This window comes from Lissotriton helveticus, chromosome 10, assembly GCF_964261635.1.
Source record: "Lissotriton helveticus chromosome 10, aLisHel1.1, whole genome shotgun sequence".
NCBI lineage: Eukaryota > Metazoa > Chordata > Amphibia > Caudata > Salamandridae > Lissotriton > Lissotriton helveticus.
In genome coordinates this window covers 1206152679-1206224767 of record NC_136071.1, presented here as the reverse complement: position 1 = coordinate 1206224767, position 72089 = coordinate 1206152679, and positions in this window count along the sequence as shown.

Here is a 72089-nt window from a genome sequence, read left to right as displayed (position 1 = left end):
CGCCATCTTGGACACGGCACCACGAGGCCGCGTGGCCTCCGATCAACCCTAGCCCTGGGCCTGGCCAGGCCCCGACATCCCGGCACCACCATCCACCCAGGAGGTGAGCGGACTACTTGGCAGGTCAATGGGAGAAAGAGGTGTCGATGGCTCTCCCCCGCCAGGTGCCGATCGCCCCCAGCTCCCCCAGGCGCTGGCTCCACCCCCCTGCTGGGTGTCTGGACTCCCTCATCCCGGACCTCCCGACCTCCCAGTGCGAGGGTCCGGACATCAAAGGGCGCCAGACCTATAACTGGCGCAGCTCCAGAGCAGGAAGGCAGTTGTATCCTGGAGTCGAGAGACGCAGTGAAGAACTCATCCTTGACGGACTACTGGCGCTGCCGTAGCCCTGCCTTGCGAACTACCGACCTGCCTGCTGGCGCTGCCGCGGCTCTCTGCACCCATCTTCATCGGGACCTGCTGGCTCCGCCGCGGACCGTCACTACCTTCAACCATCTCGGGACCTGCTGGCTCCGCCGCGGACCGTCACTACCTTCAACCATCCCGGGACCTGCTGGCTCCGCCGCGGCCCGATCATCTAGAACGCCGAGCTCGAGGATTGTGAGCTAATTCATCTACAACCACATCCCCCAGAGTGGTAACGAGACTGTCCCGCTACCCCCTTACCCAACCAAGAGACTAGAATAGAGGGGACCCCGGAGTCCAGACCTCCTTGTACCACCTCACCGTACTTAAAGAATTGCTTATAAAGTAACGTTGAACCTCATCCTTGTGTGGTGTACGTCAGTGGGGGGGAAGTTATTGGTCTGTACGATTGCTGGAGACGGATCTCCCCGGAGACCTCTCCCCTTATCCTCGGCCGACCCTCCCGGTCCGTCTAACATTGGTGGCCAGCGACGGGATCCGAATCAACGCGTAATCGTACAGAGAGTAGCTCACCCCACGACAAAACCACAATGTCAACCAAAGAAAGCGGATCCACCGAAAAATTCCAGATTGAGAAATTGGAAGAATACAGCCATCGTGAGTTGAAACAATTCTGCATTGAACTAGGTATCGCTACCACCGGTCTGAATACTAAAGACGATTTCAAGCACGCCATTGAGTCATGGGCAGAAACCGGGGCCGTCAGACCCCCGGACCAAAATCTCGCAACAGCAGAGAAAGACACCACGGCTCCCGAGGAGCGAAGAACGGGTCTCTCGCAAGATGAGATCCAAGAACGAGAAAGAAACCGACTACATGAGCTAGAGATGGCCCGGCTCAAAATGGATGGCGAACTCAAATTAGCCGAACAAAAACTAAATCTGGAACATCTGCGGCTCCGAGAAGAACGGGAAGAGAAACAGAGACAAAGAGAGCTTGAAGAGAAGAGACTGGCGTACGAACACGAACGCAAACTAGCTGAGATAGACTTACGCAAGCAGAACAAAGAATTAGGAGTGCCCGAGCAACCGCGCCCCCCGGGGGGGACAGAAAGGAAGGTACACATCCCCAAGGATGTCGTTCGAGAATATTTCCGAGAGGACGACATACAGCAATGGTTCAAGGCCTATGAGATCGCTATGACCTCCCACCGGATCGATCGAAGCGACTGGGGAGCCGGTCTATGGGGGAGGTTCGTCAATGAGGGCCGCGATGCCCTGCTACAGCTCCCAGACCATCTGATGACCTCCTATGACCACATGAAAGCTACCCTCCTCACCCGCTATGGGCTCACACCCGAAATGTACCGCCAGAGGTTCCGAAACTGCACTCGGATCCCGGGCACAACTTGGGTGGAATACGTGAACTATTTCAGCCGGGCCTTCGAGGGGTGGATCAAGGGAAGCAACGTAACGACTTACGAGCAACTCTTCAATCTCATGGTATGGGAGCATCTATCGAACAACTGCTTCGTCGAGCTCAGGCAGCACCTCCTCGACAGTAAATTAACTGATCCACGACAGCTTGCCGCCGAGGCTGACCGGTGGGAAATTACCCGAGTGGGCCGAACTGGGCCCCATGAACCGACCCGGAACAACCACGGTCAGCACCGTCCCCGAGGAGGAGGAGGGGGCCAGGGACGAGGGAGAGACAACGCCCCGGCCGCTCCCGCTACCAGCACCCCACCCCCGGCCAACCGGGGCAACACCCCGGCGCGGCCGGGATACAGAGCCAATGTCACGTGTCACCGATGCCAGCGAGTCGGCCACTACGCCAACGACCCGAATTGTCCACAGAGCCAGACTCCGAGACCCCGCCAGATGGCTGCCGCCGCCCTGGGGGAAGAACAAACCTACGAAGAACATGAGGAATGTGAGCAAGAACGCCAGGAATGGGAACCAGCCGCCATGGTTCTAGCGTGCCTAGGGGGAAGAGACATGGTCCCGCGGGTCCTCCTACCCGCCAACACCCGGAAGTACAGTCAATGGGTGAACATTAATGGACGCCGGGCCGAAGCCCTACGTGACACCGGGGCCAGTGTAACGGCCGTCCGATGTCACCTGGTGACCCCAGAACAGATTCTGCCGAACGTCCTCTGCCCGGTCCGTTCAGCCGACAATTCGGAGAGTCTATGTCGGATGGCTTGCGTCCCCTTCGAGTGGGGAGGAGTCTCCGGCATGTTGGAAGTGACGGTCCGAGATGATGCCCCCGTAGACTGTCTCCTGGGAAATGATCTTGAGAGTTCCCCGTGGGCCGCCGTAGAGAGGAGAGAGCACCTAGGGATGTTGGGCATCCCGGATTGGGCGTGCGTAACCACCCGGTCCATGGCTGCCCGTGCCATCCCCCGACCCGAAGAACCTGAATGGCCGGCACCTCCTCCCCCGGTCGCTCCAGACACCGACCGTGCCGTCACCCCAGAACCAACTCCCGAGGGGCTCGTTCAGCCTCAGGACCTTCCCGGCCTGGATCAGTGGCGTCAGGAGGGGGGGCCCACCCAAGAACAGTTTCGCCACGAGCAGAAGACCTGTCCCTCCCTCGAGGGACTCCGCCAACAAGCCCTCGCCCAGAGTGCAGGGGATACCTCCGGAACCCATTGGGTCTATTGGGACAATGACCTGTTGTACAGCGAACAGAGAATCGCAGAGTTAGGGGCCAGTCGAGTACTAGTGGTGCCCCTCCGCTTTAGAGACTTCTTGCTAAACCTGGCCCACGATGTCCCCCTGGCTGGCCACCTGGGTCAGGATAAAACCTACAGTCGCCTGGTGACCCACTTTTTCTGGCCCAAGATGAGGAACGACGTACTCCAACACTGCCGATCTTGCCCCATGTGCCAGGCCAGCGGGAAGAGCGGCCGCAAGCTTAAAGCACCTCTGCAACCTTTTCCAGTGGTCACCACCCCGTTCGAGAGGGTGGGGATAGACATTGTGGGACCCCTGGACCCCCGTACAGCACAAGGACATCGGTTCATCCTAGTACTGGTGGACCACGCCACCCGCTACCCCGAGGCTGTTCCCCTGCGAACTGTGACAGCCCCGGTAGTCGGCCGGGCCTTGATGGGGATCTTCTCCCGGGTGGGCTTCCCCCGAGAAGTCGTCAGCGACCGGGGCACGAACTTTATTTCAAAATACATGAAGTCCCTCTGGCAACAGTGTGGGGTCACCTACCGATTCACGACCCCCTATCACCCTCAAGGAAACGGACTGGTTGAGCGGTTCAACCGCACGCTCAAAGGGATGATTGGGGGGTTGGAAGAGCCCCTCCGTCGCCAGTGGGATGTGCTACTACCGTGCCTTCTCTTTGCCTACCGAGAAGTCCCCCAGAAGTCCCTCGGCTTCAGCCCGTTCGAACTCTTGTATGGGCACCCGGTGCGGGGGCCGCTCAGCATAGTCAAAGAGGGCTGGGAAATGCCCCCTCTAAAGAACCCTCCAGATGTTTTCAAGTACCTCCTAACCCTCCGCAACCAGACCAGACGGTTCAGAGAGTTGGCAAAAGCAAACCTGGAGGCCAGTCAGGAGGACATGAAAAGGTGGTACGATCAGAATGCATCCTCCATCGAATTTGAACCCGGCCAACAAGTGTGGGTAATGTCTCCCACCGAACCATGCGCCCTGCAAGACAAATGGACGGGGCCCTTCAAAGTAATCGAGCGCAAGAGCCCTGTCACCTATCTCATCGATATGGAATCTTCACGAAACCCTCTCCGGGTCCTCCACGCTAATAGACTTAAACCCCACTTTGTACGCTCAGAGCTCAGCCTCTTGATGGCAACCGCCAATGGAACCGAGGAGGACTCCGAACCCCTCCCTGACCTCCTACGGTCTCGGGAGAAGGACGGCTCCGTGGACGGGGTCCGACTCTCGGAGGCCCTCACCCTGGAACAGCGCCAAGGCTGCCGAGACCTCCTGCTGCAGTTCGCCACCCTGTTCTCCCTCACCCCAGGGGTCACCCCCTGGTGCTTACACGACGTGGACACTGGAGACAGTCCCCCTGTCCGCCATCGGGCCTACCGCGTACCAGATCGGGTACGGGCCTGCATCCAAGAGGAGGTGGCCAAGATGCTCACGCTCGGGGTCATCGAGCCCTCAGACAGCCCCTGGGCCAGCCCAGTGGTACTGGTCCCCAAAGCGGCCGCCCCCGGCGCCACGCCGGAGCTTCGGTTCTGCGTCGACTACCGGGGCTTGAATGCGGTCACCAGAACAGACGCACACCCCATCCCCCGAGCAGATGAACTAATCGACCGCATGGGAGCTGCCCGCTACCTCAGCATCTTCGACCTGACAGCGGGCTACTGGCAGATCGGTCTCACACCCCGGGCCCAAGAACGATCTGCATTCTCCACTCCTGATGGCCACTATCACTTCAAGGTCATGCCATTCGGCATGAAGAATGCCCCAGCAACATTTCAGCGGCTAGTGAACCAGGTCCTGGCAGGACTCGAAGGATTCAGCGCCGCCTACCTGGACGATATCGCTGTGTACAGCCGCCACTGGTCCGACCACCTCCACCACCTCCGAGAGGTGCTACAGGCCCTCCAACGAGCTGGCCTCACGATCAAGGCCAGCAAATGCCAAATTGGCCTGGGGTCCGTGACCTATCTCGGGCACCAGGTGGGAAGCGGTCTGGTGGCCCCTTTGCAACTCAAGATCGCTGCCATCCAGTCGTGGCAGCCCCCCATCACCCAGACCGAGGTCCGCGCCTTCTTGGGACTCACAGGCTACTACCGGCGGTTCGTGAGGGACTATGGCAGCATTGTAGGGCCCCTCACGGAACTCACATCCAAAAACCAACCCAAGAAGGTCAACTGGACCCCAGACTGTCAAGCGGCCTTCGAGAAGCTGAAGGCCGCCATGTGCTCCGCCCCGGTGCTCCAGGCCCCCGACTACAGTCGGGAATTTATCGTCCAAACAGATGCCTCCGACCATGGCGTTGGGGCAGTCCTTTCCCAGCTGAACCCCGAAGGACTTGACCAGCCAGTGGCTTTCATCAGCAGACGGCTCCTGGCCCGAGAACAACGCTGGAGCACCATCGAGAGGGAGGCCTTCGCCGTGGTGTGGGCCCTCAAAAAGCTCCGGCCTTATCTCTTCGGCACCCACTTCAGGGTCCAGACCGATCATCGACCCCTGCAATGGCTAATGCAGATGCGGGGGGAAAACCCGAAACTACTACGTTGGTCCATCTCCCTGCAGGGGATGGACTTCACTGTGGAACATCGACCCGGGCAAGACCACGCCAACGCAGATGGCCTGTCACGCTTTTTCCGCCTCGACGAGGAGAGTCCCCAAGAGGATGGGTGACTCTCCCCGCCTTCAGCTGGGGGGGACGCATGTTGGACAGGCCACGTGTGGGGCTTGCTCCCTCCCCGCACGACCAGGCCCGGGCCCCGCTCCTCAGGCGTTGCACGCAACAACAGCCCGTTTCCCGTCTCCTATAGGGCCCCTGCCCCTGAACACCTCCACATCGTGGGCCCGATTCCCTACCGGCTCTCTCGCCCGGCCTGGGCGCCATCTTGGACACGGCACCACGAGGCCGCGTGGCCTCCGATCAACCCTAGCCCTGGGCCTGGCCAGGCCCCGACATCCCGGCACCACCATCCACCCAGGAGGTGAGCGGACTACTTGGCAGGTCAATGGGAGAAAGAGGTGTCGATGGCTCTCCCCGCCAGGTGCCGATCGCCCCCAGCTCCCCCAGGCGCTGGCTCCACCCCCCTGCTGGGTGTCTGGACTCCCTCATCCCGGACCTCCCGACCTCCCAGTGCGAGGGTCCGGACATCAAAGGGCGCCAGACCTATAACTGGCGCAGCTCCAGAGCAGGAAGGCAGTTGTATCCTGGAGTCGAGAGACGCAGTGAAGAACTCATCCTTGACGGACTACTGGCGCTGCCGTAGCCCTGCCTTGCGAACTACCGACCTGCCTGCTGGCGCTGCCGCGGCTCTCTGCACCCATCTTCATCGGGACCTGCTGGCTCCGCCGCGGACCGTCACTACCTTCAACCATCTCGGGACCTGCTGGCTCCGCCGCGGACCGTCACTACCTTCAACCATCCCGGGACCTGCTGGCTCCGCCGCGGCCCGATCATCTAGAACGCCGAGCTCGAGGATTGTGAGCTAATTCATCTACAACCACATCCCCCAGAGTGGTAACGAGACTGTCCCGCTACCCCCTTACCCAACCAAGAGACTAGAATAGAGGGGACCCCGGAGTCCAGACCTCCTTGTACCACCTCACCGTACTTAAAGAATTGCTTATAAAGTAACGTTGAACCTCATCCTTGTGTGGTGTACGTCAGTGGGGGGGAAGTTATTGGTCTGTACGATTGCTGGAGACGGATCTCCCCGGAGACCTCTCCCCTTATCCTCGGCCGACCCTCCCGGTCCGTCTAACAATCCCCGAGTGAGGGGCCGCAGACCCCGCAGCAGGCGCCCAGACCACGGAGCTATACTACTGCAAGAGAACCCACCGAGTGAGGGGGCGCAGACCCCCGCAGCAGGCGCCCAGACCACTGAGCTACACTACTCCAAGTGAACCCTCGAGTGAGGGGGCGCAGACCCCGCAGCAGGCGCCCAGACCACTGAGCTATACTACTGCAAGGGACCCCCGAGTGAGGGGCCGCAGACCCCCGCAGCAGGTGCGCAGACCACTGAGCTATACTACTGCAAGAACCCCCGAGTGAGGGGGCGCAGACCCCCGCAGCAGGCACCCAGACCACTGAGCTATACTACTGCAAGAACCCCCGAGTGAGGGGGCGCAGACCCCCGCAGCAGGCGCCCAGACCACTGAGCTATACTATTGCAAGAAACCCACCGAATGAGGGGGCGCAGACCCCCGCAGCAGGCGCTCAATCCACTGAGCTATACTATTGCAAGGGACCCCGAGTGAGGGGGCGCAGACCCCCGCAGCAGGCGCCCAGACCACTGAGCTATACTACTGCAAGGGAACCCCCGAATGAGGGGGCGCAGACCCCCGCAGCAGGCGCCCAGACCACCGAGCAATACTACTGCAAAGGACCCCCGAGTGAGGGGCTCAGGCCCCCGAAGCAGGCGCCCAGACCACTGAGCTATACTACTGCAAGAACCCCCGAGTGAGGGGGCGCAGACCCCCGCAGCAGGCACCCAGACCACTGAGCTATACTACTGCAAGAACCCCAGAGTGAAGGGGCGCAGACCCCCGCAGCAGGCGCCCAGACCACTGAGCTATACTACTGCAAGGGATCCCCGAGTGAGGGGCCGCAGAACCTGCAGCAGGCGCCCAGACCACTGAGCTATACTACTGCAAGGGACCCCCGAGTGAGGGGCCGCAGACCCCCGCAGCAGGCGCGCAGACCACTGAGCTATACTACTGCAAGTGAACCCCCGAGTGAGGGGGCGCAGACCCCCGCAGCAGGAGCCCAGACCACTGAGCTATACTACTGCAAGGGACCCCCGAGTGAGGGGCCGCAGACCCCCGCAGCAGGCGCCCAGACCACTGAGCTACACTACGCCAAGTGAACCCCCGAGTGAGGGGGCGCAGACCCCCGCAGCAGGCGCCCAGACCACGGAGCTATATTACTGCAAGAGAACCCACCGAGTGAGGGGGCGCAGACCCCCGCAGCAGGCGCTCAATCCACTGAGCTATACTACTGCAAGGGACCCCCGAGTGAGGGGGCGCAAACTCCGCAGCAGGCGCCCAGACCACTGAGCTTTACTACTGCAAGAACCCCCGAGTGAGGGGGCGCAGACCCCCGCAGCAGGAGCGCAGACCACTGAGCTATACTACTGCAAGGGACCCCCGAGTGAGGGGGCCCAGACCCCCGCAGCAGGCGCCCAGACCACTGAGCTATATATACTACTGCAAGAGAACCCTCGAGTGAGGGGGCGCAGACCCCCGCAGCAGGCGCCCAGACCACTGAGCTATACTACTGCAAGAGCCCCCGAGTGAGGGGGCGCAGACCCCCGCAGCAGGCGCCCAGACCACTGAGCTATACTACTGCAAGGGACCCCCGAGTGAGGGGCACAGACCCCGCAGCAGGCGCCCAGACCACTGAGCTATACTACTGCAAGGGACCCCCGAGTGAGGGGCGCAAACTCCGCAGCAGGCGCCCAGACCACTGAGCTACACTACTCCAAGTGAACCCTCGAGTGGGGGGCCGCAGACCCCCGCACAGGCCCGGGTCTAGCGACAGCACGAAGGAAGATAGGAAATAGTCACTTTTATCCAGAACTTTCTTCTGAACGTTGTTTTTCTTCCTGTCCTTTCTGGAGTTGGGTGCTTGGGTCTAGGGTGCTTGGGTCTAGGGAGTGGCGGCTGCCAGTGGAGGGCGCCCGGGCGGCGCCCACCTGGATTTCCAAACTCACACAGCAGGGCTTCTTTTCTCTTTTTTATTCCTGAACAGGCGGAGGGCTCACCTGGCACCTGCCCTGGCTTGAAGTTTTCGGGGCCTTAAGAGACCTCCCATATATGAGGCGCCGCGAGCCCGGGCAGGTTTAGGGCCTGCACTCCTCGGGCTGTCTGTCAATCACTTCAAAGGTGACAGCTCAGGGGCGGCTCTAGGCTCATGGCGGCCCTGGGCAGGGAGCGTAGGTAGGGGGCCCCGGAAGAGGGGGTCCGGGCTGGGGGGAGCCCCCAGAGCTCAGGAAGCACTGGCGTGGGGCCTCTGGGGTTTGGGGGCCCTGGGCAGGGAGCGTAGGTAGGGGGCCCCGGAAGAGGGGGTACCGGCTGGGCGGAGCCCCCCAGAGCGCAGGAAGCACTGGCGTTGGGCCTCTGGGGTTTGGCGGCCCTGGGCAGGGAGCGTAGGTAGGGGGCCCCGGAAGAGGGGGTCCCGGCTGGGCGGAGCCCCCCAGAGCTCTGGAAGCACGGGCGTGGGGCCTCTGGGGTTTGGCGGCCCTGGGCAGGGAGCGTAGGTAGGGGGCCCCGGAAGAGGGGGTACCGGCTGGGCGGAGCCCCCCAGAGCTCAGGAAGCACTGGTGTGGGGCCTCTGGGGTTTGGTGGCCCTGTGCAGGGAGCGTAGGTAGGGGCCCCGGAAGAGGGGGTCCCGGAAGAGGGGGTCCGGGCGGGTTGGAGCCCCCCAGAGCTCAGGAGGCACGGGCGTGGGGCCTCTGGGGTTTGGGGGCCCTGGGCAGGGAGCGTAGGTAGGGGGCCCCAGAAGAGGGGGTCCGGGCTGGGCGGAGCCCCCCAGAGCTCTGGAAGCACTGGCGTGGGGCCTCTGGGGTTTGGCGGCCCTGGGCAGGTGCCCAGCTTGCACATGCCTAAGGCCGCCCCTGGACAGCAGCGCCCCCTAGTGACGCGTTGGGAATGGGTGTTGCTCGCAGCCTCTGAAGGGCATGGGACCTGCCCTCAGAATCCTACCTCGTGTGGACAGACAGACAGCATGCACAGTGAAGGAGAGAAGGCCGGATTCCAGGCAGGCTTTTCAAAAAGAGGATGGCACGTCCTGCATGTCACTAGAATATCAAAGCTTAACATGTCTACCGAAACGAGGTGCAAGAGTGGTCACGAGCATTAGACTTTGATATCCCAGGGGCACGCATTCCCTCTTTGAAATGCGTTTGCTCTTACCAATGTTTGTTCAAGGGCAGGCTGCTGAGTGCTGCTCTCTTCAATCATATGCCACCGAAAACGGGCTTCACGAATCCTGCTCTTTCATTGGGGGATGGCTGCTCGTGTGTTTTTAGGTCTCGCCTACGCTACGCGCATGCGTTGCATCGGACAGAGACCTGTAGCCATCGCCACAGCTTTGGGGGCGTCCAATGCAACGCGTGCACATCTTGGCGATTTCCTTTCGGGAGCGCGCGGCACCATATGGTGGTGCCATATGATCGCACGCTTCCAAAAGGAATCGCACTGGCCCCCTCCCCTAATGCCGCGCGAGGCTCGCGCTTTTAAGATCGTTTTCACGGTCGCGCGGCCAATGCTTGTTAACAAGATGTAACTCCCGAACTTATTCTGATTATGCCCCCTTTTCTTTCTATCTCTCACTCTCTTGCCTCTTCTCACTGTATTTATGATTCTGTCTGTCCACACTCACGCGCACGCTTTCTGTACCGTCATCCCGCACTCACGGGCACCATTTATCTGTGTATAAGCGCATCCGTGTCTGCACCTCAGAGTCTCCGACAATATGCTGCCTGTCTTTCTCTCACTCTGCCTCTGTTTATTTCTTATTGTTACATGTTTCTGTGACCACGTCATCAAGCAGGCTCCTTCGCTATCACTAGATCGGATCAATGTATCAATCAAATGTATTGCGCTTTTTATATACTACCCTCTTCCCCCACCTATTTTCTTTCACTGGCGAATATTTTCTGAAACTTTTCACAGTGAACTATTGCGCACATTAACACAAGCCCCCTTACAGTTCGCAGATACCTTTCTTTTCATTGTCACATGTGTGATGTTACTGTTCCAGCCAGACGGAGAAATGATATGACACAGTGTCTGTAGGTAGCTCGGACCTCCTCTACCAGAGGGTGATGCTTAAGATATTACATGTTAGAACGTGGATTCGTTCATTTCCAATACTTAGTGCTTGATTCACACATCATACCAAACACAAGCCCTGTACAGCTATTTTAAGGAAATGCACTTTTCATTCACATCATACTTGTAACAACATGACGAGGCAATATATTATTGTTTTTGAGTAGCGTAAAAGCTTCAGTAAAAGGTATAGCAGGAGCAGCAGGGCGAGCTTTTCAAACACAATGAAAGCAGAGTGACTAATGGAAGTCGGAGTGGCAGTGTGTCTCTGTGTGTATGTGTGGGGCAAAGTACAAAGGAACGAAAGAGTGCAAGAGATATAGTGAGAATGAGTGTGTGAGAGAATGTGCGTATCATTGCATGTGTGTTATGCGTGCACGTGTGCAGCTGGTCTGGCATACTGGAGGTTCTTCTTGCCTAATGGACGAGGGCACTAATAGAATATGGATGGGGGGTGTTACCTATGGCCGACTGCGGGCCCTGACGGGCTTCCACTGAGACGCCATCATGGGCTGGGGGACTCGAACTGTCTGAGAAAGCTGCTGGCCCATCATACCCAGCGACAGGGACACAGGACGCGCACCACCACACATGGCCGAAGGCCCTGACATGATGCACTTAATTATTAGCCTATGGGGCGGATCCACAGCACAACATTGGAGCTGTTTTTGTGGTAACTCTTCTCATAAGGTTTTCTGTACTCAGTTTATAGGGGGGGCAGTGGCAAAATGCTGACTCTTGTGTACCGGAGGAATTTTTAGAGGTGCCCACGACTGTGGCTGACGTATCCATGGTACATTTATGGAACTGTCACATTGGATGTACTCCGTGGCATAAGGGGCTCACCCATGAAAAAATGATGACCCTGGCATAGTGGAAGTAAGTTCTGACTTAAGACATTTAAAAAATGAGACCTCCTCCTGGGAAAGGCCAGGCTTCCCTGGAATATGTTATGAATGCCTGTAAGGGTCTGCAACGTTCTAGAAATGTGATCCCAAAAGTTTCAAAGAATTTTCAGGGGAGAAGACCCCTCTCCCTAAAACCACCTACAAGAAATCTGTTAACTTGTTTTGGTTGCTGGGATTTGGGGGAGGTATCACACCCCACCACTTACAAATAACTTTTGCCTTAGTCATAGGTATGAGGTTAGCTCTCACCCCATTTCTGGAAATGGGTGTAATGCTTATTGCTGGGAGCAGGACTGGCTTGAGGGCAGTGTGACTGGTGCAGCCGCACCTGGCATTGACTATGTTGGGGGACTTGTGTTTTTTTTTTTTAAACCTTTATTGAAGCATTCAAAAGCATTACAAGCACAGGCCTACAACCACAGGGGCCGGTCGTAAACTCAGCAAATCAAATAGGAAATTTACTTATCAGTCAACAGCCCTGGCACCAGCTGTGATGCAAGTTACAGCGTATGGTAGAATGCGATATCAATAAACAGGATAATACAGAGGTTTCTTTTTTCTTTTTTGAAGAAGCAGTAGTGGCATTACTATAGGAGGCGTCACACCATATAAGAAGGAACAATTAGAGATGGGGGGATGTACTCGCACTGCAGTCAATAGAAGGTAACGAATAATATAGCCGTAGTGACGCAACGTCTAGCAGAGGCAGACAAGGAGTAAAGGATAATCAATTAGCGAGCGATCTAGTGCGAGTACCATCCAGAAAACCCACTCTTAGGAGACAGTAAGTAAAAGCTAGTATAGACGCCCAATAGAGTAAGAAGTAACTGAAGGATAAACAGCCAACCACCCTGAAAAGAAAGAAAGGAAAAGAAAGGGACCATAGAACAAAACAAACTAAAATAACAAACCCCCCCGTATCCCTCCACTCTGCACCCCTGTAATGGCTACGGCCTACCCCACTAACAGCGTGCCTGTCGCCCCGAAACTCGCCCTAAAGGAAGGAAAAGAAAAGCGGAGGAGGAGAACAAAAAACACACTCCCGGGCTCCCATACCCCCCGCCATCAGCGACCTCCCCAAGACGTATTATCCACTGTTTAAAGCAAAGTATTAAACCCCAGCCTGGGGAGGACATCAACAAAACCACCCGACTCCCGTTACACTATGAGGTACAATCCCGGCACATATCACGTAAATTAGCAAACCCTAAAAGTCAAAGTCAACCCCGGCCAGTACGGTTCTTCACGAGAGCCCTTGTCGCCCAGGCCACAGTCACCATGAGGAAATTGAAGCGTTCATAAAAGTTCAAGTCAATGAAATCGGATTGAAGACAGGATATAAGTTCGCGACATCTACAAAACCGGCAAGGAAGAGTGAAGAAGAATGGCAAGCCTCTCCGATAGTCACTGAAGAACTGTTTGTGGCGATCAAAACCTTTAGCAACGATGTTCCGCCGAGCAGGGTTCGAGCAGGGAAAGCTGACGATGATCATAGGTGCGCTATCTATGAAGCCAGAGTCATCAAAGCGGGCTGAATCAGGCTTCTGCACGGGGACCTCAAAAAGGTAGGCAGAGTACTCCACCGGAACCACAGTTCGCTGATAGCATGTCGGAGTGTCGTCGTCTGGTCTCAGACAGACGTTGGCCAGCGTTACAGACAACTGATGGTACATGACGGTGATTTGAGAGTGGAGCGCCCCAATGGCGGCCATTACGAACCGCAACGTTGGTGTGCCGTCCGTCCCCTCCATCTCCTCTCGCGAAGCGACGAAGCAGGACTCGAACCCCGGAGAGGACAACTCCGAGGCACCAGGCACACACGGAGCCGATGACAACAGTGGGTGGGCGCTCTCAAAACTGGCAATATCGACACCTTCGCCGCTCGCGGGGCCCAAGCCCGTCAACCCCGGCCCCCCCAGCAGGGTCTCCGGGCGTCGGACCCCCGACCGCGGCTACCGATGTGCACTTGCGTCACTGTACCGTGTCCTTAGCGAAAGCCGGTTACTTAGTAGCCAATCGGAAATGCAAGTATGATCCGAGTTCGGAAGACCGGACGCAACCCTGGTCCCACAGCCGATGTTGATCAACTCTAACCCGGATGGGCTAGAAATCGAGGCCCCGGCTTCAGCCCTGAAGTAGGCCGAAAAGAAAACACGACATATCTTCGTCACCCGGTAAGTTGGAAATTCTGGGATTGCACCGCAGGAGTCAGGAGCACTTCATATGCACGGGAGTCCGGCATGAGGAAAGGATAGAAAGCAGGATATCCGAGCTGCCGGCGGAGGTCGGAGGAGCCGGGAGCTTATGCGGCCATCTTGCTTCGCAGCGTAGCTCCTCCGGGACTTGTGTTTTTAAAAAAAATGGTTAAAAGCACAAGAACTTCTTTGTGCAGCAATAAAACAATGTCCAGAGGACGGGTGATTGCTGCTCCCACTAGTGAGAGTTCAGAATTGTCTCTAGTCGCAGTTTTGGCCGATGGTAGAGTAGCTCAAAGGGTTAATGTGCCTGCTGCAGAGACCGTGTAGCATGCAGATCACAGGACTGAGTCTGACTGAACTACGAGTAGCGCTATAAAAAATGAAATGTGTGTCAGAGAGAGGCGCTGGGGGGCTGGGGGGGTGAGGGGCGCGGTTGCAGAGTGGGGGTGAGGGAATTCATGGAGAAGAAGGCTATAGGGAGGAGCGCGCCAAAAAAGACTGTCCCAAGGGCCGCCCCCAGCACGCGAGCCGCCCCCACCCCCAAGCTCGGGTCTAGTTGTGCCCCTGGCGGGGGGGTGTGTGTGTATATCTGTGTGTGTGTCTGTAGTTACATGTGCACGTGTGTACGTGCGCGGGCGTGTGTAAACTATTCACCTCGTGCACCTGCGGCCCCGGTGAACCCCTGTTTCGCACCGGCACCCCTCCCCCCCCCCCCCCCCCCCAGCCCGAGCTGTGCTTTCACCATCACAAGGAGCAGCAGCGGGCCGGCCCTGTCCCTCCCTGCACATCTCTGTAGCGCCTCGAGTCCACACAGCTCCTAGACGCGCCTCTCACGCCTTCCAACCCAAGGTCGAGGCACACGAGGCGAAGGCGCGGTTCACATCCCCAACACTGTCTCGTGCTTTACTTTCTTATCAGCCTTGGATAGTAAAAGTCACTTATTTTTAGCTCCGTCGATAGTGAGCACAAGGTCGAGGCTGGCTGGTTGGCTGGTTGACCTGAGGCAACGCAAGAGCCGCAGAGATTAGGAACAACATACCAAAGAAGGACCGCAGTGGAGACACCCGGGACAGGGGTGACCTGGAAACCGAAACAGAGACTTAAAACTCAGAATGAATGTGGAGCAATGAGCCCCCCCCCCCCCCCCCCCTCCATCCGAAACTCATCACTGTCAGCAGGCGTCGGACAGACAGACAGGACTCTCTCTCAGTGGTGACAGAGCCGTGAGTCGGGGTGCGAAGGGTGCACCCAGGGCTGAATGTGGCAATAAGTGCCAGAATCCGAGGCTTCTCTCTGACTCCCTGCCCGTGCTGCCGAAGGATGGGTCACCCAACACCACGGTTGCTAGGGCTTAATTTGTAAAGCACTGAGTGCCGGCCCTAAAGCTTGTCTGTGAAGCCCCGGCCGGTGCTGCCCAGTGGGGGGGTCCCCGGACACCAGGGCTGCTCTAGTCTGGTGTCCGCCTCGTGCCTCTTCCATCCATCACCCGCACTCCCCCCCCCTTTCTTCCACTTGAGGTTGCTTTTCATCTCTCATATTTGAATCCATTCTCGCTGCCTTTCCATCGCCTTCCTCCTTCTTCCCTCCTCGGCTGCCTTTCTCGCTCTGCAACCCCGGCTCAAATTAAGCGCTGGCCCCCCGCTGCACGCCGAGGGGTCCCCACCGGTGTTACCCTGATTCACCCCAGTGATCTCCAGCTGCGAGGTCTCGCGCAGGGTTGGCAGGGAGCCTGGAATGCGCCGAGTGGGCGGGGGTCAAAGTTCACAGCTTGGCAGGGTGTTTCCCCCAGCCTCCTTGTAGCTGCCAGTGCTTGTCTGGGTCGCCTTGAGATAAGTCGTGATTGGTACAAGGAGCGGAGTTTCGATGACTGGGTGATAAACACTCTCTCAGCTGCTGCCCTCGGCCCTGCCTGGGTCTGGCTATTAAACTCCAAGGGTTCGACCTTTGGCTGCTGTAAAGAGCCACGAAGTGCGGCGGGGTCAGCTGAGCGCGCAAGGCACGCGCCCACGCCCATGGCACGTGCGCCCGTGCCAGCCTCACGCACAGACTGGCCGAGACCATGGCACGTGCACCCGTGCCAGCCTCACGCACAGGCTGGCTGAGACCATGGCAGGTGCGCCCGTGCCAGCCTCACGCACAGACTGGCTGAGACCATGGCACGTGCACCTGTGCCAGCCTCACGCAGACTGGCCGAGACCATGGCACGTGCGCCTGTGCCAGCCTCACGCATAGACTGGCCGACACCATGGCACGTGCACCTGTGCCAGCCTCATGCACAGACTGGCCGAGACCATGGCACGTGAGCCCGTGCCAGCCTCACGCACAGACTGGCCGAGGCCATGGCACGTGCGCCCGTGCCAGCCTCACGCACACTGGCCGAGACCATGGCACGTGCGCCTGTGCCAGCCTCACGCACACTGGCCGAGACCATGGCCCGTGCGCCCGTGCCAGCCTCACACACAGACTGGCCGACACCATGGCACGTGCGCCTGTGCCAGCCTCACGCACACTGGCCGAGACCATGGCACGTGCGCCCATGCCAGCCTCACGCACAGACTGGCCGAGGCCATGGCACGTGCGCCCGTGCCAGCCTCACGCACAGACAGGCTGAGACCATGGCACGTGCGCCTGTGCCAGCCTCATGCACAGACTGTCCGAGACCATGGCACGTGCGCCTGTGCCAGCCTCACGCACAGACTGTCCGAGACCATGGCACGTGCGCCTGTGCCAGCCTCAAGCATAGACTGGCTGAGACCATGGCACGTGCGCCCGTGCCAGCCTCATGCACACTGGTCAAGACCATGGCACGTGCACCTGTGCCAGCCTCATGCACAGACTGTCCGAGACCATGGCACGTGCGCCTGTGCCAGCCTCACGCATAGACTGGCTGAGACCATGGCACGTGCGCCTGTGCCAGCCTCACGCATAGACTGGCTGAGACCATGGCACGTGCGCCCGTGCCAGCCTAATGCACAGACTGGCCGAGACCATGGCACGTGCGCCTGTGCCAGCCTCACGCATAGACTGTCCGAGACCATGGCACGTGCGCCTGTGCCAGCCGCACGCATAGACTGGCTGAGACCATGGCACGTGCGCCCGTGCCAGCCTCACGCACAGACTGGCCGACACCATGGCACGTGCGCCTGTGCCAGCCTCACGCATAGACTGGCTGAGACCATGGCAGGTGCGCCCGTGCCAGCCTCACGCACAGACTGGCCGAGACCATGGCACGTGCGCCTGTGCCAGCCTCACGCATAGACTGGCCGACACCATGGCACGTGCGCCTGTGCCAGCCTCACGCACAGACAGGCCGAGACCATGGCACGTGCGCTTGTGCCAGCCTCACGCACACTGGCCGAGACCATGGCACGTGCGCCCATGCCAGCCTCACGCACAGACTGGCCGAGGCCATGGCGCATGCGCCTGTGCCAGCCTCACGCACAGACAGGCTGAGACCATGGCACGTGCGCTCGTGCCAGCCTCATGCACACTGGTCAAGACCATGGCACGTGCGCCTGTGCCAGCCTCATGCACAGACTGGCCGACACCATGGCACGTGCGCCTGTGCCAACCTCACGCACAGACAGGCCGAGACCATGGCACGTGCGCTTGTGCCAGCCTCACGCACACTGGCCGAGACCATGGCACGTGCGCCCATGCCAGCCTCACGCACAGACTGGCCGAGGCCATGGCGCATGCGCCTGTGCCAGCCTCACGCACAGACAGGCTGAGACCATGGCACGTGCGCCCGTGCCAGCCTCATGCACACTGGTCAAGACCATGGCACGTGCGCCTGTGCCAGCCTCACGCACAGACTGGCCGACACCATGGCACGTGCGCCTGTGCCAACCTCACGCACAGACAGGCCGAGACCATGGCACGTGCACCCGTGCCAGCCTCACGCACAGACTGGCCGACACCATGGCACGTGCGCCTGTGCCGGCCTCACGCACAGACTGGCCGACACCATGGCACGTGCGCCTGTGCCAGCCTCACGCACAGACTGGCCGACACCATGGCACGTGCGCCTGTGCCAGCCTCACGCACAGACTGGCCGAGACCATTGCACGTGCACCCGTGCCAGCCTCACGCACAGACTGGCCAAGACCATGGCACGTGCGTCCGTGCCAGCCTCACGCAGACTGGCCGAGACCATCGCACGTGCGCCCGTGCCAGCCTCACGCACAGACTGGCCGAGACCATGGCACGTGCGCCCATGCCAGCCTCACGCACAGACTGGCTGAGACCATGGCACATGCGCCCGTGCCAGCTTCACGCACAGACTGGCTGAGACCATGGCACGTGCGCCCGTGCCAGCCTCACGCACAGACTGGCTGAGAACATGGCACATGCGCCTGTGCCAGCCTCACGCACAGACTGGCTGAGACCATGGCATGTGCGCCCGTGCCAGCCTCACGCACAGACTGGCTGAGACCATGGCACGTGCGCCCGTGCCAGCCTCACGCACAGACTGGCCGAGACCATAGCACGTGTGCCCGTGCCAGCCTCATGCACAGACTGGCCGAGACCATGGCACGTGCACCTGTGCCAGCCTCACGCATAGACTGGCCGACACCATGGCACGTGCACCTGTGCCAGCCTCAGGCACAGACTGGCCGAGACCATGGCACGTGCGCCTGTGCCAGCCTCACGCACACTGGCCGAGACCATGGCACGTGCGCCTGTGCCAGCCTCACGCACACTGGCCGAGACCATGGCACGTGCGCCTGTGCCAGCCTCACGCACCCTGGCCGAGGGCATGGCAGGTGCCCCCGTGCCAGCCTCACGTACAGACTGGCCGAGGGCATGGCACGTGCACCTGTGCCAGCCTCACGCACACTGGCCGAGGGCATGGCAGGTGCGCCCGTGCCAGCCTCACGTACAGACTGGCCGAGACCATGGCCCGTGCGCCCGTGCCAGCCTCACACACAGACTGGCCGACACCATGGCACATGCGCCCGTGCTAGCCTCACGCACACTGGCTGAGACCATGGCACGTGCGCCCATGCCAGCCTCACGCACAGACTGGCCGAGGCCATGGCACGTGCGCCCATGCTAGCCTCACGCACAGACAGGCTGAGACCATGGAACGTGCGCCTGTGCCAGCCTCACGCATAGACTGGCCGACACCATGGCACGTGCGCCTGTGCCAGCCTCACGCATAGACTGACCGAGACCATGGCACGTGCGCCTGTGCCAGCCTCAAGCATAGACTGGCCGACACCATGGCACGTGCGCCTGTGCCAGCCTCATGCACACTGGTCAAGACCATGGCAAGTGCGCCTGTGCCAGCCTCACGCACAGACTGTCCGAGACCATGGCACGTGCGCCTGTGCCAGCCTCACGCATAGACTGGCTGAGACCATGGCACGTGCGCCCGTGCCAGCCTCATGCACACTGGTCAAGACCATGGCACGTGCGCCTGTGCCAGCCTCACGCACAGACTGGCCGAGACCATGGCACGTGCGCCTGTGCCAGCCTCACGCATAGACTGGCCGACACCATGGCACGTGCGCCTGTGCCAGCCTCATGCACACTGGTCAAGACCATGGCACGTGCGCCTGTGCCAGCCTCACGCACAGACTGTCCGAGACCATGGCACGTGCGCCTGTGCCAGCCTCACGCATAGACTGGCTGAGACCATGGCACGTGCGCCCGTGCCAGCCTCATGCACACTGGTCAAGACCATGGCACGTGCGCCTGTGCCAGCCTCACGCACAGACTGGCCGAGACCATGGCACGTGCGCCTGTGCCAGCCTCACGCACAGACTGGCCGACACCATGGCACGTGCACCCGTGCCAGCCTCACGCACACTGGCTGTGACCATGGCACGTGCGCCTGTGCCAGCCTCACGCACAGACTGGCCGACACCATGGCACGTGCGCCTGTGCCAGCCTCACGCACAGACTGGCCGAGACCATTGCACGTGCACCCGTGCCAGCCTCACGCACAGACTGGCCAAGACCATGGCACGTGCGTCCGTGCCAGCCTCACGCAGACTGGCCGAGACCATCGCACGTGCGCCCGTGCCAGCCTCACGCACAGACTGGCCGAGACCATGGCACGTGCGCCCATGCCAGCCTCACGCACAGACTGGCTGAGACCATGGCACATGCGCCCGTGCCAGCTTCACGCACAGACTGGCTGAGACCATGGCACGTGCGCCCGTGCCAGCCTCACGCACAGACTGGCTGAGACCATGGCACATGTGCCTGTGCCAGCCTCACGCACAGACTGGCTGAGACCATGGCATGTGCGCCCGTGCCAGCCTCACGCACAGACTGGCTGAGACCATGGCACGTGCGCCCGTGCCAGCCTCACGCACAGACTGGCCGAGACCATGGCACGTGCGCCTGTGCCAGCCTCACGCACACTGGCCGAGACCATGGCACGTGCGCCCATGCCAGCCTCACGCACAGACTGGCCGAGGCCATGGCACGTGCGCCCATGCCAGCCTCACGCACAGACAGGCTGAGACCATGGAAGTTCAGCCCCCCTGCATCCACGAGATCTGCGTGGGGCCCTTCTGCTCTTTGCTGCTCACCGCGTTGTCCAGGTCGCTTGCCCGTTGGCTAGTGGCCCTCTTACGACGCTCCATGACGACAAACACCGCTGGTCTGGTTGCTCCAGACTAGCCCTTGCTCCCCTCCAACAGAGGAGCACCCTGGACCCTCCTGGTCCACTCCAGACGCCATTTTAGGTCCACCGCGTGGGCCTTGCATTTGCCAAGACTTGTTGCCCAATCCTGGGTCCAGCGACGTCAGAAGCAGATACCTTCGTGGGACAGCTCGCACCTCCATCCTGGTCGCCGACAACGCCTCCTGGTCCGAGAGACTGCAGAGCCCAGCAGCGCCCACTCACCTGGTCGAGGTGACTTCGTCCGGTGCCATCCTGGTGCCCACCTAAATCACTGGCTAGTGATTCAGAACTTGGTCCCCTCTGCTTTCAGGTCTTCTTCTTCCCTGATCCAGGCTTGGATCACCACGAACTTCTTCACTGGCCGCCTGCCAGCAACTTCTTTCTTCAGGCTCCTGGTTCTTCAACGAGGGTTTCCGACGCAACTTGAACGCTATGCAGCCGCAGCCCCTGGGCTAGGTAACCTGAGTACTCCGGTGCTCCAGCATAGTCCAACACCCTAAGTGTTCGGATCCACTCTTGTTTTCGACCCACCTAGTCGGGTTCGCCCGAGAACAGTAACTTTGTAATTGCTAGCATCCATAGACTTGTTCCCGCATTACGCGTGAGAGTTCCCACTCTGCACACGGCGTCCCTAGGCCTCCTGCTTCTAATCCAAGGGTTCAGCATTGTAGGCCTAGCGTTTCTACAGTCTAGAAAAGTATTATTTACCTGCTAGTAATTTCGAATTCCACTTCTTGTGTATATGGTTTTTCGTGCCCCTCGGGCATTTGTGTAAATTGTGCGACTTTCAGTATTTCTTTAAGAGTTTTGTTGTGTGCTTAGCTCCCTGTCTCATAAAGAGCCAGGGTAGTCCTGTTATAAATAAATATACTTTATTTTTGATAACAACTTGTGTGGTGTCCTTTCACTTGGTGTTCAAGGTGTAATGTGATGGTAAAACAGCTGGCTTAACACGCCCTCTAGAGTTTAGCCTTAGACTGCTCGTATCCATGCTACTAGGATAGCTGGTCTATAAGGTTGACTTACAACCAATCATCAATAAGGGTTGTTTGGACTGATACATAGTGATCACTAGAATAGTGAGCACTGCATATCAGGCCAACTTCTCACATTGGTGAGCAGCGGTTGGGATTTGAGCTTGCTGTTGTTTTACCACACGTATCCTAAGAATATCATTTGAAAGATCACATAAGTACTAAGGTACATATAACTTAGCTTAGAATACTCTGAGTTCTACTAAACCAGCTGTTGTAGCTCCTAGGGCCTAGCACACCCTAAACTACAACTCTAGCAAGGGATCAGTAGGTAAACATATAGTGTAGGTAAGTGCACCACTTACACCTCACTAGAAAAGCATTTCTACCCAGGGAGAGTCCTCAGGGACCCCCCTTGTGGCTGTTGACCCTCCACAGGTCATCTCAAGATATGCAGCTCTCAATTTCCAGGAGTTGAGACACTTGTGTACCTCCAGGAAATTGAAACAGGGGTCTAACCCCACCACTCCCTTTCTGTTAGGTCTCTTAGAGACTTATGATGCTAGGAAAGCATCTCAGGGAGATGGGAATATGCCAGCCCTAGAGGGTACCTCTGGGGATCCAGACCTCCCTGACACTGAAAATGCAGTTGAGGAGGAGGATCAAGAGGAACTCTCTGGGGATGAGGCAGACAAGGGTCCTGAGTTAGTCAGCAGACTCACTAGGGCCAACCTAGACCTACTTGGGCAAGGATCTGGGGGACCCCCAGTACTGACCCTAATTAGGCCTAACCTTGGAGTTAGGAGAGATAGATCTCCTTCTAGGGACTCCAATAGATCTCTGCACTCTAATGCCTCTTCTCAGAGGAGAAGGAACTCTCCCCAGAGGAGACTGACTTCCCCTCAGAGAATGGAGCATGAAGCTAGGATGAGGCAGGCTGCTCTGAGGATTGAAAGGGAAGAACTTGCCCTGGCCAAAGAAAAGCTTGCCTTTGCTAGAGAGCAGCAGATGAGTGGGGTAGTTCCCACTGGTGGCAGCAATCTCCCAAGAGAAAAAGAGAAGGGTTTAGATACTAAACACCTGACAAAGATAGTGCCCCCCTTTAAACAAGGGGATGACATCCAGAAATGGATGGCTGCTCTGGAGAGGGCTTGCACTGTGCAGTGCATTCCCCAGAGTCAGTGGGCAGCTATACTGTGGCTCTCCTTTGATGGCAAAGGTAGAGATAAGCTCCTCACTACAAGAGTTGAGGATGCTAACAATTACCAGGTGCTGAAAAATACACTGGTTGATGGGTTTGGTTTAACAACTGAGCAGTACAGGTTGCTGTTCAGAGACACCCAGAAAACTCAGTCTCAGGACTGGTCTGACTTTGTTGATTGTGCCACTAAGGCTTTGGAGGGCTGGTTGCTGGGTAGCAAGGTTACTGATTACACAGGATTGTATAATCTTATGATGAGAGAACAAATTTTAAATAATTGTCAGAACCAGTTGTTGCACCAGCACCTTGTTGATTCAGATCTGACCTCTCCCCAAGAATTGGGAAAGAAGGCAGACAAATGGGTCAGGACAAGGATCAAGCAGAACCAGAACCAGAACCAGGGTGGTCAGAAGAAAGCAGACCAGAAGGGTATGCTAAGAGTGAACAAAATGACCACACCGGCTGTCCAGACCTTGGTTTCCTGTGGGAGGGGTAGGTGCAGAGCAGCTTGCCTGCAGCGACGCTAGAGGGCTCCCTCATCTCGCTGCTGGCCCCACTTGGACGGCCCGTGAGGTTTTAAGAAGGAAACATTAGGGTTCCAGAAGGTCCCCTCAGTGGAACCATTATGATACGACACTACCTCAGGTCGTATACTGGTGTCCTGACAAATTTTTAAAGGAACCAAGTAATTTATGAGCACCCAGGTCCTGATGAATCGCCCTTAGGGCGTGAAACATGTTGACCACTTCTTGCACATAAAGGGTTGAATAAGGGTTGGTTCCATTACTTGCCACCCCTTAGTACCCCTTTTCTTTTTATTGAAGCAGGGAGCCTGACCAATAAAACATTCACCAACAGGACTCCCCTGACTTCTTTTAACTTCACTACCACGCTCACGATTACACTCCCTTAGGCCCCTCACACGCACACACCCGCTGGCCCAGAATTAAAGATCTCCACCAAAAGTGCAGCTTTCACCGCTGCCCGACGGGCATTGCACCGCCAGCCTGCCGAAGGAGCAGGGTACCGATGATGAGGCTGGACAACTATCGACTGGGGCTACAGCTGTGGTCCTGTCGATAGCCTGTGTGAGGTACCTTTTCATTCTGGAATATGGGTCTACACTGCACACTTGAGACCCTTTCTTCACCCCTTGTCTAGATATCACGAGAGAGAATTATAGGTTGAGCCAAATTTCTTGAGCTCTCCCGGGGGAACTCTGTACACCATTTGTTGTTGATTGTTGTTAGGACAAGTACATTGGACCCCCTTAAAAATTGTCCTACCTCCTTTCCCCCTTTTTGATATCAAGATCTGACCTCTCCCCAAGAATTGGGAAAGAAGGCAGACAAATGGGTCAGGACAAGGATCAAGCAGAACCAGAACCAGAACCAGGGTGGTCAGAAGAAAGCAGACCAGAAGGGTAATACTAAGAGTGAACAAAATGACCAGAAGTCTTCAACAGGTCCCCAACAAACCAAAGAGGGTGGGGGTCAGGCTTCACAGCAGAAAAAGAAGACTCAAGAAGGCCAGTCAAGGGGGGGAGGAGCCAAGCTCGCGTCCGAGATGGCCGCGTTTTAGCTCGGCTCCGTTCGCTCTCCTGTCTGAAACATCTATCCTGTGTTTTATCCTGCCCCGGGAAGTATTCTTGGATGGGCTATGGAACTACGACATTTCACAGGCACTTACCGTTTGATCCGTTTGTTCCTGGGTGCCGCGGATCCTGAGCTGCACCCTTGTCAGCTTCGGGGCCTCCGGAGCGAGCGGGCCTGACACTCCTTGGAGGCGCCCGGGCCGGGCGGGGCGCTGTGGCCGGCCCTTGGTGGCGGTGTGGGTTCGGTCGGAGAGGCCGATGTGCAATTAGACCGGTTACGGCTCTCCGGGCCTGGTCCGGCGGTCCTGCGGCCTGGTGTTGGGGCGCTGCCTTCCATGGACGGGGTTGACCGTGTATGTGACTCGTCTCCCCTTTGTTCTCCGGTCTGGCCATTTTGAGTTCCTCCGCCCGGACTGGGAGAACGGTGCCGGCGGCGTGTGGGGAGCTGGCGAATCGCCTTCTTCTGGTGGCCCCCCTTCCTGCTTTGGTGGTGCCTCTGCTGGTGGTTGGCTGTATCCTGTTTTGCCCCGCCGGTGTCCGGACGGGGGTCGGAGTTTACCGCGGCCCCGCCGGGCTTCTAAGATGGCGGCCGGCCCCATGTCTCTCGGCCTGGCCGAGACTGGCGACGCTGGTCCGCCGCATGGCACGTTTGCTGAATACCGTAAAGGTGAGCCTACGCTTGGCGACATCCTCGCCGCCTTGTGCTCCTGGGGTGCTCCCATGGCCGCACCTATCATTGACCTGGAGGAGGATCATTTTGCCGGGCCTGCCGGGCCCCCCCCGGTGTGTGCGGCTTCATCTCTGTTGTGTGCTGCTGGAACTTTCCTGGAGGTCGTGGGCCCGGCGGCTGCTGTCGGTGTGGGTGTACGGATGTCCGCTGCCCTCCTTCATCCTGTGCTCCCTCCTGTTCAGGAGGTCCGCCAGTCGGGTCCCGTCCGGACCAGCCTCGTTGGATCTCCCTTTCCTTTTTTGCCTCGAATGGCCGAACGAATATCCTGTGATTGCCTCGTCGGATCGGCTTTCCTCATATTGTCATCGGAACTGTGCCTGCATTGCCTGAGGTGGTTGCTGTCCTTTCCGGTTCATCCGGGTCGCGATCGCTATGACTTGTGTGGATTGCCGATCGGACTCCCTGTTATTCACCTCCTGTTCCACATGATCTGGTTCCTTGTGCGTTGGACGACTACAGCTTGGGAGAAACAAGGACAGGGTTGAGATGAACTTGCCTCGGTGGACTATTATTTTGCGGTATGGTCGGATGATCCGTTTGTAACTGTATGACTATGTTCGATTCTTCTTCATGTTCCTGGAGCTTATCCTTGTACTTACTATCTTCCTGTGGGCTCTGAGTATTTTCGGACGGGGGGGTGGGAGCTGATGGGGTTTTGATTATATGGCTCCTCTCCCGCTGTTACTTCCCTGTTTTCCCTTCTTCTTTTTGTCTATGTGGTTCTTTCTTACTTATATTTCTTCTATATTTCGGGTTCTGATTAGGGCGACAGGCACGCTGCTGGGGGGTAGGCCATAGCCTTCTGCAGGGGTGCAGGGTGGGCTGTGCGGGGTGGGGGGGGGTCTGTCTTATTGTGTTTTCCCTCATTCCCCTTTTTTAGGTCTCGCCTTGACGAAAGCAAAAGCGAAGCTTTTGCTGTCTAGGGAGACAACTTATGTCGCCACTTTCCTGGGATTCCGGGGAATGTAGACTGCAGACTGTGACGAGCTTGTCCTCCTGGAGATTGTAGCTCGTGAGCGCGCACGTTGCGTCGCCGTCCCTGCTATTCCCATGCACAGAAAGGCTCCCGCACGCATGCGCACATACACACACTGCATACACACACACACACACGCACCCCCCTTTAACAGACACACGCGCAGACAGACACACGCACGCACAGACACACTACAACAGACACACGCGCACACCCCACCCCCACTCACCCCTCCTCCTCCGCAACACACTCACCTGTTCTGGCGGTGCTCGGCGTGCCTCTCGGGCGGCGGTTGCGCTTTGCGGGGCACTCTCACCACATGAGAGCCCCGCCTTCTTCATGCGCCTGGCCGCTCTTCACCCGGTCCCTCATCTCGGGACCGGGACTCGATCAGGAGCCCTCGGGGCTCCTCGGACAGTGGCTTCTCTCTCGCGCCGCGATGGGGGCGGGACTTCCGGTTGGGGCCGCGCTGCGATTGGCCGGCTGCCCAACCGCTTCCGGGTCGTTGCAGGCAGCGCGGCGGCCCGGCGGGAAGCGGGAACTTGTTTACTATTGTCTCCCCACCGCGGCTTCCGCTCGATGTCCACCATCAGCTGGGCTTTTTCTGGTAGGATATTTGTTTTGTTTGGGCTTACTTTTAATGGTGATTGGGTTTGTTTTAGGTACTGCCTGCAAAGGGTTTACATACCACCCCTCCCTTACCTGGCTTTTCTTGGCTCCTGTGAGCCACCTGCGAGCCCCATACTTTTCCTCAAGTTCTATAGGCTGTAGCATACTTTCCTGCATTGACAAATCCTTGTGTTGTTTTTATTTTCAAGCGAGCCTTGCGCTCTTTTAGTTTCATTTTTTATTTCAGTGCGCCATGCACGCTTTTAGTTTCACAAGGTCGGCCTCTGCCGCACACACTCCTCACAGGACGCTGCCTTTGTTTTGCTGTGCCTGTAAAGCAGGCCCCTCCCACCTCCAACACAGCATGAGCAGCGCAATTGCGGAGGCCGCAACACACACACCACTCGCTAGAGCTGCCCTTGTCTTCCTGTGCCTGTAAAGCAGACCATTCCCACCTCCAACACAGCATGAGCAGTGCTCACTATGTGCTTTAACAGCCCCGTATAATTTTTCATAGCTTGCCCGCAAAACACACCCCTCCCACCTATGAAACTGCATCGAGCAGGCTCGTTCTGCGCCTTTATTTACGGAGCCCTTATAGTTTTTTTGTTGCATTGCGTCTAAAGTAGACATGTCCCACCTATGAAATCATCAAACAGCACTCGTTGTGCGCATTTATTTATTTATTATGCTCGTCTTGGACTTCTTTTGGTTTGTGTATGCTTGCTTTTCACTTCTTTAAATTAAGGTGGGGCTTGTTTTAACTGGAAGGGCAGGCTCTGCTTTTGCGGCATCTGAACTGTGTGGCGCAGAGACATGGCATGGCTGCTGATTCAGAGACTGATTCAGAGACATGGCATGGCGGCTAATTCAGGCACAGAGACACTGCACAGTGTTCCTATCACAGGCACCTCTTCAATAGAATCAGCCTGCACTGTAGGAAGACTCTGCAGCTTGCACCCTGAACACTACAATAGAAACGAAGTTCTGCCTCAACAATCTCCACTACAGAAAATCCGCTGGGTACATACAGTGCTCAGCCAATGCGGCGCGCTAATGTTTAAAAGCAAGTTGCTGTGTATTTGTTTTCTGTTGGCTACTTAAAAAAAATATTTAGTCTTGATTAATAGCCAAGGTTGTGTCTGTGCCACAATGCCCACTGAAATTATTTTGTTTACGGCAAACAAAACTGGTAAATTCCCAACATTTCTGCCCCTTTCCCGCCATCTGCCCAAGCCTTCCTTGCAGGAACAGTGCACACACAGAGCAATAACTCACATAAAGTACATTTACTTACATTGTTCCAAGGGCAACAAGCATTTACCTTGACCACTAACAGTAGGTCTATTAACCCTTTGCGCTACCTTGCCAATACAAAACAGTTTTCGCACTTTTATAATTGTTGAAAGTAGAAAGACCTGTGCAATAGCTTTTACACCCATGTCTTCTGAATGCTCAGGTCCATTAGACTGCAATCGCCGAGGGGTGAGGGAGCATCTAACTGCCAAGCATTTTCCATTTGTTAAAGTTAGAGCTATTACCGTTCAAAATGACAATGTTTTTTACTTTTACTTTTTTATACTAATAGCAATAGTGCTATGCAAATATTATTACTCCACTGCAAATAAAAAAATATTAAAAAGCATTGCCATTTTCAACGCCAACATCTCTAACTTTAATAAATGCGAGACCTATTGCATTGCAAATGCTTGTTGTTCTATGGCTCTTATGTATCCCCTTTTTTTCGTGGCGCGGTGTCGGCATGTGGCCCCCTGGGGTGTTTTTGCTGGCATGGGCCTTCTGGTATTCCTGCCGTCACGGTTTACTACGCATTCATTCCTCCTGTTACCACTAGTTCCATGTGCCGGTCTATTCTTGAGTGCTTCGTTAGCCGTGGGGCGCGTGCAGTGATGCTGCGTCCTCACTTTCCCCCCCTTTTTTCCTATGTCCTTTCATCCCCCTTTTTTTCCCCTCTCCCCCCCTTTTTTTCTTTTCCTCCCCCGGGTTGTTGTAGCAGAGGGCTCTTTGTTTTGCAAGCTTAATTTTAGCTTTGTGTATTATTGTGTGTTCTCGTAGTGGTGGGAGGGCGCTGGGCAGCGGTTGCAATTGCTATTATAGTGGGACTCACGTTCTGCCTTTGCCAAAATGTAACTGTTCTTTTTGAATTTTCCTGTGCTTGATACTTCTGCTTGCTCACGGCCCAACACGACCCTCTGGACTTTACGGATTGCCATTATTCTGCGACACCCTTTCTTCTATTATAAAATTAACCTTCTCTCATCCTGTTCGTGGTGGTTGCTCGGAGACCTTTTGCCTTTGCTTTTCATATGGGCTGCTTTGATATCCTGTTGGAACTCCTGTATTGCCTGATATGTTTCTTTCATTGTAGTGGCCGGCCCGATGGGTTGTAGGCCCGTATCTGTGAGCGCTTTCTGTACAATAAAGGTTTTAAAAAGAAAAAGAAGGCCAGTCAAAAAGGTGGTTCCAATACTGTAAAAGTAAGTCTCACTGGTTTAGTGAGTGCACCAAAAGAGGAGGGCAAACTCCTACCACTACAGCCCCTAAGGCAACTGCACCCCCTAGTACAGTCAGTAGTGGTAGTGCACCTCCCAAGGCATTAGTTGGGTTAACATTGGGAACTGAGGGGTCTGACAACCTAGTTGGCATACTCACTCAGGCTGTCCTTGTCTGTACAGGGGATATGGATATGTCCCCTGATGTCAGTCCCAATACTTTGGGCAAATACAGGCAGACACCTTTGATAAATGGCAAAATGGCTCAGGCCTATAGGGACACTTGTGCCAGTGTCACAATGGTGACACCTAACTTTGTGGACCCTGGACAGATCATGCCAGGTACAGATTTCCTGGTGACCAATGCCAGCAACGTCACTACCAGTCATAGTATGGCGATTGTTGCTTTCTCCTGGGGAGGGGTAAGTGGCCAAAAGAAAGTTGTGGTTAGTTCAGACCTCCCAGTGGATTGTTTGTTGGGCAATGATTTGGAGTCATCACTATGGTCAGAAGTGGAGCAGAGGACTCACATGGAAATGTTAGGCTTGCCAGCACATGTGCTTGCTGTGACTAGGTCACAGGCCAGAAGATGCCCCACTGAACAGGTGCTGGATCCTGGAACCATGGACCAGACACCTTCCAAGAAGAAGAGCAGTAGAGTTAAGGCTTTGCCTTCCCCCTTGCCCCAGGTTGAGGATCAAGTCTCTGAGGAGGCTGATCTGAGAGAGCTGAGGGAAACTGAGCCTAAAGAGCTTGAACTTGATCAAGTTGAGTTTCTGGGCTCAGGGGGACCCTCCAGAGAAGACCTGGGGAAGGCACAGTTAGACTGCCCTTCCCTTGAACCTCTCAGACAGCAGGCTGCTGCTGAGGCTGCAGGGAACGCCACAGGTACCCACAAGGTATACTGGGAAGATGGACTCCTGTACTCTGAGTCAAGAGACCCCAAGCCTGGTGCAACCAGGAGGCTGGTCATCCCCTTGTCTCAGAGGGGTTTCCTTCTCACCTTGGCCCATGAGATTCCCCTTGCAGGTCACTTAGGCCAGACAAAGACTTGGGACAGACTTGTCTCACACTTTCACGGGCCTCACATGAATGAGAATACCAAGGAGTTTTGTCGCTCCTGTGTCACTTGCCAAGCCAGTGGTAAGTCAGGTGGCACAACAAAGGCCCCCCTCATACCACTACCTGTGGTGGGGGTTCCCTTTGAAAGAGTGGGGATTGACATTGTTGGTCCAATGGAACCCCAGACAGCATCAGGGCACAAGTTTATACTGGTGGTGGTGGACCATGCCACCAGGTATCCTGAAGCTATTCCCCTTAGGACCACTACAGCACCTGTAGTGGCAAGGGCCCTAGTTGGAGTGTTCTCCAGAGTGGGCTTCCCTAAGGAGGTTGTTTCTGACAGAGGTGCAAACTTCATGTCAGGATATCTGACTGCAATGTGGAAGGAATGTGGTGTTAACTACAAGTTCACAACACCCTATCATCCACAATGCAATGGGCTTGTTGAAAGATTCAACAGGACCCTCAAAGGGATGATTCATGGACTACCTGAAAAGCTCAGGCGTAGATGGGATGTCCTGATACCCTGCCTCTTGTTTGCTTACAGAGAGGTCCCACAGAAGGGGGTTGGCTACAGCCCTTTTGAACTTCTGTATGGGCATCCTGTAAGAGGACCCCTGTGTTTGGTGAAGGAAGGATGGGAGAGACCTCTCAAAAAGCCTGCAACCAACATAGTGGACTATGTACTTGGTCTCCGCTCTAGGATGGCTGAATACATGGAGAAGGCATCTAAAAACCTTGAGGCCTGCCAAGAACTCCAAAAAGCTTGGCATGACCAGAAGGCTGTCCTGACTGTGTACAAGCCTGGACAGAAAGTGTGGGTGCTGGAGCCAGTGGCCCCAGCAGCACTCAAAGACAAATGGTCTGGGCCCCACACAATCATTGAGCAAAAGGGAGAGGTCACCTACCTGGTGGACCTTGGAACTCCCAGGAGCCCCCTCAGGGTGCTCCATGTGAACAGGCTCAAGGCATATGTCGACAGGAAGGACATGAGCTTGCTCATGGCCACAGATGAGGGACAGGAGGAAGAGAGTGACCCTCTCCCAGACCTGCTCACTCAGAATCCTGATGATGGGTCAGTAGATGGTGTTGTCTTTTGTGGCAGCCTCTCTGAACATCAGCAACAGGATTGTAGACAAGTTCTGCAATCCTTTAGACATATGTTCTCTCTGACACCCAGTCAAACTGATTGGTGTACCCATGAAGTTGACACTGGAGACAGTCTGCCTGTCAAGAGTAAAATCTACAGGCAGCCTGATCATGTCAGAGACTGCATCAAGACAGAAGTGCAGAAAATGTTGGAGCTGGGAGTCATTGAGCCCTCAGATAGCCCTTGGGCTAGCCCAGTAGTTCTAGTGCCAAAGCCTCACACCCAGGGTGGTAAGAGAGAGATGAGGTTTTGCGTAGACTACAGAGGCCTCAATGCAGTCACTAAGACTGATGCCCACCCAATACCAAGTACATAAACAGAAGGGTCCCCGCAAGGACAGCGTATTGTACACTACATACACTGAAGACTAAACACAATACAAAAAATGTATACTATATATGTCAAGTATTGGCATTTATTTGTCAACACCATGTAATTGCCAAGTACCAATCAAAATTCACAATCAATAAATGGCCCCATGGGAAGGCAGAAAGGGAAGGAAGGAGAGGAAGATGAGTGCACGTGAAGCGAGTGGGGAAAAGGTGAACACAGTCCAAAGACAAAATCAATTGTAACTTTATCGATCAATCACAGTACATAAAATACATAAACCCTAAATCAGGGCAGACAGTGAGACTAAATAAAACGATGACAATCAACGGTCACATACAGATTTTGAGAACAGTCTGGGGCATGTGCCGGAAGTCCAAGGAAAAAACAGTCGACGTTTCGACCCCTGTCTATAGGCTATCTTGAGTCCTTTTACGGGGTCTTCATCAGGACATAGGACCGGGAATTGGGGAGGGAATATTGGGGCGATGGTCTCTGAAAAATTAAAAACAAAAATGGCACTTAGTATGGCGAAGGTGGACTGAATCCAACCATCCGTAAGGTGTACTAACATATAATGAAAAGGTGAATTACCATGGAGTAAAGGCCCACAATGGCTCTAAACTTGGAAAAGGAGATGATGCCACGCGATGTGTCGTGATCAATCTCATCGATAAAGATTGGCAACTACAGAGGAGGACAGTAAATCATGAAGGTGAGTACAGAACTCCGATCATCGATATACTCTAACATCAATTGACTTGAAACACAATCAAGGATTAACACATGACTCAAAAGGTGATGGACAGTGAATGAGTCAATTATTGATTCATGGGCCTACCCAACCTACAAGGGCCCCAGCTAAGAATAGACATCATTCAACTCCATAAGAGAGGGAGGAATCACTACAATGACCTTAGAAAAAGGTCCAAGCTTACATACCGTTACTGAAATGTTCAATCACACATGTATCATGTGGAAGTATGGAGGAATTTCGATTTGTGGCAGTTCTTACTGTAATATACAAAATAACAATAAAAAATCTTTAGAATTGAGTTGATGAACAATTAAACAATATACCTCAGAAGACCAATGTCTATAGCATACCTCCTCAGATAGGAAGAAACAGCGAGGCGCTTTAAAACATGGCTCTTGTCAAAAATGACGGACCTTAGGCTCATGGATGCATTCACTCGTCGGTGAAATTCGAAGTTAACACTGTGAAAGCGAGTGAAAAAAGGGGGAGCAGACTTAGTGATTTAGTTACATCCTCCTTCGCTGCAAAAAACGGTTACGAGCCTGTTGCCTACCTCTGAGTGTTAGACTGGCTGTCTAAACAAATATGACATCAATGGCGTGTTTGGTGGCAAAAGAACCGGGGTAGGGCGGCAAACTATCCAAACGCCTTAACTGAATCCGTCCTGCGGGTTAAGAGGAAAAGCAGGTAAACGCGTGCTTTCTCTAAACAATCTGAACGAGTAAAAGGCAGAGACCACTACTTACATGTGTACGGATCAATAACGCCTGGTCGGATACTCGTGTGAACAACAGCCAAACCACTATGCGAAGTTGGAGGCGGAGTTTTGGTTTGGGCAGCAACCTGTCCAAAAGCCTTACCGGAGTAAATCCTGCAGGTTAAGAGGAAAGACCGGTAAGCGCGTGCTCTCTCTAAACAATCTAAAAAGGTAAAAAGGTAAACAGCCGACACCAGCGCTACTCACAAGTGTCCGGATCAGTGCTGCCTGGTGAGATACTCGCGCAACCATCAACCAAACCGCTACGCGAAGTTGGAGGCGGAGTTTGTGGGTTAAGCAAGGTTACCAAATAGAAACGGGAGAAAGACTTCATTGGTGTCTGAACGTTTTCATCAATAGGAGGACAGACTAACTTACAATTAATAAACATGCATTTCTTTACAGTCAGAGGGAAGGAACCTATTTTTTAAAAAAACATTACATTATATTAGAAATATGTTGTTCTTGCCACCGTGCAACTCTCACACAGGAGGTTGAAAACGGGTGAGATCATCATACCAAATATATGCAAACCACAATACAAAATTCTATCAGTGGGAGAACGCTAATACTTGGATGTGGCTACAGTAACAGTCAGTAATAGCGCGCAACTCTCAAGACATGAGGTTGTAGGCGCAACATTTACATATATTTAACCTTGAAGTGTACTATTACAAGATTTACAATATAACTGGGATTGAAAGCAGTTTCAGATAAGCGGTATTACCCCAATGTTGCCAATTGAGCTAAACTGCTGTCCTGCTCGTTCAGCCCGTTATTGATTGAATCAAGAATGGACATCCATTTGGATTCTCGTGTGTTTAGTACCAAAGGTAGGTTTCCTCCTCTCCTACCAAGGACCACCTTTTCAATTACAAACCATCTCAGGTCTGATACAGTATGACCTGCTGTCTGCCAATGCTCTACCAGCGGCGAGCCCGCCACTTTACATCGCAGTCTACTGCAATGGGAGGAAATCCGAGATTTAATTTTATTTATTTATTTATTTATTTATTTATTTATTTTTTGGGTCTGTCCCACATAGACTAAACTGCAGGGACACTGAATAATGTAAATCACGCCAGTAGAGTTACAATTTGCGTAGTGTTTCAGATTGTATTTACGACCCCTATACTCGAATGCTTTGGTTTGAATAGTGGTTTCACATGCTGTGCATGTCCCGCATCTATGGTGTCCAATTAGTGGGGGCAAATTCCATAAAGATGTCAAAGTAGGTTGACTCTCTGACTCCAGATATGAATGGACCACCATGTCCCGTATGTTTTTGGCTCTCTTAAAGGAGTGAAGGGGAAGTTGTGTTTGCTTAACCACCTCGGCCACCAAAGGCCAATTTTGGTTGATGATTTTCTTAATTTCATTGCTACGGGTAGAGAAAGTCGTCACACAGATAATGCGATCTGTGGCAAATTGAGTAGTTGCCTCTGGGTTGAGCAAAGATTCTCGTGGGTTATACCACGCTCGTTTCCTAGCTCGTTTCACCATCCGAGCGGGGTAACCTCGTGAGACAAGGCGCTCACTGAGGGTTTCAGATTCCAAAAAATAATTAGCTCTTGTTGAGCAATTTCTCCTAATTCTAAGTAATTGGCCCACAGGTAGGTTGTCTTTAAGACCTCTGGGATGATGACTCCCGTACTGTAACAGTGAGTTGCGTTCGGTTGGTTTCCTAAATAAAGTGGTACGTAGACGATCTCCATCTCTGTAGATTGATATATCCAAGAATGGTATAGTGTCATGACTGGATTCCATTGTGAATTGAATGTTGGAATTTCTAGAGTTAAGCCAAACATGAAATACATTTAGTTGATCTTTATTGCCCTCCCAAATACATAGCACATCATCGATGTATCTGACCCATAAAGTCAACTGGGTCTGGAAAGGGTTGGCAGATGAAAAAATGTGTTGTTGTTCAAAATGGTCCATATAAATTATGGCCAAATTGGGAGCAAAGGTCGCTCCCATCGCGACTCCCTTCGTCTGCAAATAGAAAACCTCCTGAAAGATGAATTTTTTTTGCATCATAGCGATCTTAAGTAGCTCTATTATGAAGTCAGTAGGGACAGGTACAGGGGCCGGTCGCTTATCCAAAAGCCTCCCGCATCACGTCCAGAGCCTCCTCTTGGGGGATGCTGGTGTATAGCGATATAATATCGCAAGTGACTAAGAGAGAGGTGTCATGATTAAATGGTCTTTCATCTATCAAATTGATAGTCTGAGTGGTATCTCGCAGATAGGCCCTTGTATTGAGTGCAATGGGCTTTAGAAAGAAGTCAACATATTTACATATGGGCTCTAGAATGGATCCGCACCTGGACACAATCGGGCGTCCTGGAGGACTATTCAGGTTCTTGTGTACCTTCGGGAGGGTGTAAATAGTAGCCAATCTTGGAAATTTAGGATTGAGAAATTTAAATTCATGTTCACTTAAGAAACCTGCATCTACACCTTTCTGTGTGGTTTTCAAAATCGTAGAGGCTATATCACGTGAAGGATCACTGGGTAATTGTCGGTAGCTGACCCCATCTGTCAGCTGTCTATAAATTTAATCTTTATAGTTGTTGAGATCCTGCACGACAATTGCCCCGCCTTTGTCGGCGGGCTTGATGATGACACTTTTGTTGGAACACAAATCAGTGAGGGCCTTTTTCTCATTTTTAGTCAAATTAAATCGAGTGAATTTATGTTGGTCTGTTATCCGATCTACCGAAGCAGTCACAATTTCTTCAAAAGCCAGGATTCTAGGGTTCATAGCATAGGTAGGAGGAAAAAAGGTGGACGGTAATCTGAGTCCAGTGGTAGAACTATGTTGTCTAGTGGTTTGGTTGCGGAAGAAATATCGTAATCTGATCTTCCTGAAAAAACTGTAAAGTTCTGTTTTTAACAGGAATTTGTTCACAGGAGCCGTGGGAACATAAGACAGGCCTCTGCTTAGAACCTTAAGTTCTTCATCCTGTAAATTATATCTGGAAATATTAATCACAGGGTTGAGGGTCATCTTATGGGCACTCAATGTGTTGGAAACCGAAAGGGGAACCGTGTTTACCACCTGTATGTATTCCTTCTGGTTGATATTTCTCCGTGGACCTCGGGACGAAAAGTTACCCGTTTGTCCTGCTTGCCCCGGTTGCTGTCCCACGTTCTGGGGTTCTGTTGTTGACCCCGGCCACGTCCTCGTGGGGGTCGCCATTGGCCCCTGCCCTGGTCTAAAAAAAGGGGCTGGAATTGTGGGGGGTACTGTTGGTATCCTGTGTCTTGCGGTGGATACAAAAAAGGGATACTGGGTCCAGCTTCCACGTCACTCCCTGAACTGTAAGAAGAATCGGAAAAAGTTGTAAAGTTCCGTCTTCCTCTATAACCACCCCTACCTCGGTTGGTGAAACGACCCTGATTGTCCTGTTTGTAGTAATCAGGTTGCAAATATGGGTAGACTTTTTTTTATCAAAGAGTCTGAGGTCTCTGGCCAGTTTTTCCAATTTTTTTGTTTGGGCTGAAATATCAAAGTCTTTAATTGTGGCTTCTAAATTCTCAACCGCCTCTTTGGCTTTTGTCAGAGAGTTATCTCCCAGAATTTCAGCTTTCAGATCAGCGATTTCTTTAGAAAGAGAGACGACTTGTTCGGCTGCCGTCCCCACTCCCAGCACCATCCAGTGCCGGGAGCAATTATTCGCCACGTAACTGAACCCTTCTTTAAATTTCGGTACGTCCACAAAAATTGCTGGCTCGATTTTAATTTGTAGACCTACCGGAATTATATTTTCTTGAAGGTATCTAGTGAAAAGGTGTCCATGTAGCCGAGTTCTTATAAGCTTTTTTTCTAATCTTTCTAAACGTGATATCTTGTCATTTAGAGTAAGATCAACAATGGGGGCAGATGTAGACAGAAATGTGGTAGATAAATCCTTAGTTAACTGGTTAATGTACTCCTCTGTATAGGACAGTAGTTCTGATTCCACCATGGTTTAACTAAATCAATTAGAAGGGAACCTCGCAGGTCAGCACCTGCTCAGAGGACGTTACAGAAAGGGGGGTTGAACCCATGCAGTCGCGGGGACCTGGGCGCTACGTGGGGCCATTGTGGGCCTTTACTCCATGGTAATTCACCTTTTCATTATATGTTAGTACACCTTACGGATGGTTGGATTCAGTCCACCTTCGCCATACTAAGTGCCATTTTTGTTTTTAATTTTTCAGAGACCATCGCCCCAATATTCCCTCCCCAATTCCCGGTCCTATGTCCTGAAGAAGACCCCGTAAAAGGACTCAAGATAGCCTATAGACAGGGGTCGAAACGTCGACTGTTTTTTCCTTGGACTTCCGGCACATGCCCCAGACTGTTCTCAAAATCTGTATGTGACCGTTGATTGTCATCGTTTTATTTAGTCTCACTGTCTGCCCTGATTTAGGGTTTATGTATTTTATGTACTGTGATTGATCGATAAAGTTACAATTGATTTTGTCTTTGGACTGTGTTCACCTTTTCCCCACTCGCTTCACGTGCACTCATCTTCCTCTCCTTCCTTCCCTTTCTGCCTTCCTATGGGGCCATTTATTGATTGTGAATTTTGATTGCTACTTGGCAATTACATGGTGTTGACAAATAAATGCCAATACTTGACATATATAGTATACATTTTTTGTATTGTGTTTAGTCTTCAGTGTATGTAGTGTACAATACGCTGTCCTTGCGGGGACCCTTCTGTTTATGTACCACGTAGCGCCCAGGTCCCCGCGACTGCATGGGTTCAACCCCCCTTTCTGTAACCACCCAATACCAAGGGCAGATGAACTTATAGATAGATTGGCTTCTGCCAACTACTTAAGCACATTTGACCTGACAGCTGGGTATTGGCAAATCAGGTTAGCTGAGGAAGCCAGGCCCAAGACAGCATTTTCTACCCCTGGTGGGCATTATCAGTTTGTGGTAATGCCCTTTGGTTTGGAACATGCACCTGCCACCTTCCAAAGGCTGGTGAATCAAGTTCTCACTGGGCTGGATGACTTCTGTGCAGCATATCTGGATGATATTGCTGTCTTTAGCTCCACCTGGGAGGATCACCTGGTCCACCTGAGGAAAGTGTTAGAGGCCCTGCAAAAGGCAGGTCTCACTATCAAGGCCACAAAGTGCCAGATAGGGCAGACACAGGTTGTATACCTGGGCCACCTTGTAGGTGGAGGCCAGGTTCAGCCATTGGAGAGTAAGATACAGGCCATCAAGGACTGGACTCCTCCAATCACCCAGACTCAGGTTCGAGCTTTCTTGGGCCTGACTGGTTACTATAGGAAATTTGTCAGAAATTATGGGTCCATTGTGAACCCCCTTAATGACCTGACAAGTAAAAAGATGCCAAAGAAAGTTCAGTGGACAGCAAGCTGTCAGAAAGCATTCGATGACCTAAAGCAGGCCATGTGCACAGCACCTATCCTAAAGAGTCCAGACTTCTCCAAACCATTCATTGTCCAAACAGATGCTTCTGAGTTGGGTGTGGGAGCTGTTCTATCTCAGCTGAATTTTGATGTTAACGACCAGCCCATTGCTTTTATTAGCAGAAGGCTGACCCCCAGAGAGAAAAATTGGTCAGCTATTGAGAGGGAGGCCTTTGCTGTGGTTTGGGCCCTGAAGAAGTTGAGGTCATACTTGTTTGGCACTCACTTCAAAGTTCAGACCGACCATAAGCCCCTCTTGTGGCTAAATCAGATGAAGGGTGAAAACCCCAAACTACTTAGGTGGTCCATTTCCCTACAGGGGATGGATTTTACAGTGGAGCATAGACCTGGCACTGATCATGGCAATGCTGATGGGCTCTCCAGGTATTTCCACTTAGAGCAAGAAGACTCACCTGGTCAAGGTTAGTTTATTGTCCCAAAGTTTGGGGGGGGGGGTCATGTAGGAGAGTAGGGTCTGCAATCCTATGATCACCCAGATTTTTTGCTTTTGCTTCACTGGTTTACGACTTTCCCTGGCTGTGGGCCTGCTAATCAGACCCACAGCCTAGCTGTTCTCTCTATTCCAAATTGTACCCAGGTACTGAATTGGCACTGGGCCCTCTCTAAGTCCCTGTACCCAGGGCTGAGGTGTACCCAGAAGTCTCCCAGGGGCTGCAGCATGTATTGTGCCACCCCTGGGATGACTAACCAAACAGACACAACTGGCTGCTTGACAGCTGGGGCAGAGTGGTGTACTCACCCTCTGCTTTAGATATAGTAATCCTATATCTAAACCTAAATGGGCACACAGATCTCCTATCAGTCACTCCTATGGCAGGCCTTGACAATCCTGAAGGCAGAGTGCTTGGAATCGTGTGAGATAGTGCTCTGGCATGAGCTGAGCCTGTCTGCGGCTTTCGGGATCCATCCCTTAGCTGTTTCCATGATATCGCATACCATATACTCTTAAGTGCATTATAATCCTCGCGGTTATATGCCAACTCTGGTATCGCTTTATCAAAACATGTCGAGTAAGGTGTCATACGAATTGGAATACTAACCAATTCTGGCGACGGGGTTAGCATTCCACCCTCCTAGAGGGACACGACATGTTGGTAACCTGTAACCCCGGTTAAAGTCAGACAGAGCCTTAGCTCCACAAAATGGAGGCTGCCACCGAGACACAAGTCTGCCCTCCTGTTGCTGGGAGTCCTCCCAGCACAGGAGGCAAGGACAAAGGGTTTCCTGTCAGGGGCGGTGCCAGCACCATCCCAGACAGGATTTTGTGTATCCTAGGTAGGCAGGGCTTTAGAGGAAGGTGACTGCAAGTGGCACCCCGGTGCTCACTATGCATAGGCCGGCTTGAACCAGTTCCAGGGGCACTCCAGACCCTGAGCTGGGGAAAAGCCCGCCAAAGGAGAGGTGTGTAACCACCCCCCTCCTAGTCCCACCCATAGGGCAGGACTTAGTCGCGTGCCAGCCCCCTTTTTCAGGATAAAGGTAGGAACTGGCCGCCTTCCAAATTAGATCAATCTTTGAATCCTGAACCGACTTTCTACGAGAGGAACTCAAGACTCTTCCTAAGATTTCTCCCTTGTGACTAAGGAGTAGTCACCCTGCAGCAGCAGGCACCAACCAAGCATCGCGGTCTGCTGTAAGTCTCTCCTCCGGATCAAGACTGCCCAGCACGACGAGAACCGGCTTCCCTGGCACCTCTGACCTCAACCTGCATCATCAGCCCAGCTGTGATCCGTGGGTGTGACGAGACCTCGAGGGACCGGCCATCTTTGAAGACTGCACGACGCTTGTCCAGCACGACCACCGAGTGACCCTCGACTGAGTGCTTTGGGGTAAGAGAAGCCCCGACCCTGAGCAGCTCCAGCACCGAAGTTCAGCCCCCCTGCATCCACGAGATCTGCGTGGGGCCCTTCTGCTCTTTGCTGCTCACCGCGTTGTCCAGGTCGCTTGCCCGTTGGCTAGTGGCCCTCTTACGACGCTCCACGACGACAAACACCGCTGGTCTGGTTGCTCCAGACTAGCCCTTGCTCCCCTCCAACAGAGGAGCACCCTGGACCCTCCTGGTCCACTCCAGACGCCATTTTAGGTCCACTGCGTGGGCCTTGCATTTGCCAAGACTTGTTGCCCAATCCTGGGTCCAGCGACGTCAGAAGCAGATACCTTCGTGGGACAGCTCGCACCTCCATCCTGGTCGCCGACAACGCCTCCTGGTCCGAGAGACTGCAGAGCCCAGCAGCGCCCACTCACCTGGTCGAGGTGACTTCGTCCGGTGCCATCCTGGTGCCCACCTAAATCACTGGCTAGTGATTCAGAACTTGGTCCCCTCTGCTTTCAGGTCTTCTTCTTCCCTGATCCAGGCTTGGATCACCACGAACTTCTTCACTGGCCGCCTGCCAGCAACTTCTTTCTTCAGGCTCCTGGTTCTTCAACGAGGGTTTCCAACACAACTTGAACCCTATGCAGCCGCAGCCCCTGGGCTAGGTAACCTGAGTACTCTGGTGCTCCAGCATAGTCCAACACCCTAAGTGTTCGGATCCACTCTTGTTTTCGACCCACCTAGTCGGGTTCGCCCGAGAACAGTAACTTTGTAATTGCTAGCATCCATAGACTTGTTCCCGCATTACGCGTGAGAGTTCCCACTCTGCACACGGCGTCCCTAGGCCTCCTGCTTCTAATCCAAGGGTTCAGCATTGTAGGCCTAGCGTTTCTACAGTCTAGAAAAGTATTACTTACCTGCTAGTAATTTCGCATTCCACTTCTTGTGTATATGGTTTTTCGTGCCCCTCGGGCATTTGTGTAAATTGTGCGACTTTCAGTATTTCTTTAAGAGTTTTGTTGTGTGCTTAGCTCCCTGTCTCATAAAGAGCCAGGGTAGTCCTGTTATAAATAAATATACTTTATTTTTGATAACAACTTGTGTGGTGTCCTTTCACTTGGTGTTCAAGGGGTAATGTGATGGTAAAACAGCTGGCTTAACACGCCCTCTAGAGTTTAGCCTTAGACTGCTCGTATCCATGCTACTAGGATAGCTGGTCTATAAGGTTGACTTACAACCAATCATCAATAAGGGTTGTTTGGACTGATACATAGTGATCACTAGAATAGTGAGCACTGCATATCAGGCCAACTTCTCACAGTGACCATGCCCAAGAAGCTGCGGACACCAGACACGGATGTGGGGGCTGGTGCATCCTGGACATCTTTTACTTTTGATGGGTCTGGCCCGATGCCTTGGTCCGAGAAGTGGTATCCAAAGATGCTGATGTCACGTCGTAGGAATTCACACTTTTCTCGGTGCAAGGTCAGGCCACAATCACGAAGGCGGGTGAATACTGCTGTCAGACGGACGTTGTGCTCTTCCAGGGATGGAGACTGAACCAGGATTCGTCGTTCAAGTTGAGCATCCCTTCTAGCCCTTGCAGGACGGTCTTGATGATGTTTTGGAACACCTCGCCTGCGCTCAAGATTCTGAAATTGAGGCGTGTGTGGCGCCAGAGACCGGCGTGTGTGGAGACGGTGGTGATTGAGCGAGATTCCGGGTGCAGGGGGATCTTGTGGTACGGATCGGAGGTCCATCTTTGAGAACCATTTGGACCCTACTAGTTCACCAAAGATGTCATCCACCTTAGGTGTCAGATGGCGCTCTCGCTTGATGGCGAGGTTTGGGATCCGCATGTCCACACAGATGCGGACTGTATCAGGCTGCTTCGGTTTCCTCGCGACCATGATGGGGTACACCCACAGTGTGGTGCCGTACACTCGCTCGATGATTCCAGCCACTTCCAGCAGACGGAGCTCCACTTCGACCTTAGGGCGGAGGTGGAAGGTGATCCTCCTGTGCTGGAGGGCAACCGGGGCTACCGACTTGTCTATATGCAGCTTGACGGCTGGTCCTTTGAGGCATCCAATCCCATCAAAAAGGGGCATGAATTCGGACAGCAGGCGTTCTAGGCCATGGGCCATCACGGTGAATGCAAAGTGGATGAGATGAAGGTCCTGTGCTGTGCGGCAACTGAGTAAGAATCCAGCTCCCTCTTGTGAGACGTAGACTTTGGTCCGCTGATTGATCTGGTCGTGAGATAGATTGGCCTGAAAAACACCACAAATCCGGAGTGGCATGCGCGGGCCCGAAGGCGTACACTTGGACATTGGTGTTGCGGAGGGCTGGTAGGTTGGGCAGGAGCCTGTAGACGCAGGCAGCCATGAGGTTGATGGTCGCGCCGGTGTCGATGAGTGCTGCAACCGGGTGGTCTTGCACTTTAATGGTGCACATGGGAGCAGCCTGCGGGGAGCTCGAGAGGGCATGTAGCATATGTACCACATGCACAGTGGAGGCCTCGTCTTCGTCCATGTCGCTGCTTGAAGATTCATCTGGGAGCGGCTCAAGAGCTCGCACGTGGCGAGGAGTGCCTTGTGGTTGTCGCTGCGGTTTCGAGCGGCAGACTTTAAAAAAATGTTTGAGTTTTCCGCATGCACTGCAGGGTTTTTCTTGGGGGGGGCGTGGGAGGGGGCCGCCACACCATCCGCAGAGACGAGGCTTCGGGCTCTGTTTGGAGCTGTGGGCTGAAGGTCTTGTCGGCTGTTGACGGGAGTCAGGGGCTTCGGTGCGGACAGTGCAGACTGACTCTTCCTTGACGACCGCAGAGGCTTTGGTCTCCATGTGGGCCGCTCTGGCCTTGGATAGTTCTTTGGAGTGTCCTAGAGTAAGGATATCCCTCATTGGCATGTTGTGCTCCTGTAGGACACGCTCACATAGCTTAGTGGAGGCGCAGCCTTGAATGAATTGTGCTCGGATCTCGTCGTCCTCATCAGGAAGGGTGCAGGTGCTGGCTAGGTCCTTAAGGTGGGCGTAAAACATATCTGTTTTTAAACATTTATTTATTTAATGCAGTTTCATATAGCGCAGACCTTACCCAAAGGTGTCAGAGCGATTTACATTAGAACCAAGCCCGTTACATGAGGAAATTTAACATACTTACTAGTTACAAATACAACAAGGAAGAAAAAAAGTAAAATAAAGCAGTAGATGGCAGTCATACAAAAGTCAAAAGGCACACTAGGATTAGGATCATAAAGGCATAGATTACATATTTACAACATTGTAAGAACTTCCTTAAGGAGCATGAAAAGGGTGCATTCATTCTGGAAGTGTCTTTGGAAGAGAAGAGATTTGAGGTCGGTTTTGAAGGTCCGGGTAGAGGTGGTGGTACGGAGCAGTGGAGGAAGCGAGTTCCAGATTCTCACCACATTGTTTTGAGAAGGATTGAGCCATCGATCTTTCCCTTTCGAAAGTGGGGGGCTCAAACAGTAAATTTTCCGCACTACGAGACGGTCTCGAGCCTCCAGAGATTTTAAGTTTATTCGCCAGGTTTCAAGGGGAGGAAGTGTGGAGGGCTTCGTGGGTGATACAGGCAGTCTTGTAGATTGATCTTGCTTCAATGGGAAGCCATAGAAGAGATACAAATATGGGCGTGATGTGGTCACTTCTTTTGGCCCCAAAGACAAAACGAGCTGCTGAGTGGAGTACGGATTTGAGAGGGGAAAGGTGTGATTTGGGGAGGCCAGCTAGGAGGGAATTGCAATAGTCCAATCTAGAGAGAACCAGCGATTGGACAAGGTTTTTAGGTCTTGCTCCGGAAGGAAACTTTGAATCCCCAGAGAAGGCACAGTTGGTATCGTGCATTCTTTGTAATGGAATTGATGTGTGAGGGTAGATTGAGCATTTTGTCGAGAATGACACCAAGGGATTCAGCGCTGTCAAGAATGATAGGTTTGTTGTTCAGTAAGTTCAGGCTATTCATCCAAGATTGAACAGTAGTAGGAGAGAGTGAGGTAGAGAGGAAGAAGAATTCAGTTTTGGTAGGATTCAGAATGAGTTGATGAGCTAACACCGAGTTTTGAATAGAGTTGACAGTAGAGTTGAGGATTGAGATGTCGTGTGCGGAAGAGACCTTGAGGTAGATCTTAGTGTCATCCGCATAGAGGTGATAGAGGATCCCAGATTTTTTTTTAAACTACCCAATGGTTCCAAGTGAAGATTGAAAAGAGTGGGTGAGAGTGTAGATCCTTGAGGGATGCCTTGACCTACCGCCATTGAAGACGAAAGGCTGCTTGCTATGTTAATCACTTGAGATCTGTACGAGAGGAATGAAGCAAACCATTTAAGCACTGTGCCTTCCAAGCCCATTCTCTGTTTTAAAGTGTTTAGAAGAGTTTTGTGATTAACAGTGTCAAAGGCTGCAGAAAGGTCAATAAGAATCAGGAGACAAGACTCCCCCCGAGTCCAGTACACGAAGGGCATCGTCGATCACTTGCAGCCGGGCTGTTTCAGTGCTGCAGTCTTGCCGCAAGATCGGATTTGGATGACCGTGATGAAATTTGGGCACTAATAGGATCATGAGAAGCGAGGTGATTTCCTTGTAAGATCAATTTGGGGCTCTATTTTGGATTATACTGTATGCAAATATGTAGATTCTTGTACATCTCAGCGTGAGTTTTCTCCCCATTAATTGAGTTTATGATATGTTTTTTAGTTAGTGCTTGTATATATATTATATGGTATGATAGACATGTTTGTCTTGTTGTTTCTACCCTTACATATTTGTTGCGGATTGAGGTTTGTACATACTTTAATAGGCTTTGAATAGATTGTAAGTCGACCTCTGTGCTGTCCTAGAATCCCTACAGACTTTGCTGTCACCGCAACATGTGGCCCTTGGTTCCTTAGTTGCTGTAGTCTTTTGCATTCTGGTGGAATTGAGCTCCGCCACTATTATAACAAGTGGTACCGGTCTCCCCCCACCCCTTCGCCCCACTTAGTTTTTATTATTTCTTCTTTTACATTTCTACTTAGTCGTTTTGTTAGTTTTCTTTTTTCCCCCTTTCTTTGAATCATTTTTAGTTGTTGAGTAGTGAGAAATCACCGGTGGTAGTAGGAATGGTTGGAATGTCATTCCAAGCGATATATTGTGGTGTCCTGGCTAAACCCTCACAAATTAAGTTTTTTAATGTTTTTGAAACAAGCATGGGTATTGACGGCCCTACGAAGAGAGAGTCTTGTCTCTATTATTATGCTTCCCATATGTGACGCTCCTCGTCTGGCTGGAATAGAGTAGTCCGTTGTCTATTTCGACAGTCGGACGTAGGCGCGTCCGGATCACGTGGGACACGGGGATTTTGAATCTCTTTTAACCCCTTGCATGCTGATGGCGGCCCCCAGCCGTCATGCAATACGGCGCTCGTACTGATGACGGCTGGGGGCTGTCATAAACCCGCCCACTTGCTATTCTGCCGCACAGGCGCAGAATCGCGGCCGCATGGAAGGGGTTAATGGAGCTCGCCCAGTTATTTGGCGCTCGCTGGCTGCCCCGTTTTCGGATTACCGGCAGAGTGATTGACTCACTTCACAAGTGAATGTGAGTGAAAGTACTTGATGTCAATCGTAGTTTGTGCGGCTGAGACGCGGGTTATGAGAGCAGCTCCGTCATAAGATTTAAGTCGTGACTGATGCTGGGCTTTGATCTGATTGCATTTTAGAAATTGTGGTACCAGCGTTTAAAGTATCCCTGAGAGCAGGGCTCCCCACGAGGCTCATTGATTGTGCTGGAGGTAAGAGACAACAGAGATTTAATTTATTATTCTTCGCGTGTTTTACTTTGAGGTGTGCATTTTGATATGGTGTACCATGCCGGAGAGGTTGAAGCTATTCACGTGTTTTCTACTCCAGTGGTTGGCATATGAACGCCCTGGTGCGAGGTTGGGCACCCAGATCTGTATGGCTTAAGTGAGTGGCTACTTGGTAGCCTTGTGCTTTATATACTTCTCACCCTGCTGGCTTACTAAGGTTGGGTTGGGCATGTTGCCGTTTAAGTTCACTTTACTTAGGGGGTCCCTTGATTGGTTTTCTACTGGTGTTGTGTGATATGTCACTTTGGGGTGTTGGTTTTGGAATTTGCTGGAGCACTGGTGCCTTGGTAACATTGATGGGCACTGATGGACATGTTTAGTATCTACGTGCATGCAGATAACTTTGTTTTATTTCATTTTATTTCCAATTATCTCCCCCCGCCCCCCTTTTTTAGTTTGTTCTTACTTTTAGATTTGTCGGTCACGAACATTGGGATTTAGGTGGCACAGTGTGTATGACAGACCATACTATTGGTCCACACTTCATGTGTGATTCTGCATATTTCTGTAGGTTCTTGATTCACCCTGTCCTGAGGAGGCCAAGATTGGTCAGAAGGCCGAAACGCGACCGCGTCGACACACTATATAACAAGCATTTGCAATGCAATTTGTCTTGCCTTTGGGACCTTATAAGTATTTAGAAATGTAGCACATTATACTGGGCACTGCAACATCTACTGTTCTTTAACATTGGAATTCTTCTCTAAGTTGGAGGTTGCTGGTGTTGGAATGTATTAGATAGGGCAAGCTGAGAGTGTGCGTGAGAGAGCTTTAGCGAGAGTTTGTGTCTGTGAGGGTGAAAGCATGTGCAAGAGAAATGTATGCTGTAATAAATTCAGCAAGCAGGAAGGTTATAGTTGTAGGTTTATTGATAAGCAGCACAGCAACAGGAGATGACAGCCAGCGCAGAGCAGTGCAGTAAAAATAACTGACTCTGAAAGCTTGTGGAACACAGGAGTTCCAATGGAACTATAAGCAACTAAAACATAACAAGGAGCATTTAAAGATACAGTAATAAAATGCAATAATGAAAATGTAACACATCTCCCCCAATAGGAAAAAGAAGAATAGAAAGGAAAAATGCAAAGGACTGAGGACAGAGAGGGGTAGTAGGAAACCAAGTAAGAAAAACAGCACTAAGAAACAAAGTCAGAAAATCTAGTAGGAACAGATATGGGACGAGAAGAAGACTTAACTCTAGAAGCAATAGAATCACAGCACTTGTGTGGTGGAACAGAAACAGAATTATTACGAACAGAATTATTGTGAAGATCAGGACATTTAGCAACACGTCTAATGTTCCATAATTTGCCATCCTGTGTAATCACACTGTTAGTAAAAAGCTTAACCACCTTCAAGGGCTTACCAAACTTAGCTGAACACTTGGTAAGGAAACCTGGCTTCCTAATTCTGATCCAGTCACCTACAGATAAATTGGAAGTTTTAGCATTCCACTTACTGTCATACAGCACTTTAGATTTAGCCTGTTTATCTGCAATCTTGTGAGCAACATCATCAATGACTACCTCAGAAAAAGGTTTACCAGCACATTTCTCTTTGATCCACCAAGGACAGATATTAGAGGCAGGATCGCGTCCTTTAAGAAGACGGAAAGGACTAACTTCAGTGGTTGAATGTGGGGTTATACGGTGTGGTAAATAAATAAATAATACCCTATTTTTGACTAGACATATATCATAACAGATAGCTCAATAAATAAGAGTCAAGATTCGAGGTAGTAGGAGTTTTTGCAGGTTTAATACAGCATAAGGACAGGAACAGGACAACCTGCATAGGAATAGGATGACAGGGGCCCAGCAGCTGCTGGGGCTGGGTCTGGGATGAGCGCGCTAACTTTTAATAACAATACACGAGCATATATACATAGCGCAAACACATAGCATTACCTTGCAGTAGGCGTAGCAGTGGGTGGAGCAGAAGGCGTGACGCGTAGCAGTCGCGAAAGATAAGAGTAAAAAGAAGGTGTAACTCAGACATGTGATGCAAACGTAACAGAATATGTCATGAATGGGCGGAAACATAGGAGGGGGCTACCTAAGGAGCCGGGACCTCTAACCTGGTGGTGCGCGCAAACTGGTAATGACGTGTTACGAGGAGAAGCTGGGGGCTATGAACTCTATGCTAGGAGCAGAGACTAAAGTCTGGAGGGTCGGAGCGACATGTACCTAAACCCTATCTGGTATCTAATGTTTAGGGAACATGTTGATGTAAACTAGAAGTCAGGAGAGGAAAAGCTAACTGACTCTAAGACTAGAGCATGCATTTATTCTACATATAGTGCGTGATGAAGAATATTAAATGACCATTAAATACAGTATTTCTCTTAACATGGAGACGTGAAGGCTAGACAATGACGGAAACTATTGATGCAGTTCAGTAGCTTAGGAATGCAGAGAAGGAGGACTAAACTGATAGCTGGAATCATAACATAGTCTTGGCAGACTCAGAGGCAGAGCCAAGCTGCACCGGGCACTGCGAGGCAGGAAGTAAGTGAAAGGTCGAGGATACAGGTGGGGGCTGGATCGTTCCTCAGCGAGGCTTCAGGAGACAGGAGCTGAATCTGATGTCCGGGCCCTTTTGAGGCCTGGAAACGGGGACTTTATAATGAAATAACGTACACACTGAGAAACGTGGCAACATAACTTTACATAAGCCTGATATTCGTAGTATTCACGAGGACTGGGAAACTGGCATACCAGAGGTGGACACAACTATAATTGCGTCTTGAATCGGACATGGGGAATAACATATGCATATTGGTCATGCACACATAACATATGATGGATGACACGTAGAGACACAGAACATGGCAAAATTTACTTTTCCACATTCCCTCCTTGTCACTACGTTTCCATCAGGAAACATCAATATTCATGATACCATCTATCATTTCATACAGTACCATTTGTTCATCTCGAATTGTCTTGGAACGGGATTTAGAACGGGGCTTGGGACTAGGAATACAAGAGGTAGCACACATGCCGCAAATCGCAGGGCCACATTGTATACAGAGGCAGCAGCTGAATATGATCGCTACTGCGATACCTAGAAAGGACAGGACTTTCCATCCCCAGGCGGAAATTATATTCCAGAACCAACCGGACCATGTCCAGGTGCCTGGATCTTGGTGTAACAGATGGGCAATTTTATGGAGTCTGGTTATAGCTGAATAAACAGACGGCGCGTTATTTGGAATGAAAATGCAGCAACTAGATCCGAGGACTCTACAGGCCCCGCCCCTATCGGCCAGTATGACGTCAAGGACGAGACGATTCTGGAGCACGACAATTCTCATAAAGGATTGCTCTTCGGTTAAGTTACCTAGAGAGGAGGCAGTCTCATCTACTACAGCTTCAAGGGTTCTTGTTAACCTACGGATTAGCTTACTATTTACAACTGTACCTAAATAAGGGAAAACACCTTTATCAATATCAATGAATTGCTCTGCAGCAGTTTCAGTATAATCGACAATCGGGAGGTTTCTCTTGTGTCTAGTATGTACTAGGAAGGAATTCCTATGGTAGTCAGGTGGGGCTAGGAAAACAGGTGGCAGTAGGAAGGCAATGTAACAGGTTCCCTCCCAATCGAGGGGCAGACGAACATATGCAGTTTGACCACAAACAAAATAAGAATGACGTGAAGCTTTAAAAATAGATTTCCCACTGTCACTATACTTGACAATAGTAGTACAATCACTATGTCCTACGTGTACAGAACCATAATTACGGATACATAATTCGCCTTTGACTGGTAATACTGAAATAGCAGGTGAGTCTGGAGTAGTATCAGACTGAACATTCAGGACCATAAAATTCGAAGAATAGTTACCTAAATTATACACTTCATTTTCTAGATCTAAACCTGTTCTGTGGGGGAAACCTTGCTTGTCTGGAAAACATGTACTGTTAAGAAAAGACATATCTGTTAAGGATGACGTTAACGTGGACCATGCTCCACACGAACCATTATGTGAAAAAGGATAAGGAAAAAGTGGCAGAACTCCCTTTGACGTCTGGAAAGGGGGGAGTCGACCACACACCCAACAATTAGTGGCATTGCTGGTCTGGTGTGAATAATGCAACATGCGGATAAATGAGTTATTGCGCATAGCGAGGCGGTATGAATATTCGTGAGGAGGCAGATTACTAAACGTGTGTTCTACTGTAACATTAGAAGGCTTATTTACATGTGAAACTGGGAAACACAGGAAAAATGCGTAACTAGTGCAGGAAATCATTATGCTGATGAATAATATGAAACTTAGAAAAACGATACATCGGTTTGAGTTTTGACTGACTCTCTCACTATGGGGGTCTATTTTATACATGTCAGAAACAGTCTAACCGTTTCACCTAGGGGAGGACTTATACAATCAAACTGACTGACTTATTTTACTAGACCGGAGTTTCTGTTTATACTCCTGTTGCGGAGTTTTCTCTAACAGGGGAGGGGTTGTATCAATGTCATTTGCGGGACAGTCCTTAGGAACAATGTTTTGACAAGTCTTGATATCCTGGGAAATGTTTTTAAAGACCGGCTTTAATCCGTAGAATTTCTTGACGTGCGAAAGGTGCACCCAGCCGCGGCGTCCTTCCAATTTCACAGCTGTACGGGTGGTGAGGAGGACCTGACGGGGCTCCTTCCAACGTGGCTCCAGCGGACTTGATCTGTCAAAGTTCCGGACGAGCACCATCGAACCTGGAACGATTTCATGCGGTGCCACCTCGGTATTGTCTGGAAATGCGGCGGCAACCTGTGAACGACATGAGTTGAGGGCAGACATCAAGGAAGCTAGGTAATCTGTCAGCATATTACATGAAACATCAGTAATACTTCGGGGTCTAGGAGTACCCCACATGTTAGGGGGGCGGCCGAAAACGACCTCATACGGGGACAGACCTGATCTGGAATGTGCGACCATGCGCATATAAAACAAAGCAACTGGCAGAGCTACTAGCCAGTCCACACCCTTGTCTTTACATATTTTAGCAATTCGGATTTTCAGAGTCTGATTATGTCTCTCGACTAGACCGGCTGCTTCAGGATGGCGTACACAATGGAACTTCCACAGGTACCCTAACAACAGGGAAACGTGCTTCATGAGTTCAGATGAGAATGGCTGACCGTTATCAGAATATACGACTCTAGGGAGTCCATATCGAGGGAAGAATTCACGAACCAACTGCTTGGCAGTGGTCGCGGCTGTGTAATCTGGGACTGGATATGCTTCTGTCCATCTGGACAAAGCGCATACAACTACAAGGACATACTTGAAACCTCGACATCGCTCCATCTGAATATAATCCATCTGGAGGACTTCAAAAGGGTGGTCAGGGGGCTGGAAACCACCTTGTTCCACCGGGACACTTTTACCTGGATTAAACTGACAACATATCATACAGGTACGGACTTTCTGCTTGGCTGCAGCTCGTAAATGCTTGTTGAACCAAATATTCTGGATACTGTCTAACATTGCTTTTTCTCCTAAATGTGCTGGACTATGTGCGGTATTAATGATGACTTGAACCATAGAGTCGGGGAGAAACCATGCGGTCCTACCCTTCGTTAACCATCCTTGATCTGTCTGGACCCCTCCTTGTTCAGACCATTTCTTGATTTCATCGGGAGTAGCATGTAACTGGATATCTATGACATCTTGAGTAGGGTCCTTAACTGTCATACATGTAGTCGGATCTGGAGTATGTGTCATGTTAACTTGAATGTCTGGAGTCTGTGCTGTAAGCTTGGCTGTGCGATCTGCTAGATCATTACCTTGAGAAATAATGTCAGTAACTTTCGTATGTGCTTTGCATTTCATGATAGCAATGGATGTCGGTAAATGTATGGCATCTAACAGAGCTTGAATAAGGAGACCATGCTGAATCTTGGTTCCATGAGAAGTCATGAAACCTCTCTCCTGCCAGAGCACTCCAAAGTCGTGTACAACTCCAAATGCGTAACGTGAATCGGTGTAAACATTAACTTTCAGGTTCTTGGCATGTATGCAGGCTTGTGTCAGAGCAACTAGCTCTGCTGCTTGAGCGGACAGGGTATCAATACGGTGTGTTTCAATAACTTCAGTGTCAGTAGTCACTGCATACGCGGCGACTAGTTCTCCTGTACTAGTTCTCATACATGAACCATCCACATAAAGTGTCAGGTCAGGGTCTGGTAACGGAATGTCTGTCAGGTCTTGTCTTGGTTTTGTCGTAATGTTGACTACTTCCACACAATCATGTGTGGCAGAATTTGAACTAGCTGATGGTAACAGTGTAGCAGGATTCAGGACGTTGCAGCGCCTAATTTCTATGTGTGGCTGAAACAGTGTCAATTCATAACCTGTTAAACGTGCAATTGTCAAGTGCTGTGTTTGTGTTCGGTTTAAAAGAACTTCCACGGAGTGTGGAACGTGTACTGTCAAGGTATGTCCTAAAACTATGGAATCACTCTGTCTGATAGCTAGTGCTGTGGCTGCAACTGACTTGAGGCACGCAGGCAGAGCCTGGGCGACCGGATCTAATGTGCTAGAAAAATAAGCACAGGGCTTGTATTGTCCTGCTTGATCTTGTGTGAGAACAGATAATGCTGTACCTTCACGTTCAGTAACGAAAAGTGTAAAAGGCTTACTGTAGTTCGGTGTCGCTAGAACTGGAGCTTGACATAAAGCTTTCTTTAACTCGTTGAAACTAAGTGTATGTTCAGATGTCCAAGGGAGAACAGTCGATACGGCTGCCTCCTGTGTCGTTAACTGTATCAGTGGCTTGGCTAGAAATGCATACTGAGGAATCCATTGTCTGCAATAAGAAGTAAGGCCAATAAAGGCACGTACCTCCTTCTGGGTCCTGGGCTGTGGAAGATGTGCTATTAACTGGATACGGTCTGGTGTCAACTGCCTACCCCTCTTGGACAGTAAGTGTCCTAAGTAGACCACTTGCTGGACACAGAATTGAAGCTTCGAAGGGGACACCTTGTGCCCCATCTCGGCTAGGAAATACAAAACCGTCAGTGACGCTCGCTCGCAGTCACGTCCAGAACGGGCTGTGATCAATAGATCATCGACATACTGGAGCAGGGCAGTGTCAGTTGGCATGTGAATGTTGTCTAGTTGTCTCTTAAGTGCTTGACTGTAAATACTAGGGCTTTCTGTGAAACCTTGAGGAGCGCGTGTAAACATATAGCTCCTTCCATTTAAACAGAATCCGAAAAGAAACTGGCTGTCTGGATGGATGGGAACCCTAAAAAATGCGTTCTTGAGGTCTATTACAGTGAAGAACGTGGCTTCGGAATCAATAGCAGTTAATAGGGAAGAGATATCTGGGACAACTGGGTACTGAGGAATAATACATTTGTTAAGTTCTCGTAAATCAATCACTAATCGATATACTGGGGGTGCATTTGGATCAGTACGTTTCATGACTGGAATGATCGGAGAGTTACATACATTGGAGTCAGTTTCTACAACTACTCCTTGAGCCATGAGCTCGTCAATAATTTTGGATAAGGCTGCTACAGCCTCAGGTGGCAATCTATACTGCCTGATTCGTGGTAACACTACACCTGGTTTGAGAGTCACACGATGGGGTGTGATTTGCATGTAACCTACATCAGTTGGACCTTGCGCCCATAAATGCTGCGGGACATTAGACAGTCTTGAATCAAAATCTCGTAATACATAGTGACCCTTAAAGTCACGTAGGAACAATCGTATTCCCTCTGGGGAACAACATATAACGGCACCTAACTCTTTCAGTGTTTTAATGCCTAATAGATTTTCTGGACATGACTTAGTAAGTAACAGATCAGTAGTGCGGGACAATGGACCTACTTCTAGAGTGACTGGCTTTGAAATCTCATTAACGATAGGCTTTCCTGAAAATCCAAGGGAAACATTTCTTGAGCCTGAGAGCGGAGCCCCTGGAACTTCGGCATGACTAATTGTGGTCCTACTTGCCCCTGTATCAATCAAAAACTTTCTGTCTTTCCCTAATACTTGACTGTGAACATAGGGACCTTCTTGATCTACAGGTATCTCGATGAGAGGCAAGCCTACCTCCCTCTCTAGGCTGTTTCATGAATATGGCTGGTACTCTGGATACTCAGACTGTGCATACTGGTACATCTGTGATGTAACATGCTGTGTTGCAGCAATAGGCTGCGGTACTGTAACTGTCTGTTGTGCATTTTGTGGCTGAAGAGTCTGTGAAACTTGCTCTTGTCTAGGCGGACGTGGTCTTTCTTTAGTCTTTCCAGTAGCTATGTTATGTTTCAGAACTGCACACTCATTTATAAAATGACCTGGCTGTTTACAATAATTGCAGTTCCCTTTAACGGGAGCTGCAGGATGACTGGCTTGATTCGGACCCCTCTTCTGACTGTCTTGAGGAACAGATTGTGCAACTAGTACTTTCATTTTCGTGTCTTTCATACGTTTTCTCTCGTGTTCTTGCTCTTCCCTGATTCTATTCTGGTGGTACTGGAGCATCTGGAGCATCTGGGACGGAGTATTTGCTTGCCAGGTGCTTTCGACTTTCAAAACTCGGTTTTTAATTTGTGGGCTTGAATTCTCGACTAATTTAGTAACAAAAAGGTGAGGGTATGACTCACTGCTTGTCTTGAGGCCACTGTTGATACTAAAGCACTTTTCAAACCTAGAATAAAAATCACTAATATCTTCATCTTGTTTCTGTTTACAGGCTGAGATTGCATCCCAGTCTTCTTTTCTAGTTGTTAATAATCTGGGTAAAACTTGAATTAATAATTCTGGTAATTCTTTACATTTCTCTCCTAGACCAGTACCTGGTACTCGTATCTTATCTTCAGCTTCTAGAACTGCCCAATCGATCTTTTTCTCTCCCACCTCCCATTCTTTTTCCTTTAGCTTTTCATACACCCCTGCGGGCAACAGGACCTTTAACATTTTAATGATATCTGGGTAAGTGTATTCTCCCATACGGAGCATGTCTTTTAATTCTCTATGGAACCCTGCTGGATCCTTGTCATGACAGGGAATTAATTTCTTCATTTCGAGAAGTTCCATCTTTGTGATCGGAGTGTAAACAAACACTCGCTGCATTTCGCCACCCGTTCCTCTGACTGGGTGGACTTCTCGTAACGGATTCTGTCTGTCTATGTAGAATGATTTACTTTCTGGGGGTGAGACATGAACAAAATGCGGGTTCAAGAATGTTCTATATTTGTGACGTTGTTCTAAAATGACACTAATTAAATCGGTACCTAGACCTCTCCATCTGTACTGGAGTAACTCGTTCAGGATATCATGTAACGGACCTGGATCAGAGTGCTGACCCTCATACAGAGTAATGAGGTGCTGGATCACATACATACCCACCAGTCGTTGCTCGGCTGGGGGCAATTTCAGAAACATTTGTGCCACTATTCCGTCTGGAAAAGTGGTAGAATCAGTAATCCATCTGACTGCTGATCGGACTATTTCTTGTTCATGCATAGTACTTAACTCACTATAACCGATTCGTGATTTCAGAATGTGATCGGTAGCTTGAAATACTTGTTCTAGGGAACCTTGTTCTGGTGCTGAATGATGGAAAATTGGCTTGTGTTCTAGACGTAAATGGCGATCTGGAAATCTAGGTTTTCCTACATACGCTATTCTGGCAGTATTCTCATCGTCTTCCTCTTCAGGATCAGAGGTACTTTCTTTCTCGCTTACTTGTGCGGCTTTACGCTGTTCGTGTATCTTTATTATCTCTCTACGGATTTTCTTGTACATACTTTCCATGGCACCAATGGTATTGTGCTTTCCTTCGGCTATATTATCACTCCACTTTGTTAGAGTTTTCATTTCTTCCGGGTCTTTAGACGGATAATCCTGTTCTCTTATTAGACAGTTAATTAAGAACTTTAATATCATGCGCTGAATCTCGGCTTTCCTTTGAGACATGGCATCACTAATACTTTGTGGGTCATCCCCTGTACGGATGAAACGATATATCCTGTCTAGATCTTCTTTCATATTTGGTAGGGTGACTAGATACTCGGTCACTCTCCTTACGCGTACGGAATATAAAACCATATTAAACTCGCCTGGAACTGGGTCATAGACACATTCGCCAAGGGTTTGCCTGATCTCTGCAACAGACTTATTAGTCTTGGGAGTACGCTGTGATGCTTGAGCATGTAATTCGAGTGCTGATAAACGCTTGTGTGGCGGCGGGGTTTGAGGAAGACCTCCTCCTGCGGCCCCTAAACTGGAATCATCAACTGATGCTTTTCGTCCTGGCAGGGTCGGTAATTGTAACGTGGGCTGGACTTGTATGGCGGGCTGACCCAGGGGGGCTGTTAATGGCACCCCGGTGTCTGGAGGAGCAAGAATTACCTGGTTTACAGGGACGGGCGGAGTGCGAACAGGATTTGCATATTCGGGGACTGTGTCGTCCAAATAGGACGAGATGAAAATATCAGCTGCGGTCGGTTTGTGACGTAGCTTGGTCGGAACTAATGGTGGCGGGACATTACTGGATGCCTCCGGGGTCGCTTTTGGCAAGCCTTCGGCAAGAAGAGGATACATACCCTTAATGAGGGCATTCCTCTGTCTGTCTGATTGCTCAGTTCTGACTCGTTCACCTATCTCGATTAATTCTCTTTCTTGGGCTCGTTCTTGGGATTCTCTACTTAGTTCTGACTTTCTGATTTCTTTTTCGGTTCTCTTATGAGCTTCTTTGCGCCATAACTCGATGGCATCTTTCTGTGATTGTCTGGCTTTCTTTTTCCATAATGCCTCCTCTACTCGCATGATGCATTCGGCATCCCATGTACCCGATACGGGCCATCTATACTTTTCTTCTAACTGTTTGGTATACTCTACCCATAAATCTAGATACAATATGGCACTTATGCCATGTTTCTGATACATAAAGTGACCTGGACTGTCCCTGGGCGGGACGGGAACTGCTGCTTCCAGCAGACCCTTTCTAGTCTTTAACTGACGTAACTTGGAAAATATGGGCATGACTGAACTGTAATCTAGACACAATACAATACACAATGAACACGATACTTATTTCCCATTCATACCACGACATTAGAATACATGAAAAACATTTAAAATAACAGTTCGAACAGAATACTACCTGGAAATACTGAGAACAGAACACATGAATTTTCTCGAGAACAGAAACTGACTAGAACAGAAACTAGATGCACTGCTGAAACAGTACGAAACTTACCGGTCTCTTAAAGAGACACGTCAGGACCCGTATCCACCGAAGTGAACACTTCGTTTGTGGGACTGTGTACCACCAACCCACAGACCAGAGTCAATTAAATTGACCCTGTCTAGATACCACCCCAGTAACGGTACTCACCGGGCAGCAAGAACGGAAGGCCTCGGACTGGACTGGACTGCTACGACGATGACGACGAATTTCGGACTTCGGACTTCAGTTACGGGTGGACCTCCGGATACCTCGGACCTTGGACTCTTGGCTTGGGCTCTGGTCGGGACTCGCCGCGTTCCTCCACCGTCTCGTCTGGATGCTGGACCGCCTCCTCCGTCTCCTCCGTGGGCCTGAGGGATACTTGAGCAGAAATATCTGCCACTGCGCAGAAGAGTTCCGTCACGACTGCAGAGGGTCAGGGGGTCGGCGTGGCTTCACCGACGCGTGGGGAAAGGGCAAGTCCCTATTCGGGCGCCATTATGTGGTAAATAAATAAATAATACCCTATTTTTGACTAGACATATATCATAACAGATAGCTCAATAAATAAGAGTCAAGATTCGAGGTAGTAGGAGTTTTTGCAGGTTTAATACAGCATAAGGACAGGAACAGGACAACCTGCATAGGAATAGGATGACAGGGGCCCAGCAGCTGCTGGGGCTGGGTCTGGGATGAGCGCGCTAACTTTTAATAACAATACACGAGCATATATACATAGCGCAAACACATAGCATTACCTTGCAGTAGGCGTAGCAGTGGGTGGAGCAGAAGGCGTGACGCGTAGCAGTCGCGAAAGATAAGAGTAAAAAGAAGGTGTAACTCAGACATGTGATGCAAACGTAACAGAATATGTCATGAATGGGCGGAAACATAGGAGGGGGCTACCTAAGGAGCCGGGACCTCTAACCTGGTGGTGCGCGCAAACTGGTAATGACGTGTTACGAGGAGAAGCTGGGGGCTATGAACTCTATGCTAGGAGCAGAGACTAAAGTCTGGAGGGTCGGAGCGACATGTACCTAAACCCTATCTGGTATCTAATGTTTAGGGAACATGTTGATGTAAACTAGAAGTCAGGAGAGGAAAAGCTAACTGACTCTAAGACTAGAGCATGCATTTATTCTACATATAGTGCGTGATGAAGAATATTAAATGACCATTAAATACAGTATTTCTCTTAACATGGAGACGTGAAGGCTAGACAATGACGGAAACTATTGATGCAGTTCAGTAGCTTAGGAATGCAGAGAAGGAGGACTAAACTGATAGCTGGAATCATAACATAGTCTTGGCAGACTCAGAGGCAGAGCCAAGCTGCACCGGGCACTGCGAGGCAGGAAGTAAGTGAAAGGTCGAGGATACAGGTGGGGGCTGGATCGTTCCTCAGCGAGGCTTCAGGAGACAGGAGCTGAATCTGATGTCCGGGCCCTTTTGAGGCCTGGAAACGGGGACTTTATAATGAAATAACGTACACACTGAGAAACGTGGCAACATAACTTTACATAAGCCTGATATTCGTAGTATTCACGAGGACTGGGAAACTGGCATACCAGAGGTGGACACAACTATAATTGCGTCTTGAATCGGACATGGGGAATAACATATGCATATTGGTCATGCACACATAACATATGATGGATGACACGTAGAGACACAGAACATGGCAAAATTTACTTTTCCACAACGGTACAACCAGAGTTTTTCTCTCAAAACATTTTTCCAATCTGATCCAGTCTTACTAACGTCAGAAACGAAACCCTTTAGTACCCTGTTGAAACGCTCAACTAAACCATTTTCATGAGGTTCATAAACAGACACATTATGATGAATAATATTCTGTCGTTTAAGAAAATCCCCCGTTTCTAAAGAAGTCAACTGGAACCCATTATCAGAGACAAGGGTTGAAGGACAACCTTCTCTAGAAAACACTTCTTTAAAAAACTCAATCACATTTGATGTAGAAGCTGTAGAAACAAATTTGACCTCAGGCCATTTAGAGTGGTAATCGATGAGCACAAGGGCATAACGTGAGTCAGAAGGTAAACACATAAAAGGACCAGAAATGTCCAACGCTATTTTTTTTCCAAGTAACCGTTGGCCAAGGTGTAGTTTTCAAAGGAGGAACACTGACTTTTAGCATCTTCTCACTCCCCATACAAACTGAACACTCTCTGACCTTACGATCAACCATGCGATCCAAACCTGGCCACCAAAAATAGTTCCTTATTAACCGCTTCATTGCAGACATCCCTGGATGCATTCTGTGAGCCAAATCTAAAATAACACCCTGCATTGAAAAAGGAGGGACACATTTTCCAGACTTGAAAACAAAATTGTTCTCTGACTCTAATTCATCATACACTTTAAACATGGGCATGAAATCCTCAGTTACATTTTTCTTGTCAGGCCAACCTTCTAAAATATATTTCCTAATGGTCTGTAAAGACAGATCTTGTTTATCTGAAAGAGACCAAGATTCCTCAGAAATATCTTCAAACGTACCCAACAACACATCTTGTAAAGATGTGACAACATCAGTATCATCAAGGATATAGTTTGAGGACATTTGGCAAGGAAGACGAGACATAAAATCAGCAATGACATTTTTTTTTCCAGGAACATATTCTGGTGTAAAACAGTATTCTTGTAATCTAGAAGTCAATCTGGCAATACGTGCAGTTTAATTCCACCCCCCACCTGGAGAGAGGATATTCACAAGGGGTTTGTGATCTGTTTTCAAAATGAATTTACTGCCCCACTCATAGTTCCTGAAATGCTCAATTGCCCAAACACACGCTAACAGTTCTTTTTCTATGACAGCATATCTGCGTTCACTATCATTCAAAGTCCGTGAGGCAAAACAAACATTCCATTCCTCTTTCCCACATCTCTGAGATAACACAGAACCAATACCATACATGCTTGCATCCACAGTGATAATACAAGTCTTGTTTAAACAAAAAGGCTTAAGTGTTGGAGCATGTAAAATCTCCAATTTTATATTTTCAAAAGCAGTTTGCTGTTCAGTACCCCAATCAAACGCATTACTTTGTCTGAGAAGCTTCCTAAGCGGCTCCATTTTTGCTGCAAAATTATTTACAAATTTACTATAATACTCGCACCTGCCTGCGAAGGAAAGCAACTGTTCCTTGTTGGATGGAGGAGGAGCGTTGGTAATACCCTCAACATTGGATTTTTTTGGTACAACACCATCACCAGATAATGTGTGACCAAGATATTCAACAGAGTCCTGAAACATTTTACACTTATTAGACTTAAGTGTAAGACCACTTTTCCTCAGTTTCTCACACACGCAACGCAGATGTGAAACATGTTCTTCAGCGTTAGTAGAAAAAATGAGGATATCGTCTTGGAAAACCCTGACAAATTTATCAACATCCCTGAAAATATTAAACATAACCCTTTGAAAGACAGAGGCTGCAGATGCCAAACCAAACGGCATCCTAGTATACTGATATAGACCCTGAGGAGTAATGAATGCAGTGAGACACTTAGAATCCTCAGTTAAAGGGATTTGATGATATGCGGATCTCAAGTCGAGGGTGGAGAAGACTTTTGCTCCTTCCAACATGGATACAACCTCATTTATGTTGGGAAGCGGATGACAATCCACAATAATTGCAGTGTTTAAAGCTCTAAGGTCGACACACATCCTCAAACTTTTGTCAGGTTTCCTCACCAAAACAATGGGAGAAACCCATTCTGCTGACTCAATAGGTTCAATGATCCCCTCCGAAACTAAGTCATTCAAATTTTTTTTAAGCTCTTCTCTGACATTTATTGGCACTCCTCTTAACCTCTGTTTAACTGGAGACACATCCTTTTTAAGTTTTATCTGATGAGAACATTTTTGTATCTTACCCAACTTGTCAGAAAAAACATCCTCAAATTCTGATTGAACCATGTCAGCCTTTTTTTGAGACACTATTGAGGAAACATAGTTGCCCTCAAACGTACTATCTAAAGAAATAGGATCCTTAGAACGTGGATTAAGTATTATTCCAAATTTCCACTGGTCTTTCCAACCTACAACATTAACACCTTTTACCGCCACATATAATTTTACCTTAACACACCTAGATCTAAAAATAAGATCAACTAGAAAGAAACCTAACACATCAATCCTAGTACTGTTAAAACTCAAAGGAGAGATATCAGGTGGTACAATGTTGTTCAAATTGAGAACTGAACCTAAGCGTTCCTCAAAATAGTCCTTAGTAACTATCGTCCACGGGGAACCTGAATCTGCCATGAGATCAATTTTTAAACCCAACACAAACATTTCACAAATCGGTTTTTTGATCGAACACTCCTCCAAACATGCATTAATACCACTAAAATCTTCAGAAAGATAAACCACAAAACCTTTTTTATCATCAGAACAAGACGAACCAGACGCACAAGAGCAATTTACACTATCTTCAGAAGCATAAGCTATTTTGTTCCTAGTATTTTGCACAAATTTCCTCACATCTCTACATACAGTAGAGAAATGACCGAGTCTGCCACATTTTCTACATTCTTTGTTGATGGCAGGACACCCAGCATACGAAGCAAAATATCCTTTACTTCCACACTTATAACAAGTAACATTTTTGTCAAACCTTTTAAATTGCCCTGAACTATTTGCCTTAGAAAAATTTTGTGGAACATGTAAATTTTCAGCGGTTTGAGTATCTGTCTGTTTAACCAAACAAACCTCATCAAGAGTAGTATCAGATTTTTGCTCCGAATGTTTTTTAACAGTTAACATCCACTTTTCTGATTGTTCTAAAGATTTAGCTATAGAAATTGCTTCTGATAATTTTGGATCCCCCAACTCCCACAAATGTTCTTGAGTTTTCTTATTTTTTACATGAACAATAATCTGGTCTCTTAACATTTCATCACACATGTTACCGAAATTACAATGTATAGATAATGATCTTAATGCAGTGATAAAATCATCAAAAGATTCCAAATCATGTTGTGCACGTGTATAAAACTTATACCTATTTAAGGCAATATTTGACACAGGTTTAAATCTTTTTTCTATTCTGAGTAATGCTTCCTTATATACATTTGAACCCTCACGCTCCCCCTCTGCTGGTGTGATGGGTGGTAATGCCCTGAATATCATCTGTCCTTCTGAACCTAAACAATATAGCAAAATACTTTTTTTTCTTTTGGACCCCATACGTTCACCATCGATGGCCTTCATATAATTGAAAAATTCTTCTTTCCATCGTTTCCAAGGAATGGGAGGATCGCCTTTATTTTGTAGAAATTTCTCCGGTGGGTCAAACTGCATGTTTGCTAATACGTTGAATGAATGGAATTAAAATTAAAAGATGTCTTCCAATGATGTTATAAGTAATAAAACAAAATATGAGTAAATGGCCCAGAATGTAACTGTCAATTAAAATGATAGAATACCAGACTTGGTGTGTCAAATATTGAAGTTCCAAATAGTTTGTAGAAGGTTACATTTGAAAAGCAGAAATAAAGTTCCAAATAGTTTGTAGAAGGTTACATTTGAAAAGCAGAAGTAAATTTCAAAACTGCCGCAAACTTACTCAGTATTCCGCTGGAATTGTATTAAGTATTTTAAAATAACTGGCAAAGTGAAAACAAAAATATTCACGAAGATTTGCTGAAAACCGGCACTTTCAATATCCGGCACTCGCGATTATACCGGTCACCATGGAAACCACGTCAACAAAATGGCCGCCAGACGCGTGATGATGCAATGCGCATTCACGTGATGGACGCGCTCACGTGATGACTTGATGACAGAAAGCGTGTCCTTTCTCCGTTCATACGCTGTGAAAGCTTACGTACTGGATGTTCCACGAGGCTCCTGGTGCAGCGGAATGTTCAAGCAGAGTCCGCGAGTCTTCAGGTACAGCCGCGATTGAAAATAAACAAAGTCTTGAGAGCTTACAACCTTGTCAAAATTGTAAAAATAGCTTCACTCACTGTTGGTTTGGAGTTCTGGACTTTTTGGTTCCGTCCAGAGGTGTCAGGGACAACACCCGAAGACCCCGGAGTTCAACCTGTCTCGGTGCACAAACAAACAGAAACACGGGCTTCTCGATGGTGGCGTCAAAGACCAAAGGTTTATTACTGCAGGGACACAGAAGTCACAGAAACTGCACACGGGCAGTGTCTAGGAGCCTGTTCAATTTGTACAAAGAGGGTTACTCCTTAAATACTAAATATTCTGCTCGGGGCAAATTCTTTACATGTTACCACAGTTCTAAACATTCGTGTCTTAAACAATAAATATTTGGCGTTGCACAGGAATCGTCAACAGTATCTGATGTCAAAACATTACGAATGAGGGGTTCCCACTTTTCCATCATAATCCCATGTCAATTTCTCATTCAAGACCCGGACCGCCTCATCGTAAATTTCGTTACCTCCCCCTAATAAAGGCCCAGAAGGAAAGGAGCAGAGCCAGGTGCAGAAGATAGGAAAGTAGGATAAGAGATGTTTGTGGGTCGTAAATGGGCACGGTTACCAGCTTCGGCCGCCTAATCATGATCAGGCCAACGAACACAAGAACCAGTATAGCAGGACTGGCCTCAGGCTGGGGAGGCAGTTCTTGCCGAGTCATGCTGCTACAGCGTTGCTGGCCTAAGGTGCACGTGTCACTAGCAAGGTGAATCGCCGGCTAAAGCCTACGTGTCCTTAAATGAAAAGAGGTCATTGCTTGTCCATTGACTATGTGAGGGCAAGGAATACAAAATGGCTTCCTTGTTCTAAGATGGATGCCATGGGTAGAACAGAAATGTGTTTGTAACTGGAGTGCTCTTGCTCGTAGCATAGCAAAAACACCAGGATATACTAAATGGATTATTTGCGGTTCACTGATACCAAAATTATGTATTTACGACAATGTTACAAACACGAGTAAAATCGTCACGGAACCTCAGACCCTCCTTTTGCCCTTACATAGGCAATTACTCAGTCTATATCAGAGTCAGAGTCTAATTCTATGCTCATTAGGTCAGTGACATGTTGTTGTATCATCATCCTGTCTCGTGCCTTTTCTCCTAATGCAGGTGGTTTTCTGAAACAGGTTGCAGCACAGAGACTACACAGAGCGGGACCACATTGGATAATAAGACAGCACGAGAACAGAAATACTAGGATGACACCAATGACCATCAGAACCTTCCATCCCCACGCTGATACCAGAGTCCAAAACCACTCCATGAAGGACCAGTTTCCCTTATCTACGTGTATAGAGTCGGAAATCTTGTGTAGCTTAGAGATCGCTTCATAGACTGTTGGAGCATTATTTGGAATAAAGACACAGCAGCTCGATTGGATCATTCTGCATACCCCACCTCGATCTGCAAGTATTACGTCTAGAACCATAGGGTTCTGCAACGTCATGAGACGATCCGCCTGAAGCTCAGCTGTTAAGTTACTAAGGGCACCAACAGTTTCTGTAATAGTAGATTCAACTACCCGTGTTAGTTGACGTAGATTTCTACTATTGGCCATAGGCCCCCAAAACGGAAGGAAACTGTTGTAAATATATGACGAGGCAATTTTATGTAGTTATTTCAGTTACGGAGTTTATTCAAGATGAAGGGTAGAAAAATCCGACCAGCAAGACCGGGACCAAACGGGCAATAACGGCCGTTGGGACCGAACACTGGCCACGTAGTGGAAGCAGGCAGCTCGAGCTCAGCGCGAGACACACGCTGAGAATATAACACATCTCCTTTCCTTAAACAATGGAAGAGGAGGAATGCACTAAAGTAAAACAAGAAAAGGAGCACAGCAGAACACAAAAGGAACATAACTTAGAACATGTAGCTTCCCCTTTTAAAACAAGACACCAAGTAACAAGAAACTTGGCAAGTGGCATTGCTTAAAACATAAACTTTTCACAGAGCTTTGAAATATATTGAAACCATGTAACCCCACACCCTTCCTTAGGCAGGCGAAGAAAAAAACACAATCAAGAAGCCTATACAAAATCTTTCAAATAAGCAGGAACAATCCTTTTGCGAGCAGGTCTGCACACTTCTTCAACAACAGCCTTTTTGGTAACAGGCACATGAGTGGTGGGCTTGGCCTTGTGAGTGGTAGGCTTGGCCTTTTTCTGGTAAAGTGCAACCCTGCGGAGGTTCCAAGTTTGCCCATTCTGCAGCCTAATGTAGTTGCCAAACGCGGACTTTACCTGGTAAGGTCCTCTGAACTTGTTGAACATATTTTGATTCCCACCCGGTTTCACCTTAACCAAATCCCCTTCAGCTATTTTGGTGGAAGCACTACTTCCCAATTTACTGTGCCCGCTCCTCTCTACTTTCTCATGGAGCCAAGTGGGGATCAACTTCGTACCCGGAAGTCTCCCCCGCATGAGTTCGAAGGGTGTGACAGACATGTTATTGTGAACAGTCGTGCGGTATGCCCACAACATTTCTTTAATCTCTTTCTGCACTGACCGACCGGAGGCTAAGGCAAGTTGCATAGTGCCCTTCACCAGTCTGTTCACTCTCTCGCACAATCCGTTCCCTTGAGGATTGTATAGTGACGTGCGGAGGTGCTTTAAACCCAAAAACACAAAGTAATTCTCCATAGTCGCTGAGGTGAGCTGTGTACCGTTATCTGTCAGGACCATAGAAGGAACCCCCTCACGCCTAAAAATCTCATCCAGAACCTTGACTGTGGACTCAGCAGTGATGCTTTTCATAAAAGCAACTTCTACCCACCTAGAAGCAGAATCCACTAGCACCAAAGCAAACTTTTCTGAATCTAGCAGGTCATGAAAAGGGCCTATAAAGTCAAGGCAGACCTTCTGCCAAGCACCATCATCTGAAACGATTTGTCCCCTGGTGTCCTTACTAGCGCGAACCTGCAGCCTCTTTTCTGACTCTTTACACGGCTGGCACTGTTCAACCCAACTCTTCACCTGCGCATCTACCCCCGGCCACCAAAAGTCAGCCTTGACGCGTTTACCAGTGAGAGTTTGTCCTAGGTGGCCCTCATGCGCTAAAGCAATGATACGAGGTCTAAGGGACACAGGTGGTATGTATTTCTCACCTCGCACGAGAATAGACTCAGTCAACAAAGAAATTTCATCCTGCAGCTGGACGTAAGGCCTGAGGGCAGGTGAAACCGTACTTTGCCTAGACACCCCTTCTTTGCACATCTTAACCAACCCTTCCATTACAAGATCCTTCTTCATTTCTTCCACCCATTCTTCCTTGGATATAGACGAGGGTAAATCACTCCCCAGGTCATCTAAAAAAGCGACAACGCTCTCAGTTACTAACTCCTTGGGTAGTACCTTAGTGTCTGGCAACCTTGACAAACAGTCAGCCACGCTGTTGCACCAACCGGGTAGGTATTCCACGTTGCACGTAAACTCTTGGAGGCTAACAGCTAACCTCGCCAGCCGCCCAGAGCAATTCCTAATACCCCCTGTAGCTAGAACCTTTAATAGTGGCTTGTGGTCAGTTCTGAGCGTGAATGTGATCCCCCACAAATACACACGAAAATACCGAGTGGCCCACGCAGCCGCCAACGCTTCACGCTCTATGACCGAATAGTTCCTTTCAGTCTCGGTCAAGGAACGTGACGCAAAGGCAACAGTGTTCTGTTTGCCACTCCCTTTCTGTGTGAGGACTGCCCCGATCCCAACGGAGCTAGCATCAACGGTGAGGATAGTGTGAAAAGATTGTACAAAGCTTGAGAGGATATTGGCATCTAAAATATTCTGTTTGATCACTAAAAATGCATTTCTCTGGTCATCTCCCCATGTAAAACCTTTCCCTTTTCTCATGATGGCACGTAAAGGTTCCACTTTTTCCGCAAAATTTTTAACGAACTTGGCATAGTACTCTACCATACCCATAAAAGACCTTAGTTTGTCTTTGTCATCAGGTTCAGGCACATTGCAAATTGCACTTACCAAATCCTTTTTTGGCTGAATCCCAAGACCAGACACATGATACCCCAAATAGTCAACTTCCCCAACAGCAAAAACACATTTTTCTTTACGCAGGGTTAAACCAGCCTTTGAAAGAGCAGTGAGAACTTTGTTAAGGATAGCATTGTGATCATCAACATTTAAACCATAGATTAGGATATCGTCTTGAAAAAATACCACTCTTTCTATACCCTTCAGGACGTCAGTGATGATCCTTTGGAATGCACTTGCTGCAGAGCAAAGGCCAAAAGGAAGTCTCTTGAATTGATATGTTCCCTCCGGAGTGATGAACGAAGTGAATTGTCTTGAGTCCGGGTGAAGTTTTACCTGGTGGTAAGCGCTGCGAAGATCCAACTTCGAGAAAATTTTACCTCCGCCCAAGCTCAGAACAATCTCGTTTATGTTGGGGAGTGGGAAATTGTCCATTATCACAGCCTTGTTCAAGCTTCTCATGTCCACACAGAAGCGTAAAGAGTTGTCTGGTTTCTGTGTGATAACTACAGGACTTAACCACTGTGTGGCCTCTACAGGTTCAATTATGTTATCATCCAACAACTGTTTGATAATCTTCCTAACTTCATCTCTTGCCGACAAAGGTATTTTCCTTGCAGTATGTTTCACGGGTGCAATACATTTCTTAATTTTAATAACGTGTTGGTAGCCAACAGCTTCCCCCAATTTCTCACAAAATATACTCTCATGCTTTTTTAGAATGCTCTCCAAGTCACCATGAAAATTATTGCACTCCTCCTCATTGTCTATACACGACACAGGTGGATCTGCCCTCGGGTTCACCCTTATGTTTAGTTCGTACTGGTGTATCCATCCCAAAATGGCAGGGCCATGAGGTGACACATAGACCTTTCCTCGAGTAGCCCTTCCTTTAAACATAATGTTGGCCTCAAAGTACCCAAGCACACCAATGCTCACACCTTGATAACCTCTCAGGGTGATATCAGATTTAATAAGGGTTGACTCTTTGTATGAGGAATTGAACAAACTTTTTGGGATTATTGTGTACAATGACCCAGTATCTACCATCAAGTTTATTACACACCCATTCAGTTCGAAATCTGCCTTTGGGCGAGACAAAACAACATCTTCAGTCAATTCTTGGCTACCAGCAGATGTAATCATCATTACCTCCGCCTCATCATCAGTGGTTTCACTTTCAACCAATGCAACCGTTTTAAAGCCAGAACTAGTTCTACACATACGTGCATAATGTCCCTTCTTCCCACACTTTAAGCAATCCTTGACAGAGCAGTACAATTCTTTGAATCAGCTAAGTGAAAAGGACTACCACACCTGTTGCAGGAACGTGTGGTTTGTCTAAATCTGTTTGGTTGTACACCTAATCTGTTTGGTTGCACCCCTTTATTAAATGAGGTTGAGGCTTTCCCTCCTCTGTTCACTTGTCTCCCTTGTATTGGGTTGACACCCTCAGAACTATCTGTTTGTAACACTGCAACTTCTTGCCCACTAGTGTGCCCATGTTGTATCCTCTTAAGTTCCTTCATACATCTATCACTTTCTTCAGCCACTTTAGCAATGGTGATTGCCTCAGTGAGAGTGGGATTTTTAGCTGCCCACAGCTTTTCTTGTGTTTTTTTGCTAAGACATTGCACAATTAACTGATCACGGATCATTTCATCCTGAATATTGCCAAATTGACACTTCATAGAAAGTTCCCTTAGCCTAGATACAAACTCATCAATTGTCTCATTCTCTCTCTGGGGAGCAGTGTAAAATTTGTGTCTGCGCATTACCACATTTTCCTGTTTCGCAAATCTAGTATACAACCTAAACAATGCATCTTTATACACATCATCAATATCTAAGGGGGGGCTCGGTAAATACTTAAAGATTCTCTGTCCCTCTTTCCCCAGTGCACTTAATAACAAAGCCTTTTTCCTGACAGCAGAAAACTTTGTGCCATCTAATGCTACGATGTAGTTCTCGAACGCCTCACACCAGTCATCCCATTCCATGGAGGGTTCACCCGGGGCACTCAAGAAAGGGACAGGGGCTAGGATGGTGTTGTTTACATTCATGGTGTGAACAGTAAATTAATACCACAGTAAGATAAACGACTAGTGTGTGTGTCACTGTAGTTTTGAGTTGCAATTGTATGACACACTGGGTTAAAAGTGAGTGTGTCACTGTTGTCTGTATGGCTTCTCGTATAAGTGTGCGTGTCACAGTTGTTTTATTCTCCTTTGCTTTATAATGACACGCAGTATTTAAGTGAGTGTGTCACTGTTCGCTGTATTCTAATGTAGAAAGCTCTACGTTTTAAATGTATGCCTGTGCCGCTTCCAGACGTATTCAGTATCTCGTTTAACCAGTTTGTCACTTAATCTTGAGCACGTTGCTCTTTTAACTAGACTTCTTCGTTTTAATTTCCTGCTTGTGTCACTTCCAAGCGTGACTTATATTAAGTTCAAAGCACTTGCATCAGGTTCTTTATCGCGTTGCCCTTTTAAATATTCTTCGCTAGCGGTGGGGCTCACCAATGCTGCCTTTCGGTGCAGAGGGAGATTTCCCTTTTAATCGCGATGCAGAGGGAGATTTCCCTTTCGAGTGCGATGGCACCGAGGCGCTGCTGTTTGCGTTAATGGGTTGGGAATTTATAGGCACCGCTTCATCAAGCTTCACACAAAGTTAAATTCTCCCGGTGAGTTGTTTTTAAACGTACCTTATGAACAGGCTTACGGTACAGTCTTTCCTTTTATGCGACGTCTTTTCTCGAGTCGCAGGTGCTCTCCTTCGGTCGGGTTTTTCACTTTCACGTCTTCGACTCGTTCGTCGTCAGTTTCGGCTTTTTCCTTCACCCACGTCTTTTGCCTTCGTCTACAGCCAAAGTCGCCAAAATGTTGTAAATATATGACGAGGCAATTTTATGTAGTTATTTCAGTTACGGAGTTTATTCAAGATGAAGGGTAGAAAAATCCGACCAGCAAGACCGGGACCAAACGGGCAATAACGGCCGTTGGGACCGAACACTGGCCACGTAGTGGAAGCAGGCAGCTCGAGCTCAGCGCGAGACACACGCTGAGAATATAACAGAAACCTTTGAAGAAGTCTCCAGCTTCCTGACCAGCGGTATCTTCCTTGCTGAAGACACCTCTTGCTACTCTGGTCTTGTGATAATCTGAAGAAGCAGTGTATGTCGGAGGTAACAATCAAGCAATATAACATGAACCTGAGAAGTCAGCAGGCAGCCATGTATACGCTCTGTCTTGACAGATGAAGTAAGTACCCCTAGCAGAAAGGAAGGCAGGGGAGGAGTTAGACGGAAATACGTAAGTCTCAACGCACTCACTCCTCCCTAGCTGAGCTCTTGGATTTCTCCCATTTCCTTGCAAACAGACTTGACCTCGGTGAGGTACGACCCAAACTGAAGTGGAGCTTTTACGCTTGCTTTCTCCCAAACTAAGGCGATACTCTGTAGAGTTCCAACTCAAATACACCCGTAATTCATCTCTAGGGTAAGATGGAGTATTATTGACGTCTTTAATCATGTCAATAATTCCCTGGACTAAAGCTTTGTTGGCTGAGTTGTATTTAGTGGACCGTGGTGGACGCGGAGGATAGGTCTCAAGGGCATATGAAAAAATGGTCTGAAAGGCCTGAAATGATCCATTGTAGCTAAAAGGCAAGACTAGATAGGGAATGCCTTTATCCATAGTGTGAGGTATCAAGCCACACACCCAGCAGTCTGTAGTATTAACTACCAGTTGGTGTTGATGCAAGAGCTGTACAAATGTATTGTTAATAAATTCTGAGCGTCGAGCTTGTTCGTGTTCAGGAAATGAGTGAAAAGAATGCATAGAAGAAACCGTAGAAGTAGTAGGATCAAGGGGAGGTACTGTAGTTACTGGCATAAAAATCAAATGTACACCAAAGACGATTCCACCCACCAACGTTATCAAAACAATTAAAAATGTAACTGCACATTGCATTAGAAAGCATTTGCTGTGGAGTATTCTGTACAGTCTATTTCTGCGAACATAAATTACATTTTCTCGTTGCAGCTCAGGAAGCTCCATCTTCTACAATCCGCTCGTGACCACTGATGATGTGTACGTAGATGAAAATGCCTCTATCAGCCCTGGGAGTTCCCAGAACTAACAGAAAGATCGACCTTGTGTCAGACCCCCGCAGATTCAACTAGGCACACAGCCACGACCCTACGGCTACCCAGACGGCAAGGCAATTTTAAAATAAAAAGAAACAATACAAAGTATTAGCAAACTTCCTGGCTGGAGGCAATGTATAGAAAATTCAAATCTGAAAATAGGCAGTTTCCTGCTTTATTTGTCCATATTGCGAAGTCGCAAGTTGTATCTCAGTTTTGCAGGAGCTGTCTGATCTGGAAACAATGTATTTTCAGCTGACGTTACAATGTTCACGTTCGCAGATGACAAATGTTCTTTTGGTGCAGATGGCAAATGTTCGTTGGGTGTGGATGACAAATGTTCAGGGTTCAAAAGAGCAGT